Source organism: Pleurodeles waltl, chromosome 1_1 (genome assembly GCF_031143425.1).
Source record: "Pleurodeles waltl isolate 20211129_DDA chromosome 1_1, aPleWal1.hap1.20221129, whole genome shotgun sequence".
Lineage (NCBI taxonomy): Eukaryota > Metazoa > Chordata > Amphibia > Caudata > Salamandridae > Pleurodeles > Pleurodeles waltl.
The window spans coordinates 496140465-496212553 of NC_090436.1; positions in this window are offsets into that span (position 1 = coordinate 496140465).

The following is a 72089-nucleotide window of genomic DNA, read 5'->3' on the forward strand; positions in this document are numbered from 1 at the left end:
ATTCCAGAACTTTCTGCCACAGAAATGTGAGGGACATGTGTTTTTTTATGCCAAATTTTGAGGTTTGCAAAGGATTCTGGGTTACAGAACCTGGTCCGAGCCCCGCAAGTCACCCCATCTTGAATTCCCCTGGGTTTCTAGGTTTCAAAAATGCACTAGTTTGCTAAGTTTCCTCAGGTGTCGGCTGAGCTACAGGCCAAAATCCACAGGTAGGCACTGCTTTTTATAAAAAAATGTGATGTGTCCACGTTGTGTTTTGGGCCCTTTCCTTTCGTGGGCGCTAGTCCTACCCACACAAGTGAGGTATCATTTTTATCGGGAGACTTGGGGGAACGCTGGGTGGAAGGAAATTTGTAGCTCCTCTCAGATTCCAGAACTTTCTGCCACAGAAATGTGAGGGACATGTGTTTTTTTAGCCAAATTTTGAGGTTTGCAAAGGATTCTGGGTAACAGAACCTGGTCCGAGCCGCGCAAGTCACCCCTCCTTGGATTCCCCTAGGTCTCTAGTTTTCAGAAATGCACAGGTTTGGTAGGTTTCCCTAGGTGCCGGCTGAGCTAGAGGCCAAAATCTACAGGTAGGCACTTCGCAAGAAACACCTCTGTTTTCTCCCAAAATTTTGGATGTGTCCACGTTGCGCTTTGGGGCGTTTCCTGTCGCGGGCGCTAGGCCTACCCACGCAAGTGAGGTATCATTTTTATCGGGAGACTTGGGGGAACATAGATTAGCAAAACCAGTGCTATTGCCCCTTGTCTTTCTCTACATTTTTTCCTTCCAAATATAGGAGAGTGTGTAAAAAAGACATCTATTTGAGAAATTCCCTATAATTCACATGCTTGTATGGTCACCCCGGAATTCAGAGATGTGCAAATAACCACTGCTCCTCAGCACCTTATCTTGTGCCCTTTTTGGAAATGCAAAGGTTTTCTTGATAGCAATTTTTAACTCTTTATATTTCAGCAAATGAATTGCTGTATACCCGGTATAGAATGAAAACGCACTGCAGGGTGCAGCTCATTTATTGGCTCTGGGTTCCTCGGGTTCTTGATGAACCTACAAGCCCTATATATCCCCGCAACCAGAGGAGTCCAGCAGACGTAACGGTATATTGCTTTCCATAATCTGACATTGCAGGGAAAAGTTACAGAGTAAAACGTAGAGAAAAATTGATGTTTTTTTCACCTCAATTTCAATATTTTTCTTTTTCAGCTGTTATTTTCTGTAGGAAACCCTTGTAGGATCTACACAAATGACCCCTTGCTGAATTCAGAATGTTGTCTACTTTTCAGAAATGGTTAGGTTTCTGGGATCCAGCATTGGTTTCATGCCCATTCCTGTCACTGACTGGAAGGAGGCTGAAAGCTCAAAAAATTGCAAAAATGGGGTATGCCCCAGTAAAATGCCAAAATTGTGTTGAAAAATTGGGTTTTCTGATTCAAGTCTGCCTGTTCCTGAAAGCTAGGAAGCTGTTGAGTTTAGCACTACAAACCCTTTGTTGATGCCATTTTCAGGGGGAAATCCACAAGCCTTCTTCTGCAGCCACTTTTTCCATTTTTTTTTTTAAAAACGAAATTTTCACTGTATTTTGGCCAATTTCTTGGCCTCCTTCAAGGGAACCCACAAAGTCTGGGTACCTCTAGAATCCCTAGGATGTTGGAAAAAAAGGACGCAAATTTGGCTTGGTTAGCTTATGTGGACAAAAAGTTATGAGGGCCTAAGCGCGAACTGCCCCAAATAGGCAAAAAAAGGCCTGGCACAGGAGGGGGAAAAGGCCTGGCAGCGAAGGGGTTAATGGATGTATCACATGTAGTACTACAAAAAAACATTGAAAGAATGGAAGAGAAGACAAAGCCTAGTGGAGTTGGTGGCCATGAGGAGACTTTAAATGAGTGAGGAATGTCCTCCTAATATGGTGACATTGTTATCAATATATGGCATTCAAGAAGGCTCATATTAATGAATTCAGGTCACCAACGCAACAAATTTTAAACGAGGGCCAACAGCCAGTGCCAGCCAGATTCAATTGAACTAGAGCATGAGCACATAAATAGATACCACTTAAGTGGTCATGTATGAGAGGTGAATGACTGAGTATTATATTTGGGATCCCACCTCAGGACGATCGGACAAAGCTGATTTAGTTTACCGAAAACTGTCTGTCAATAATGAGAGATGGTAGGGTAGCTGGCAAAAATATGAACGGAATCAGCCCGGTCACTAGAGCATCAAAAACACGTGGAGTCTGCACTCAGTGTTGTTGTGTGTTGTTACGCAATTGCACAGCTTTTGGAGAGCGAGTGAGCACTTTGTTTACAGTTAACTTTAGTCCCCTCATTTCACCCAGCCATTAACTGAACCAAACAATCCTTTTCAATGGGCAATCAGAAAACAACTGAAACTTTCCTAGGGAAGAGGAAGAAAAGCTCCAAGAAGAAAGTCTGACTCAAGGGAAGGCGGGAGGCAAAATTGCTCCTATATTTTCAAACAAAGGAAAGAGCACATCGCCCAGCTCAAGCAAGGGCCCAGCTGTCCCAAATGATTTACTGCTTGAGGTGCCTCCGAAGCCCGGTAGTGATACCCCCATTGACCCTAATCCCAAGGTAACTGCGAGGATGCTAATGGACCCAACTATGACACGTGTAAATAGCTATACCCTCCTTGCAGACCAACAACTGTGCACTGTCATGGGTGTGGGAAAAGGCACCGAGGTGCCTATGGGGGCCTTAAAGTAACGAACTGTGCTGTTGTGGACTCCGGTCCAGGACTCTGATAACGTGGATACCGTTGGTATTGTCACGTTGGTTAAAAGATTACAAATAGAAGTACTTATCCTAAAACAGCAGGTAGTACTCCTGAAAGATGAAGTTGTGAAATTAAAGCAACTTGATAGTGCCCCAAGAGGTAAGATCTCCCCCAACTTACCCACTAGCATGTATACCACACTAAGGCCCATGTTTATACTTTTTTAGCGCTGCATTTGCGGCAAAAAGCGGCGCAAATGCGGAGCTAAAAAAGTAAAAATATAGGCCTAAATGACAATCAAAATAAGCAGAAAAATACTAGCGATAAAATTGGGAGGGTGAGACCTTCTGTCACTGATGGGGTATATCGTCCAGTTCATCCCTATGTGGTGGAGTTTGGCCCTGCACACCTCTACCAGTGGAAAAACTTTCTCTACCAGTGGGAAATCAACAGTTGAGCACGAATACTGTAAGCATCCTGTCCGGGAACATGGGGGGCATTAGGGCTAGTCTTGGCGTTCCTGAGTAGGGTTTATTTATTGACCATTTGACATATGTTTGTTTCAAGAAACATGGTGCCTTCAACCTGTTCACAGCCCGGGTTATGTAAATTTTTTCCCCAGCTAGTTATAATGGGAATGGCCGCCCTTTTGGAGGCCTTCTAGCCTGAGTACGTATTTCACTAAATGTCAAATTGTGTTCACTTGATATTGCCTCTCCTGATATCCAAGGTATAAACATCCCTGAAATGGACAATCGCATGTTTTACCTATACAATAAGTATAATCATATGATCGGGGGAGCTGAAACACCCACATTAAAAGCACTTAGGATCACAGTGATACATTTTATATACATAATACTCTAATTGTTTTGGGCAAGTTTAATACAACTTTGGAACCACTTGATAATAATGGTCTTTCCCTTACTGAAACAGAAGATGGGGAATGGGGAGGGGGCCCCAATGGTAGACATAGAACCCGTGAAGCGCTGGATTGAGGCAGCCAACTAACTGCTCTCACTTATGCTTTTGTTTAGATTAAGGGTGTGCAATGGCCGTATAAAATCTGACCTACAAGCACCTAACTGCCCAGGCCAAACCAGTAGGATAGATTACATATCAGTTCCCCTTCCCTTGTGGTGTTTTATAGTTGATATGATGGTTAATACCAGGAACAAAAGTGATCACAACGCCATACACTGTACACTGTCTGACTTCATTAATCAGAGCAGGAATAGAAATATCTTTATTTGGGTGCGTACAATCATCCATAAAAGTAAAGCAATACATGTATATAAAAACAAAACGTACAAAGCATATACAATATTATAACAGGTAAAAAGACAGATCATTCAATTGCAGCAATGAAAATTACATACACACAGCAAAGGCAAAAAAAACAGCTTAATTGAAAATGCATTGTGCCTCTGACCGACACAGCAAATCTCAGAACTGAGACAACATGCAGATTTACCCCCTCATCTGATAGTTATAACAAAAATTAAAAGCTGATCTGAATTGGTTAAGATTTTGCTGCTTAATAAGCGGTATTAAAAAGTGCTTAGTGAATCTCACATAGAACTTACAGAATAGTTCACAGTCCAGACCGGCCATCACAGGAGCAGGGGCTAATATCAAGGTTTTTCTAAAAGCCCAATGTGAAACACAACAGATATTTTATTGTGTCAGCTCTAAAGTGGAAGAACAAAGTGTGTTCCCATTGCCCCTGCGCACAAAAAAGATAATTAGTGAGTAGGCATTCTATGGCAGGCTAAGGTAGTTCGCCACAGTGTGCTTCCTCCTCTCCTTGTTGAGTCTCAAAAGCAATCAAGACTGTATAAAGCTTGCTGCACACCTTTCTTACTCAGGTTGCTGTAACGTTCAGGTTCCATGAAAACATGTTGCAGATCAATCTTCTGATAAGTTTGTTTCACAGATGCTAACCAGGGGATTAGAAGTCCCCTCTGCACTCAAAACAATATTTAACCTCATAGCTGCTGGGCCTTTCCACCCCCCTAGTGCTGAGCCCTTTTTTTGGCTATTTGGGGTAGTTCGCGCTTAGGCTTTCATAGCTTTTTGTCCACATAAGCTATCCATTCGAACATCCTAGGGATTCTAAAGATACCCAGAGTTTGTGGGTTTCCCTGGAGGAGATCAAGAAATTAGCCAAAATACAGCGAAAAATTCATTTTTTTCAAATAAATGGGAAAAAAGGGTTGCCAAAGAAGGCTTGTGTTTTTTTTTCCTGAAAATGGCATCAATAAAGGGCTTGCGGTGCTAAAATCACCAGCTTCCCAGCTTTCAGGAGCAGGCAGATTTGAATCAGAAAAACACATTTTTCAGTACAATTTTGGCATTTTACTGGATGATACCCCATTTTTATTATTTTTGTGCCTCCTTTCAGTTAATGTCAGAAATGGGTGTGAAACCCATGCTGGATCCCGGAAAGCTAAATAGTTTTGAAAAAAAAAAAAAAATCGAATTCAGCGAGAGGTCATTTTTGTAGATCCTACAAGGTTTCATACAGAAAATAACAGCTGAAATAAACAAATATTGACATTGAGGTGAATAAAACAGCCATTTTTCTCCACATTTCAATCTGTAACTTTTTCCTGCGATGTCAGATTTTTGAAAGCAATATACTGTTACGTTTGCTGGACTCTTCTGGCTGCTGGTATATATAGGGCTTGTAGGTTCATCAAGAACCCTAGGTACCCAGAGCCAATAAAGGAACGGCACCTTGCAATGGGTTTTCATTCTATACCGGGTATACAGCAATTCATTTGCTGAAATATAAAGAGTAAAAAAATAGGTATCAAGTAAACCTTTGTATTTCCAAAATGGGTACATATTAAGGTGTTGAGAAGCAGTGTTTTTTTGCACATTTCTGAATTCCGGGGTGCCCATACTGGCATAAGAATTACAGGGCATTTGTCAAATAGACGTGTTTTTTTACACTCTGTTTTACATTTGGAAGGAAAAATTGTAGAGAAAGACAAGGGGCATTAACACCTGTTTTGCTATTCTGCGTTCCCCCAAGTCTCCCCATAAAAATGGTACCTCACTTGCGTGGATAGGCCTAATGTTCGCGACAGGAAACGTCCCAAAAAGCAACATTAACACATCACATTTTTACATTGAAATCTGATGTGTTTTTTGCAAAGTGCCTAGCTGTAGATTTTGACCTCTAGCTCAGCGGACACCTGGGGAAACCTACCAAACTTGCACATTTTTGAAACCTAGACACCTAGGAGAATCCAAGATGGGGTGACTTGTGGGGCTCTCATCAGGTTCTGTTACCCAGAATCCTTAGCAAACCTCAAAATTTGGTAAAAAAACACTTTTTCATCACATTTCGGTGACAGAAAGTTCTGAAATCTGAGAGGAGCCACTCATTTCCTCCTACCTAGCCTTCCCCAAGTCTCCTGATAAAAATGGTACCTCACTTGTGTGGGTAGGTCTAGGACCCGCGACAGGAAATGCCCCAAAACACGAGGTGGACACATCATATTTTCCCAAAGAAATCAAAGCTGTTTTTTACAAAGTGCCTAGCTGTGGATTTTGGCCTCCAGCTCCCCCGGCACCTAGGGAAACATACCAAACCTGCAAATTTTTTAACACTAGACACATAGGGGAATCTAAGATGGGGTGGCTTGTGGGGCTCTCACCAGTTTCTGTTACCCAGAATCCTTTGCAAACCTCAAAATTTGGCCCAAAAAAATACCTTTTCCTCACATTTTGGTGACAGAAAGTTCTAGAATCTGAGAGGAGTCACACATTTCCTACTACCCAGTGTTCCCCCCAAGTCTCCCAATAAAAATGGTACCTCACTTGTGTGGGTAGCCCTAGTGCTGGCTAGAGGAAATGCCCCAAAACACAACGTGGACACATCACATTTTCCGAAAGAAAACTGGCCTGTTTTTTGCAGTGCCTAGCTGTGTTGTTTGGCCTCTAGCTCGGCCGCCACCTAGGAAAACCTACCAAACCTGTGTATTTTTTAAAACTAGACACCTAGGGGAATCCAAGATGGGGTGACTTGTGAGGCTCTTACCAGTTTCTGTTACCCAGAATCCTTTGCAAACCTCAAAATGTGGCATAAAAAACACTTTTTCCTCACATTTCGGTGACAGAAAGTTCTAGAATCTGAGAGGAGCCACAAATTTCCTCCTACCCAGCGTTTCCCCAAGTCTACAGATAACAATGGTACCTCACTTGTGTGGGTAGGCCTAGTGCCCGCGACAGCAAATGCCCCAAAACATGTGGACACATAAAATTTTCCCTAAGAAACCTGACCTGTTTTATGCAAAGTGCCTAGCTGTGGATTTTGGCCTCTAGCTCGGCCAGCACCGAGGGAAACCTACCAAACCTGTGCTTTTTTGAAAGCTAGACACCTATGAGAATTCAAGATGGGGTGACTCGTGGCGCTCTCCCCAGGTTCTGTTACCCAGAAATGTTTGCAAACCTCAAAATTCTGCAAAAAAAAGCACTTCTTCCTCAGATTTCGGTGATAGAAATTTAGAAGAATCTGAGAGGAGCCACAAATGTCCTCCTACCCAGCATTCCTCGAAGTCTCCCGATAAAAATTGTACCTTACTTGTGTAGGTAGGCCTAGTGCCCGTGACAGGAAATGCCCCAAAACATGATGTGGACACATCACATTTTCCCAAAGAAATCTGAGCTGTTTTTTACAAAGTGCTTAGCTGTGGATTTTGGCCTCTAGCTCAGCCCCCACCTAGGGAAACCTACCAAACCTGTGCTTTTTTTTAAACTAGACACCTAGGGGTATCCAAGTTGGGGTGAGTTGTGGGGCTCTCACCAGGTTCTGTTACCCAGAATCCTTTGAAACCTCAAATTTGGCAAAAAAACACGTTTTCCTTACATTTCGGTGACAGAAAGTTCTAGAATCTGAGAGGAGCCACAAATGTCCTCCTACCCAGCGTTCCCCCAAGTCTCCCAATAAAAATAGTACCTCACTTGTGTGGGTAGGCTAGTGCCTGTGACAGGAATGGATCACACAAGGGTCAATGGTAGTCCATGCATAAGGCCTACTGTTAACCCTGGAGTGATCAATTCCTGATGCAGGCACTAGGCGCAGGCATACAAGTGGGGTTGTGTTTTTATCAGGAGAAGTGAAGAAACACTGGGTGGTAGGAATTTTGAGTATCCCTGCACATTCCTGTAGTTTCTGTGATGGAAAAGAAAGGAAAAATAGTGTTTTCAATCAACGTTTCACTTTTGCAGGGTATTCTGGGTAAGAAAACTTTGTGAAATCCAAACACGCCACACTTCCGTGGACTGCCTTGGGTGTCCCTATATGGCTGCCGAGCCCAGAACCAAATACTCAGGTGACAGTCTTACAAAACGAGGCTGTTTTTTGGTAGGTAATTTTGATGTCTCCAAAATCAGTTTTGGGTACTTCCCTGTTGTGGTCACTTGCCCACTCACTAAAGTGAGGCAGTTTTTCACTGGAGACTTAGTGGAATGCTGCCATCCATGGCCAGGAAACGGTGCCAGGAAGGCAATGATGGAAAGTGGAGACTCCCCTTTCCACCAATGCCTTCCTGGCATCTGGGGAGGCCGTTTTTGCCTTTTTTTCCCCACCAGAGTAGGGAGAGGATGCTTACATGCTCCACCGTTGCTCCAGTGGTGAAAAATTTTACATCAGCCTACCTCGTGACACGCTGACGTCACAGAGGGGCGGCAGGGGGGTCGGGGGAGACGTGAAGTTTTTTCTGTGTCTCCTGGAATAAAAAAAATAATAAATCCTTCGATGCATTGCACCGGAGGATTTTCTAGCCCCCTCCCTGGTGTCGGCCACCGGTAGTGACCCGCACCAGAGAGGTAGTGATAATAAGGTACACGGGTTAATAATGTCTCTGGTCTGTTAGGCCTCATTGTTTCTCCAGAATGCCAGCCACAATAATGCGGGATAAGCCCTGTTTTGATCTTCTAGATAGGACAAACCCAGTTCCTCTTGATAAATTAAATGAGAAGATGATATGGGAGGCGAGAGAGCTTTCCTGCAGAACTATTTTTTGTCAGTCTGAATGACTTCAGGATTCACGTTGCCCCAGAGCTCATCCCCATATGTTGCATTAGGAATGCATTGTGTTTTATAGATCTGAAGCAATGGGATAAGGATTCTCCTCCCCGGTGGTAGAGGTAGATTAGAAATTGAGCCAAGTTATATTGATAGCTTCGCCCTGCGCTGCACAATGTCAGGGGTCCAGAAACCTGTTGAGGCAACAGCTACTCCCAAGTAAGAGAAAGTGCTACTGTTTTTCAGACAGTTGGTACCAAAAGAAAGGGCTGAGTGCTATTTACGCTTTGGCCCACATTCCATAATACAGGATTTAGTAAAATGTGTTTGTCTGTCCAAAGCAGCCCTAAAATCTACAAAGGTATGCCCCTGTACATCTGGGGTAATAGTGGTTAAAAGGGTAAAGTTCATTGTTTAATCATCTGAAGGGTGGCCCTTGATCGCTTACCACTGGAATGATTCTGTGAAACAATAGACATAGGGGGTCATTCCGACCCTGGCGGTAAATACCGCCAGGGCCGGGGACCGCGGGAGCACCGCCAACAGGCTGGCGGTGCTCCCTTGGGCATTCTGACCGCGGCGGTTCGGCTGCGGTCAGAACAGGAAAACCGGCGATCTCCCGCCGGTTTTCCGCTGCCCTGGGAATCCCCCATGGCGGCGCAGCTTGCTGCGCCGCCATGGGGGATTCCGACCCCCTCACCGCCATCCTGGTCCTGGCGGTTCCGCCCGCCAGGAACAGGATGGCGGTGAGGGGTGTCGTGGGGCCCCTGGGGGCCCCTGCAGTGCCCATGCCAATGGCATGGGCACTGCAGGGGCCCCCGTAAGAGGGCCCCACTTTGTATTTCAGTGTCTGCATTGCAGACACTGAAATACGCGACGGGTGCCACTGCACCCGTCGCACATCCTCCACTCCGCCGGCTCCATTCGGAGCCGGCATCCTCATGAAGGGCTGTTTCCCACTGGGCTGGCGGGCGGCCTTTTGGCGGTCGCCCGCCAGCCCAGTGGGAAACCCAGAATGACCGCCGCGGTCCTTTGACCGCGGTACGGTCTTCTGGCGGTTCCCTCCAGGCGGGCGGCTCCCGCCGCCCGCCGGGGTCAGAATGACCCCCATAGACTCAAATGGCCCAAAATAGAAGTACATCTAGATCCTAAGGCCGCTATTAATAAGGCCCATTTAGACACTCTAGGGAACTTAGAAAGCTCATTGTCACAGCAGGAATGAAACTCTGCGGTTTCATCCATTGTTCCTTTCTAAAACCATAGACCAAAGTGTCCAGGGGAAGCCTATCCGGGGTATAGAGCCAGCAATAGCAGCGAGTACAAGATATATCTAGTGCTTCAGGTAGGCAAAAAAGAGCTACATCATGGTATTGCATGATATTAGACAAATTAAGAAATTGTACAAGCAGACCCAGGTGAAAGCCCTTGGGGGATTGGATACCCAGATTTTGGAAGACCTATTTTAAGCAACAAAAGCCAGGGATGCTAGGAGATTTTGGCGCCTGGTAGCTAACAGAATAGAGAGTGGCAAGTGCCACCTAGCAGACCCCATCAATTCGGACACTTGGTTTACACACTTTTCTGGCCACTATGGTCCCTTTCTGAGATCTGAGGAGGCCATTTGTGCTCCACTCCTTTATTTGCTTCAGGGCTACATTCATTCTCCTCAATACGACATAACGAAAAGTGTATGTGCAATTAACATCATCGCCCTTTGAAAGGATGTTGGACCTGATGGGATCATTGCGTAGCTATTGCATGCCGATCTAGGGAATTGGGTCACTTATATAAATAAGATCTCTAATGCAATCATTGAGGGTGTGGATATTCCTTCTAGCTGGAAAGCAGCAGAGTTAGTTCCTATTTATAGAAAGGGTTCACGGGACTCCCCCTGCAATTACAGGCCAATTAGCCTTACTGATATGACCTTGAAGGTTTTTTTCAGGCAGATACTGTACAGACTTGACCTCTGGAAAAAAGAGCAGAATGTTCTATCTAAACTTCGAGGTGGCTTAGGAGAGATGTAAACACTATAGATGAAGGGTCAGACCAAGGGTCAGATCTACAAAGCTATTTAGCAGCCGCAGATGGCAAAATTTGTCATTTGCAACCGCAAATGGCCTTGTACCTTGCACCTGTTACCGACTCACAAAATAGTGTTTGTTACTCACTATTAGGAAGGGGCATGCTGAGGGCATCCCATCCTAATAGTGAGTTGCAGGGGGATTTATGATTGTTTGTGACCGGGAATGCAGTCACAAAACAATCACAGTTACTACCTACTTCAAGTAGGTGATAACCCATTCGCAAACAGAAAGGGGTTCCCTTGTAAATGGAGGCACCAACATTTTTTCAGAGCGGGCATTGGTCCCTCGGACCACTGTCTACTCTGACAAAATGAAAAGGAAACCTTTTAATTTTTTTTGTAATGCATACCATTTTCCTTTAAGAAAAACTGGCTGCGTTAATAAAATACTGCTTTATTGAAAAAGCAGTCACAGGAATGGGGGTCTGCTGACCCCAGCAGGCCACCATCCCTGTGAGTGCTGACCATTCCCATTGAGTCGTAAAATGGGACCTGCACCATGAATAGTAATGAGGTAGGTCCCTTAAGACACATTTGCAAATCGTAAATAGTGTCTCAGACACTGTTGTACATTACAGATTGTGGCTGACAATTTGCAAATTGCAAAAAAATCACAAATTGCGAGCCGCAGTTTCTAATGGTCGTATATCTGGCCCCCAGTCTTTAGATATCTCACTATCTACTAGAAGACAGTTATTTTGGAGAGGTCACGTTTGTACTCAGTGTTTGTGGATCTAAAATCTGCATTCAACTTGGTCCACCCCACCAGAAGAGGTACTGAAGTTGAATCAGGTCCCTCTTGAATGTCCTTGTGCGGTTGCATCAGGATACTTACACTCAGGTGCATTGGGGGCCTCAGGGAGAGCTGACAGAATGCATAGGGATTTCCACAGGTATTAGGCAGGGATGTGTACTTGCCCCCATTCTATTTTCCTTCTACCTCAATTATGTGGTAGCTTACCTAGATGACTGTGATAATGACACACCTACGGTTGTGTGCTTAAAATGTTCCTTGCTTTTATTCGCAGATGACAACTTGCTGGTCTCTAAGACCCTAGTTGGAGTGCAGACCTTGATGAACCGCTAAGCATCTTCTCACATAGACTGTGGGTTGGTAATTAATCATGCAAAAAACAAATTTATGACTATTACCACCCACAGATCATTCATAGGTTCCATCTCCCTTGAAGGATGTAGCCTTAACAGGGTAACCTCTTTCGATCAGCTTGAAATAAGACTATCTCAGAATATGTTGTGGCTCTCCCAAGTAAAGTAAAGCAGTATGAATTTATGCCATCATGCATATTGAATTTTAAAGTGGTATCAGACCTCAAAAGTGAGACGCATTTCAACAGCATGAAAGGGATTTACCGCCAAGGCAGAGGGCAGTGCCCTACATGGTGCCAAATTATGGGGCTCTTCTGGGCTGGCTGCTTTGGGGGCAGCAGAGAGGTTTTTTTAAAGATCCTCGTTGAGCCTTCCAAAAAGCACACCTCTGCTTCCCCTCAGTTGGGACATGGGTGTTAATTCCATTACTCACAAGGCACATCTGTGCCCTCTTTTATAATGGCGCTGGCTCAAGAACACTCTGGCTCTTGCCGAATACTATGACGTGTTTAGGGACATAGTTGAAGCAGACATGAGTCGTAGAATAAAGTGCTACAGCAAGGACACACAGGCTCAACTGAGCCTAGAGGATCACTGGGGAAACAGTGGGAGTGGCTCACCCCTTTCTAAGCAGATCTTAAAGGGCATATATTGAGCTCGCTCATGTGTGGGGTCTTGAGATGAGCAATAAGAACCTTGCATTGCTCAAAACTGAATTTTTAGATTTCAAACTATATAGCCAGTTTGAAAGCGTTTTAGATTTTATCCCAATTCATGTTGCTAGACTTTTGTACATTCAGGGGCTTATTTATGAGCGTTTAGCGCCACTTTTCGTGACGCTCCTGTGGTGCTAAGCCCTGCGCCATATTTACAAGGTAGAGTTAAGCCACTTTTTGTGGCTTAACTCCACCTTGTAAACAAGACCCATTCACATGCAGGAAGGGGTGTGCAATGGGTGCTGCTGTGAGCTTGCCATAGCAACACCTATTGCATTTTGACGCCGCCTCAGATTTTTTTGTAAACTTGAGACAGCGTCAACATCTAACGCCACCATGGTGGTGGAGTTAGCAAGGTGGAACGAGGAGGAATCCCTTTATTGCTCCTTGTTTTTTGCTTTTTCTTTGTGGGCTGCATTCTGCCGAAAGAGCAAAATGCTAAATTCCAGACATGATTGTTTATGTGTAGGAAGGTGTCCCTTCAAACAATCGGCAGCACACACAGAAGTGCCAAATTGTTATTAGTGATTGTTTATATGCAGGAAGGGACACCTTCCCACACATAAACAATCACACCTCTCAATGTAACAATGGTGAACAGATGCCTGGGTTGGTGCTGGCAGCTCAATTGAGCACCAGTGCAGGGGACAACACAGGGTTGCGCTGCATTCAATTAAATACTGCGCTGTGAAAATGACGGAGCACGGCGCTGCCAATTTTGGCACAGCATAATGCTCTGTCATGTTCATTTAAATATGGGCCTACATTTTGTCACAGCACCTTACCACTTCAGTCTTTCTGCTCCAGATGGAAATCCAAAATCCATGAAAGCACTGATTGCCCAGTTTGTTGTGGTGTGGAAGAGAATCTTTCCCACTTTTTATAATTTTGCCCAGGCTATGAACGCCCAAGAGAGTGTTGGCTCCTCCCATACTGTAGACTTCTTTGGTCTAGTCAGTGCTCGGTTGCTCTTAGGCTGCTGCACGTCAAGACCAGAGAATCTATTGTCTGCGCTTTTGCCAAATATTTAAACTGGAATTGGAGTATTGGAAACAGAGCACTGAGGCTGTAGTGACAGGCTGGACAGCCTGGGATCTAAGATACTCCTCGATTGGATAATGATCATGCTAAAGGAGCTATTTGCCTTATGTTTTTTTTTACAGGAACCCAAACAAATTTACACTACCCCGGTATGCTTGAAGAGTACTTTAGGCTAGCTATGGTACTTTATTTTCATAGGGCTGTGACATCTTTCCATATATTTGGGCATTAGCCTGATGGACCAAATTTCCTTATCATCCATTGATATTTTTATTATGTATTGCAAATGTTTGTACACTGTTACGTTTATAAATTTTAGTTAGATTGAATATTTTAATCATTTTATTAAACAACAAAACAGCCATTGTACAATAAAGCCAGCAACAATTAGACTGCCCATCGATTAGCCACCACCCAGAGACCCAATTCTGTAGATAGCAAAATGAAGGGTTCACACAGTGTTCAAGCAACTCCCCAGTCTGTTGGTCTGGTGTTGTCAAGGACCCCCCCTGCCTGCACCTTGCCCTCTCAAAGTCATTCCATGATTCTATAGGCCCCCAGCTATCCCAGATCTTCTCCCATTTCTTGGGGCAGCCCCTGCTCTAATATATTACCTTTTCAGCGCTGCTGCACCAGTCCAGGTCCCTCTCCCAATCTTGTATCGTGGGGGGAGACTCCGTACCCCAAGTTTGCACTATGTTGCGTTTGGCTATTATCGCTGCAATGGCTAGCCATGTGCTTGCTGCCTCGGCCAGTGTTCCTCCCCTGTCACATTCAGCAGAAGCAGCTTAGGGTCTTACGGGACCTCCCTCCCCAACACTCGGGCTGCTACCCCAGTAACCCCCACCCAGAAGGTCTTTATTATGGGACAGGTCCATAGAATATGATAGAAGGTGCCCTCCTGCCCACAACACTGCAGGCACAGTGTGGTCTGCGCCCTGCCCATCTTCTGCAATACCACCCTAGAGTAATATGTCCTATGTAGAATCCTTAGCTGGTTCAGCTGGAGAGGTGCCTTGATCGTCACCACTCTGGGGCCCTCTCTCGCCTCCCCCAGTCGTCATCGTTCATTGCTCCCATGTCCACCTCTCACCTGGCACGCAGGGCCAACATCGGGTCCTGGGAGTTGTTCAATAGTTTCTTGTACAGCAGCGAGATGGCCTTTGCCTCCAGAGGCTCCGTGAGGAGGTGGTCCTCGAGGGAGGCCACCTCCGGCAGCTGTTCTCCCACCGGGACATAGCGACCCAGCGCATGCCTCAACAGCAAATATCTAAACTGTTCTGTTCCAGATATGGCGTACTCCTCCTGCAGGACCTCAAACATCACCATTGGCTGAGCCCTCCAGACATCTCCTAAATGTTCAATCCCCGGAAGTGACCACCTGCCGAACCCTCCCAGGGTCTTTAAGTCCCCCAACAGGTCGCTACACTGCAGGGGAGTCCTGGCTGTCAAAGTAGTCCCTCAACCAAGGAATCGGTTGGCATCGCACCACGCCCTTATCTCCGACGCGGTGTGCGCCGGTAGCTGGAGCGTATAGCGCCCGCTCATATCCCCTATGCCCATCATCTACCTGTCCACCCAGAACACCGGGTCCCCCTGGTCTACAAAGGCCCAGTCACTGACTGTCACTAACTGCGTCGCTCAGTAGTACCGGTGAGGATCAGGAATCACCATACCTCCCTCGTATACCCCGAGTTCCACTTTCTGGAGGGCCACTCGAGAGCAGCCACCATCCCAGAGCAGTGACCTGATGTCCCGGTCGAGGATTTGGAACACCTCCGTCGGAATCCTGTAGGGGGTATTCTGAAAGGCATATAGTAGACACGGCAGCGTCATCATTTTTAAAAGGGCCGCTCTACCCATAAGAGAGAGAGGCAGCACCTTCCACCGCTCCGCGTCCCCTCGAAATACATCAAGCAGGGGCTGTAGATTCTCACTGAGGAAGCGCTCTTGATCCCTTGTCACGGATATCCCCAGATATTTGAAGTCTCCTGTGGAGATGTTTACATTGCATCCTGGGGTGAGGGCCTCTGGGCCGCCAGTCAGTGGGAACAAAACCGACTTGGCCGAATTGATCTGATAGCCAGAATGATCCCGGAATATGCGGAATGTCTGTAGGATCCTATCAACCGACCAATGAGGGCGGGGGACATACCGCAGAATATTGTCTGCGTAGAGGGAGATACGCTTCTCCCATGCTCCTCCTGAGTCAATACCTGCAATCAAGGGGCCCTGTTTGATCCACTCCACCAATGGCTCGAGTGCCAACATGAACAGGATCGGAGAGAGTGGGCAGCCCTGCCTCGTGCCCCTGTGTAGGGCAAAGGGGCGTGACAATGTCGCATCGACCTGCACTCAGGAAACCGGCTCACAGTATAACAGCCTGATCCAGGCCCAGAATCGTGGGCCTGTTCCAACCTGCTTGAGGGCCGCAAAAATATAAGGCCATTCTACGCTGTTGAAGGCCATTTTCGTATCCAGGGACAGAAGCGCCACCTGCCCCTCTGTCCACTGATCCATCATGTGCAAACCCCTGTAGAGTACTCACAAATTTAAACGTGTCGACCTGGACAGCATGAAGTCCGATTGGTCCGGATGAATGAGCTTAGTAAAAACCACACGCAATCTAGTAGCCAGAACATTTGCAAGGACCTGAACCTCTGTATTTAAAAGGGAGATGAGCCTATAGGAGGCGCATTTCTTAGGGTGTTTACCCTTTTTCAGGATCACTACAATAGTGGCAGTCCGCTGATCCATCGGTAATACACCTACTTCCCTTGCCTCCCGAAACATGGCCAACATATGGGGTGCTATCTTGCTTCCCAGGCATTTGAACAACTCCACTGGGAGTCCATTGGGTCCCGCTGCTTTACCCGACTGCAGCCCCCCAGTGCCACGGTCACCTCCTCTTCTGTCAACTCAGCATCTGGTGCTTCCCTCTCCTCAGCTGAGAGTCCTGGAAACGGTATGTCACACAGGCGGTGCACACAGTCGTCCTCCGTCAACCAAGTCAGTGAGGTATACACCTCCTCGTAGTATGTTGCGAATGCCTCTGCTGTGGGCTCGTTCGCTCCGCAGTGGTAGCCGCTCTTACTCTCCACCGCCCCAACCCATGTTGGGTCCTTGTGTCTCTTGTCCAACCAAGCCAAACGTTTATTGGCTTTGTCGCCTACATCGTAAAGCCGACGTTGGGTCACCAACGCCTATGCCCACGCCTGCTGTTCGGCCAGGGCACACAGCTCATAGCACTTGAGTCTTCACTTGTAACGAAGGTCTTCCCCCCCCGCAGTCCTCAAGAGCCGCAATTTCCCACTTGAAGACCGACACTTGCAAATTGTGCTCCTTTTTAAGCCCTCCGATTACGTCTTGTGTGTGGCCCCGGAGTACAGTTTTAAAGGCTTCCCACAGGATATTTGCCAAGTCCAGTGACCCTAAGTTCTCTGCGAAATACTGGGTGACCCTCTCCCTCATTTTGTATGCAAAATCCTTGTCCAGCAGGTACCAAGGGTCAATGCACAGCAGTAGAATATAGGACCCCAAAGGACCCAGCAGGACAGCCCCACGGGGGAGTGATCTGAGATCCCTCTTGGATAATGGATTGCCTCTCGGAACTCGCATACATGGGCTCCCGTCGTGAGTAAATAGTCAAGCCTAGATGAACTACAGTGCGGGATAGCAGCATACAGATCTGCCAAGCCAAAAGAGTCCATAAACGACTGGAGAGCCATCGAGGTAGGTTGCCCCTTCGTATGCGAGAACCTGTCTAACCCCGGGTCAGAGACCAAGTTCATGTCGCGCCCCATTATCAGCAGTCCTGGCAGGAAATCAAGCAGCAGGGAGCCAAGGTCCGTCAGAGTGGCTCCCTGAAGTCCAGGGAGAACGTACACCAAACACAGATTGAGAACTCGGCTATCCCAAACACCTGAAACTGTCACATACCCCCCCAAGGGGTCCCACCAAGTGTGCAACAGGGTGAAGGGCGTTGATTTTTTTAGGAGAATCCCCATCCCCCTAGAGTCAGATGTCTAGCCCGCATGTGCCACCAAAAGGTACCCAAACCTACCTAAAGCCTTATAATTGTTCCCCTTCAGGTGTGTTTCCTGCAGAAGGACAAGGTCAGGACCATGCCTACGCAGGTACTGAAGGACTGTAGTGTGCTTAATACGACTACCCAGACCATTCACATTCCATGTCATGACCCTAATGGTGGGGGTCATCGTCCCTTCCATGTGTATTCCCTCCTCCCCTCCTGGGTTGCTGCGTGGCTCATGAGAGCTAGTGCTCCCTCCCTGGCCGCTCTGTCCCTGGCAACATCTCTCTGTGTCCCAGTGCTGTACAGTGGCTTGGAAATAGTATAAAACAAAAAACAGTGTGTCAGTAATTCCCAACTAAACATTCTCCCCACCCTGCTACCCCACTTAGCGGGCTTAAAACTGCCCACCCCCCAATTAGTAGAGTACCTGCTGCCCAAAACAGCTTCAATTCTAACATGGTTGGGCCGACGCCAGCATACCACGTCGCCTCCAACAGTAATGCAAAGATCAAATACATTTCAAGAATGATCCCTCAATGTCCATTACGGCTATGTGCCTCCCAAAAATTATTTGCAGGTGCAGCTCCTACTCCATCCCCAGTCGACACCAGGGACCACCACTGCTTGGGCCCAGTAATCACTGCTATATGTTACGGCCAACGTCACCTTGCCTGATGACTACTATCCAGCTTCCTCCTCTCCCTGTTCCTGTCACTGGGAGTGGGGATCCTCCTTCCCCCCATCACAGCTGCCCCCGGATCCCCTGCTAGCCGCCATGCCCACCGATTGGGACCCCCCAAGCCACTCCCAGGCCTCCTTCGGAGTGTCAAAATGCTAGGATTTCCCCTCTGCGATGACTCACAGTCCAGCCGGGAAGAGCATTGTGTATTTGAATTTGCGGTCATGCAGCATTATTTTGACCTCCTGAAAGTTTTGGCTCATCTGTTGGACCCTCAGCGTGAAGTCTGGAAAGAAACTAACAGTAGTGTTCTCATATTGGTGGTCTCCATGTTATCTGGCGGCCTGTAGAATGGCATCTCTGTCTCGAAAGTAAAACCTTTGTGCAACGACAGTCCTCGGGGCCCCTGGCCTGAGTGGCTAACCGGAACCCTGTGCGCCTGCTCCACCATGAAGAATTTAGAGAGTCTCTTGGGGTGCAGGGAGTCTACAATCAGAGTCTCCAAGAAAAGCTCAACACTCAGGCCATCAGCGCCCTCCGGGAACCCAACCACTCGAGTATTATTCCTCCGGGCCCTCCCCTCCTGATCCTCCAGCACCAATATTTTCTCCCTCTCCGCGGTAAGGAACTGGACCTGATCCTCCAGCCTCTTAGATGTAGACTGCAACCAGGCAATGTCTGTTTCTGCATTAATGACCTTCTCCATGACTTTTTTGAGATTTGCAATAAGAAAATTTACGTCCACGTGAACACGTCAAGCTTGGGTTCTAGCAAGCCATGTAGATCCTGGATTGCCGCCATTATTGCATTATTGCACTCAGAGAGGGCTCGTCCACTGGGCCCCGGTCCATCTCCTGACCCCCTTCAGCGTCCTGCGGTACCACTGCACACCTGAAGGTTTCAGCACTGCATATTTGTCAATTTTTTTCACCTGAGACCGAGGGCGCCCCTTATTGCTGGCCATGCTAATATGGTGATCTCACCAAGGAGGTCCGCCAGTAATCCCTCAAGTCATTATCGTGCTTGCACGCCAACCTCTCCACACCTCTAGGATAGGGCCCACAAATCACTCGAGCCCCCGCCAGTTCGCTGTGGTTGGGCTCGCACTGCTCCTCTCCGCCCCTGGGCGCCAGCACCACCAAATGGTCTTCACCAGCAGGGAACGGGGGAGGAGCCCCCAGTCCTCTTGAACCGCACCACTACCCCGCAACACAGTTGCAGGTCCTTTATCCAGCAGCGGGCCCCCTGCGGTGGTTCCTCCAAAAGTTCTGCCCAAGAAAGAAAAAGGGAACGGGGGCGGCCCAGTGCACCCCACCCCTGCCTCGTACCTCCGTCGCTGGTCCACTATGAAGCGGCGGGCCTCCTCTGACCTCTGCGCTCGCCGCCCCTTTCACTATCTGCCTCCTGGGTCCGGATGTCCTCGGCGTCACTACCAGTAGAGAGGGAGGGGGGAGAAAAGCCTGGGAAGCGAAGACCCCACTGGGCGCAGGCCGATGCCCCACCAGCCAATACCTCCCCAGGCCGGGCAACCCACCAGCAAGCCCCCTGACCCAGGGGCCACCCACGATTGCGGCCCTCTTCGCTCCACCATCCGGCGCTGGTCCGATGGCACAGCGCACCACCTCTCCGTGGCCTAGACCACGAGGCCGCACCACTGCCCACAGGCCGCAGGGCCTCCCGGCTCTCCACCGCCACGAATCTCGGGGCGGGTTCACCCCCGAACCTCCGCCGTCTGCCTAGCCGATCCCAGCCCTTTCACTCCATCGGGAGGTCGTATTATAATCGGATATGTGGGGGATTGAAGAGCGGAATGGCGTCTGTCGAGGCTGGCACCTAGCCACACCCCCCGAATATTTTAATCTTAATTTATTGTATCCACTTTGTACTGCAATGCTTATTTTGTGTACTTTTCTGCTTTTTTAAACCGAATAAAGCATTTTAATTCACTAAAGGCGAATATATGTTTGGAAAACAGCTGCCCCATGGTGCGAAGGAAAGACATGAATATATGCCAATGCATTGTAATTTAGGTAGTAGATTAAGAGAACTGGAACAATTGATGAAGTAAGCAAAGTTTGCTACTTCTTAAGCACGCATTTAGCAGATAATGGTTTTGAGCTATTGGCTTTTAGACAAAGTCAATGAAACACATGTTGGGCAGTTTTTGGTAATGTTTTGATTTCAACTACAACTCTGGATTTAGTTTGATGTCATGTTTTGAGGTGTATCTTTGCAGTAGGCCGTGAGCTGCTGAGATGTGTAAACACTCTACCAATGTGGTTTTCCTGAACAATTCCTATCAGAGCAACATGTATGGATATTCAAAGCCTTCAAAGTTTACAGCCTTTAAGAGTTTTTGCATGACCTCTAATACAATACCAGGTTATTGATTTATTTATTTATTTATTTGAGGTGTTTTGTATAGCAAATCTAATATTCCAAAGGAGTCTTTTGGTGCTCAAAAGATTTGAAAGGAAATGCTTCTAATACTTTTTGGAATCCAACATTTAGGTTTTAAGAGTTTAAATCCAGGTCTTTAATGGTTTCCTGAATTTTAACAGAATGGCCTATGAGCAGCTTTCAAGTGGGGTGGGTTCTATAATGTGCCCCCCATATACTGAGGGCTCTGCTGTCTCCCTTCTTGTAGTTGAAACAGAGTCTTCGAATTGTTGACAGATCTGGGTTCCAGACAGGTGTATATTTTTACAATTTACTTGAGAGGAAGTTGGGGGCAGAATCATGTTAAAATGTATATATCTGTAAGAAATTGAAGTAATATTTGGGGTGAGTGACTACCCAATTCATGGAATAATTACAACCCTCAAGGGTACTAAATTAATCTGAGCTCAGTGCCCTGGTAGCTATGGCGCAGGGAAAATAAGCTTAACTCAGGGCAATGTGTAAAGTATTTATGTAGTACCCAAACACTAATAAAATAAAAATGCCAAAAACAGAAAATAGAGTAAAGTATTTATGTAGTACCCAAACACTAATAAAATAAAAATGCCAAAAACAGAAAATAGAGTAGCACTTAATAAACAAAATTACACCAAAATGAAACCAAATCCAACAAGGGGAACCAGACATGTGAATTCTTAAAATTCATATGTAGAAACAGCCGCAAAAAGTGCTAAGTACCAATGACAGTCTATGGTTGCAGACGACTGAAACCGCAGCATAATTTCAGGCTGATTGCAATGCATGGATTATCAGATTGACCAATCAGATTCCCCAGGTCAAAGATTTTACCTTCTGACTTAAGGGCCAATTTAGAGTTTGGTAGAGAGGGTACTCTGTCATAATGGCAACTAAATACCCTTTCCTCCAAAATGAATTTGAAGGACAGGTGATCCATCATTATGCCAGTATCCGCTGCCAACATAAAAGTCCGACAGCCAAAGAAAGTAAGGGCCATTGGAGGTTCAGCTATGTATCCATCCATGTGATTTAGATTGGGTGAACGCATGTCCAGCGATGGGAGGTGAAATATGCAACATTTCTCCTCTCCATGAGAGAAAATTCACATGGTGAGGGTACATTATTTTTTTTATTTTCCAAAACAAAATCCCACTTTGGGGTTTTGCTTGGGAAAAAAATAACTCTGTACATTTATTGTGTGGCTCTGTGATGTTGACAAGGACAGTGGTTCCTGCCATTGCTAGAGACGTCCGGTGGGCCAGTGGACATCTCAGAATTCAGTAGGCGTGGATTCATCACCCTGACAGAGTACACCCCTGCCTGCCAAAGTCTAAACCAGGCTGTTAATCTTTTAAGTGCCAATCAACCATAGGAATACATTACTAAAGCCCCTCTGACGTCAGGGGAAAGCACTTAGAGGCTCACATGGTGCCAAGTAGAGACCAACAGCAGGGCTCAATCCAGGTCAAGTTATAGGAGGTCAGCCAACTGACCCGTGGAGCCCATTTCTTTGTCTGGAGTACAAGAATGAACATGTCCAGTTCTTCAGGGCTCCTTTAAGGTCACAGCAGGTTCAGTCCACCTCTGATCTTCCAGAGGTCCAATAAGTGTTCTGATGAGAGTGCTTGAGGGATACACAATTATGTCTGGCACCAGCCAGTGAGTGGGGGTGACTACTGGCTTTTCCCTAATTGCTGAGGTAAAAGTCCCCTAGGGTAACCCTACCCACATTTGCACCAGTTCCTCTGAGCCTTACTGCAATTTCAAGATGGCAAAACACTTTGGCCATGCTAAACTTAGGCTTTGAGGGCTGCAGGTGTGTTTAGTGGAGCCAGAGCACTAAAATCCAGTTAGAAGCAGACACTGTACCCACAACAAATCCAGAGACAGATGTTTGCTAGAACAAAAACAGGGTCATTCAGCAACCAGGAAATGAATACACAAGAATTGTCTTGGCATCTGTTCTCTCCCTTTCAAGAATACCAAAAGTCGAATGTGGCTCAATACACCTGACAAGCAGGATTTGATACTTCAGTGTCAGAAAAGATGCCCGCAACCCTCATCCTGCTTATTCTTTTGAGCTCAGAGGAGTCATCTCTGTCCTTTCACATCAACCTATTGTTTCACATGTATTCAAGGTTGAACATAGGCTGAGTGCTGGTAGAGACTTATGCTAATTTCAGGCTGATTGTAATGGAGGGCTTATTGGATTGAACAATCAGATTCCCCCCGGGCAAAGATTTTACCTTCTGACTTTGGACCAATTTAGAGTTTGGTGGAGAGGGTAATCTATTGCAATGGGAACTAAATACCCATTATTCAAAACTGAAGTTGAAGGACAAGTGGTTCTTCATTACATCACTATCTGCCACCAACACAAACCTCAGACGATCAAAGAAAGTAAGGGCCATCGATGTTCAGTCATGTGCCCACCCACGTGATTTCGGTTGGGCAAGCACATGGCCAGTAAAACCTGGCGGTGATGGACAGTGAAATCAGGCAGGTAAAGAGTTACTTTCCTAAAGTTACTTTTCCCTAAAATGTATGAAAACTCTGACATTTAATTGGATTTTTTATAACTATTAAAAATAGTGGCTTAATGATTTTTCTTTCTGCTCCCCTTCCTGAGATACAATATTACTATTTGTATCTGTAATCTGGTTTCTATATAGGACTTCTTCTAGGCTTGTCACAGTGAAAATAACTTTAAGGGCCTTGTCACTGTAGGGACACAGTGATATATTTTCTACACATCCCAATTTTAAAATAACCTGTAAAACGAGGTTATTTTAACAGGTTACATGGCAGGCTGTACACTGCAGCAGTCAGGTTACACAGGGTAGGCCTGAAGCCATATTTGTACTGTCACTATACTGGATGTCACAATAGGTTTTTCCAGTGTACTAGTGGCATTTCACATCCAGACAGTTGGTGCACTTTCTACACTATGTCCTAGGGACCTACAGGCATGTTAAAAGAACAAGCCAATTTAACTATTGTCAGAATTGAGGGCCATATTTATACTTTTTGACGCAAAACTGCGCTAACGCAGTTTTGCGTCAAAAAAATTAGCGCTGGCTAACGCCATTCTGAAGCACCATGCGGGCGCAGTATTTAATCAATGACGTTAGCCGGCGTTAGCTGCCGGCGCTGCCTGGTGTGTGTGGAAAAAAACGACGTACACCAGGCAGCGCTGGCGTAGGGTGATATGGAGCTTGGGCGCCAAAAAATGGGGCAAGTCAGGCTGAGGCAAATTTTTCACCTCAACCCGATTTGCGCCATTTTTTCCGACTCCCAACCCCCATAGAAATGACTCCTGTCTTAGCAAAGACAGGAGTCATGCCCCCTTGCCCAATGGCCATGCCCAGGGGACTTCTGGCCCCTGGGCATGGTCATTGGGCATAGTGGCATGTAGGGGGGCACAAATCAGGCCCCCCTATGCCACAAAAAAAAAAAAAAAAAAACTACCTGAACTTACCTTAATGTCCCCGGGATGTGTCCCTCCAGCCTTGGGTGTCCTCCTGGGGTGGGCAAGGGTGACAGGGGGTGTCCCTGGGGGCATGGGAGGGCACCTCTGGGCTCCTTCAGAGCCCACAGGTCCCTTAACGCCTGTCTTTTCCAGGCGCTAAAAAACGGTGCAAAAGCGGCCGTACGTCATTTTTTTTGACCCGCCCACTCCCGGGCGTGAATTTTGCCCGGGAGTGTAAATACGGCGCACATGCCTCGGAGTCAATTTTGTTAGACGGGAACGCCTACCTTGCATCTCATTAACGCAAAGTAGGTGTCCACGCTAAAAAATGACGCAAACTCCATGGACTTTGGCGCTAGACGCGTCTAACGCCAAAGTATAAATATGGAGTTAGTTTTGCGTCGGAATTGCGTAAAAAAAAACGACGCAATTCCGGCGCAAACAGAGTATAAATATGCCCCTTAGTTTTTTGATTGAGGGGTCTTGCTAAGCAACAACTATAATCCCTGTCAGGGTGAATCACACCAATCACCAAATAAAGCTGTACTTACCCCTCTGGTAACCTTGTATAAAAGCAGTCAGGCTTAACTTACATGCACCGTGTAAAGTAATTATGCAGCACCGAACAGTTACAAAGCAAAAACACAACACAAGAAAAAATTCCAAACTAATTTAGAAACACCAGATTTATTTTTTATAAATAAAATGAGGCCAAAGCGATACAAATCCAAACAGCAGAAGCAAAGATATGCAGTTTCATACTTTATGGTAAATATATCACATACAAATACACAGCACTGCTGTCAGTCATCTGGTTGTGCCAGACCGGGGGAAAGTCATAAATTCAGATTGACTGATGCAGCATGACATAGAGACAGGGACCAGGTTAGTTACTTTCTTAAAGTTCGGCACAAAGAGTTCTATATGCAGTAGAGGAGGCTGTGAGGAGCAGGGAGAGCCTCAGGGATGTTCGTCACTGTACCACAAGGAGCAGGCCTTGCATTGCAGTATCTCCTTGCAGCAGCTTTGCATTAGCTGTGTGTGTTATTGCTGTAGCACAAAGTGCAGATCTTGCTTTGTGCAAACGGGCCCTGTTCGTAATTGGGAAAAGATCAAAACTTCAGGATTTCTTCTTTTCTTTAAGAGGGGTGCTCTCTGATGCAAGTCAATGGTCGAAGACCTGGGGATGCACCTCTTTGGGATCAGGGACTCACTCAAGCAAAGGCCAGCAGAGCTCAAGCAGGTCTAGTTGCAGGTTCAGTTGCTGCAGGTCAGCTGGGCAGTTGCAGGGAGGCCACAGGAGCTTGTTGTATCTCTGTAGCTCAGTACAGGAAGTCAGCCAGCTAATCCTTGGAGTCCCTAAGGTTAGCCAGGAATGAAGGGAGCAGGTCCAGTTTTCCATGAAGGGAGCAAGCCTCAAGCAGCAGGACAGTTCTTTGGGGAACAAAGCAAACCTCAAGCCACAGGGCATTCCTCTGAGAAACAAGGCAGACCTCATGCAGCAGGGCAGTCCTCTGGGGAACAAGGAAAGCCTCAAGCAGCAATCAAGCCTCTGGGAAACAAGGCAGTCCTTCTTTTGCAATGACTGCAGGTCCAGGATTGTACTGAGGAGTTGGTATGAAGGTCCAATATTTATACTTGGTGCCATCCTTTGAAGTGGGAGAAACTTCTAGACTTCCCCTACATCTGGTTTTGGACATTTCCTTCATCCCTTGTCCAGGCTGCAAGGGCCCAGGATGACAAAAGAATGGTGTAATTTACTTTGTGAGTGTGCTGGAGGCAGCCCCTTTGAAATGTAAGTAGGCAGGGAACTTCTACGCTCCTCCAAACATGGCAGGATGGCCCATCCTGCGAACACCTAGCTCGCCTTTGTCTCACTGTCTGGGAGGAATACACAGAGGTAAATGACATTCTATTCAAAGTGATATGACCCAGGACACAGGCTGCAAGCACCAAATTGTTGGGACAAGAAAATTCCAACTTTCCAAACGTAGCATTTTCAGAATTGTGGCTTACAATCTGACTTATAAGTAAACTTAATGTACTGTATGGGTGGAAGCAAATGTAACCATATTAAAGGTGTGAGAGCAAGTACTTTAGTGCTAACAGTGGCAATGTGCGCAGAGCTATAAGGCCAACAAAAATTATTTTTTGCCAAAAGCAGGTGATAAGGGAAACCACACCAAAGGCTGTCAGGTCTAACACCCATGTTTAAAGGGAGAGCACGGTTACTCTGCTTCTTGTTAGCAGGGGTAAAGACTAAAGCCAACAAAAATGTAGGGTCCTGCAAAGGGTGAAAAATCAGGGTAGATCATGCAGAAAAAACAGATTTCCTATAATATAATACAAGATAGTTTGAGAAAATAATTGTCTATCTCACCTTTAGCCAATTTAGTGGTTGGAGTTAGCTGGAGACTGAATCAATTGTTTTAAGATTAAAGACCAGTGGCTCCAGGGCATTTTCAATTGCTTCTAAAGGTGTTGACCTCAGATAGTAGACTTAGATGGGTAGAGTTAATGGAGTTCAAACATAAATGAATCAAGTCATTTACCACCCTTAGCTTGCGGACAATAATAAGGAGGGTAGAAGGGATCATGATACTCACAGTTGATGGAAAGGGGTTTGACTGACCTTGCTAATCTGCTGATCCAGATTCAGCTCTGAGTCTGTGGTTCTAAAAATTCTGGACCCATGTAATTTACTTTTCCACAGCAGTACGATTTTAGTATCAAAAGACCGATAATGACTAGTACACTAAGCATGAGCATTTTCGCTCAATTCCAGCAGCGTTTTCACCTCGAAATCGCCATTTTCGTCCTGCACTCGTGGCTCCCATTTTATACACGGCAGCCATTTTTAAAAGTTGCCCTCACATAGGCTTATAATACAGTCAGATTTGATTCCAAGGACACGTACACCTTGATTGACTTTTCTCTGACCTGGGCAAGCTGGAACCATTGCCTCAGGCCAAACCTGTTTGGTCAGTCCCTCTCCCAGTGGCCGAATCAGATAGCATCAAGGCACCCCATGCCATAAAACCCTTATTATCGCTCACACACCCTGCCTAATCTTGCTCACACCTGCACCTGCTCTTTGCTTCTTCTTACTTTTCGAGGGGGAGGTGCCCGTTTTTATTGGGGGTCCACGCTTATCTGATGTAAAATACTAGGCCTTGCCGGGTAATTTATTATGGGTTGGATGACATGAAATATGAGGTTTCATCATGACACTGTTTTTTCCTTTGTAGTGAAAACATGTGAATGACCAACCAAAATGTCAAGAATGTTTGCCTGAAGCTTAAAAAACTGTATATAAGGAAACCTGACTTTGCATTGAAACACAGTCTCCTGAGAACATACAAACCGTGCTGTTGTACTTCTAGGACGCTTGTTACTTGGCTGCAGCCAATAAATTCGATCTTTGACTTCACCTAGAAGACTCTGAGTTTCTGTGGTCTGAATCAGGAAAGTACCCGAGGTCTTTGGGTGTACCCTGGCACCGCTGGGTTACCGGATCAGTACCGGTTCTGAAAAACCCAGGGGCATATTTATACTCTGTTTGCACCGAATTAGTGTCATTTTTTTTTACTCTAATTCAGTGCAAAACGAACTCCATATTTATACTTTGGTGCTAGACCCCTCTAGCACCAAATTTATGGAGTTAAAGTCATTTTTTGAAAGTGGAGACCTACTTTGCCTTAATGAGATGCAAGGTAGGCGTTCCTGTGCAAAAAATGACTCTATGGCCTTAACGCCATATTTAGGGGCATATTTATACTCTGCGGCATATTTATACTCTGTTTGTACCGAATTAGTGTCATTTTTTTAAACTCTAATTCGGTGCAAAACTAACTCCATATTTATACTTTGGTGCTCGACCCATCTAGCACCAAGGCCCTGATTTAAACTTTTTTTGCACCGCATTAACGTCATTTTATGACACAAAAGTGGCGCAAACTTACAAAATATTGGCCCTTATTTATACTTTTTGCTGCAAAACTGCACTAACTCAGTTTTGCACCAAAAAGTTTAGCACCGGCTTGCACCATTTCTGTGCACCAGCTGGGCACCATATTTATGGAATGGTGCAAGCCGGTGCAAAGGGTAGGCTAGAGTTTTAAAAAGTGACTTTAGTCGGGTGGGGCTGGCAGTATAGAAGAAGAGGGTTTAGCACCAAAAAATGGCTTTAGGCAGGTTAGAGTAAAAAAAAAATTACTCTAACCAGATTAGCGTCATTTTATGGTGCTAAACCTACCATGCCACATGACTCCTGCCTTAGAAAAGGCAGGCGTCATGCCCACCACCCCAGTGGCCAGCACAGAGGACAGGGGTCCCCTGGGCATGGCCATTGCACCAGGTGCCATGTATGGGGGCCCATTTCAGGGCCCCCTATGGCACTTTCAAAAATAAAATGCACTTATCTGTACTTACCTGGGATGTGGTCCCCCATCCTCGCAGTCCCTCTGGTGTGGGTGGGGGTGCCCCTAGGGCCTAGGGAGGGCACCTCTGGGCTTATTCCATGGTGTTCCACCATGGAAATAGGGCCACAGGTCCCCTAACACCTGCCCTGACCCAGGTCTTAAAAAATGGGGCAAAGTGAGCTTTGCCCCATTTTTTGACTCCTCCTCCCTCCCTTGCACCATTTTTACATGGGAGTATAAATATGGTGTTAAGGCCATAGAGTCATTTTTTTGCACGGGAACGCCTACCTTGCATCTCATTAAGGCAAGGTAGGTTTGCACTTCCAAAAAATGACTTTAACTCCATAAATTTGGTGCTAGACGGGTCTAGCACCAAAGTATAAATATGGAGTTAGTTTTGCACTGAATTAGAGTTTTAAAAAAATGACGCTAATTCAGTGCAAACAGAGTATAAATATGCCCCTTAGCGTCAAAAAATGATGCTAATCTGGTCAGAATCATTTATTTTGACTCAAAACTGCCTAACGTCATTTTTTTTAAAGCTAGCCTACCCTTTGCACCGGCTTGCACCATTCCATAAATATGGTGCCCAGCTGGTGCTAAAAAATGGTGCAAGCTGGTGCAAAACTTTTTGGGGCAAAACTGCCTTAGTGCAGTTTTGCACCAAAAAGTATAAATAAGGCCCCCAGTACCTCAAGTCGGACACTGACATGACACCTAAGTGTCTGACAGATGACGCTGGGTTTACACAGGCCCCAGTGGGCTCAGCCACAGTGAGATGTTCCAGCAACTGATCTTGTTGGCTGTGGGCAGAATATCTGATTTTGCTTGGTTTTACTTCAAGTCGTTTTAGTTTTATCAGGCCTATGGTAGAATTACAGGATTAATTCACTCAATCTATTGACAAATTCATCACTATCAGTGTAAAATACTTTTTTAGCTTTTCAGAGACCTTACCTTCTGACCAAAAAAATTATAAACATTTTAATGATCATAGGTGCAACCAAGTGACCAAAGGATTTGAGGTGAGGAGCAGGACAGTTTTCTAGGGGGAACCTGAGGATTTCTTGGATAAGATGAATTTAAGGCCCTCTTCCTCCATGATATGAGAGAAACTTGAGATAGAAATTTTCTATCTTAGAGAAGTCCTGTTTGCTGCATGAGAAAGAGATAGAGTCAAGTTCTTCTTTAATCAAGCTATTTTTTATAAAACATTATCACAGCTACTTTACTAATTTTGGGTAGGGATAAGGTTGGAATTACTTGCTTTGGAATTAGAGAGAGATTGCATGATCGTACATAATTCATGAGAATTTGTTTATGCTAAAAGAATCTTGTTAGAATAGAAATTCACTTCATCTTTACTGACAAGATGGTTGTACAAATACATTTGTCTAAGGAACATAATTTTGTCTTGGTGATTGTAGCACTTCAGCTATGTTCTTTCTACTTTTTTCAGCTTTTTTCTCTTCTTTATTGTTATCTGTATACCAGGAATTGAATAACAACATTTATTTATTGATTTCTTTTCTATGGGGGGAGTCTGACTTAAGATTTTGCTAAGGGTGAGAGATTGACTGAATCTTGCCAGCTGTCAACATCGAGGTAATCCTTATTTTCCTGTGCTATATTAGCTAAGATGTCTGGTGAGATGTCTGGTGAGAGACTGATGGTGATACCATTTTCCAATTGTGTTTGTAAATGATTGCCTCTCTGGGGTCAGAATCATCTTTATTGCTGTTATTGATATCCGATTTTACTAAAAAAATGATTGTCCCACAATAGTTCTTTAGTTGTGTGGAAGGTAATTTTGTTGGAGATGGTTAAAACATGGTTGAGTGTTTGACTTGACTTGTGATTTGGGGAATTTACTACTTGAATTAGGCCTAGTGTAGATAAACAGTGCAGGAAAAACGGACTAGGTTTTCACCAAGACTATGACTTCAGAGTGTTCTGAACTTGTCAGCTGAACAGATGGTATTCTACAAGAATACCGAGTCCTAAATGCTGTTCTACAAAATATCGTACTGAGAATATCAACTGCAAAAAAATGTGAAGGAAAGCATTTTATGGTATATTTTATGTTATGTGTATTTGGAAAGTGCACTTTTCTCCAGAAGAGTACCCAGGAGCTGAGTAGGTGTGTGCGGATGAGCAGGTTGTGTGCCTAGCCCTGCCTATTGTAGATTGGTTAATTGAGAATCAAGGTCTTCAGCCCTCTTTGAGGATTCATGAAAAGAGGAGGAGGCTCTGATGTAGAGTGGGAGGGCATTCCATTCTTTAGGAGTGATGTAAGAGAACACTTGTCCTCCTAATTTGGTTCCATGTATGTGTCGGTTGTGTGCCAGTAGGAGTCCTGCAGTGCAGAGCTGTATGTGTGGTTAGGTTAAGGAGATGCAACTGTAGCAGGTAGTTGGAGCCTAAGTTGTGTAGTACCTTTAATGTGTGTTTAAGGAGATTGAAATGAGTGTGTTTGTGTATTGGAAGCCATTAGAGCTCCCTGAGGTGGGGTGGGATGTGAGTTTTGTGTGGGAGGTTGAGGATGAGTTTTGTCAAGTTTTGTCAAGTTTTGGATGCCGCTCAGGGTCTGATTACAACTTTGGAGGAGGGTGTTAATCCGTCCCAAATGTGACGGATATCCTGCCCACCGTATTCCGTGTTCCATAGGATATAATGGACTCGTAATACGGCGGGTGGTATATCCATCACATTTGGGACGGATTAACACCCTCGTCCAATGTTGTAATCAGGCCCTTAGTCTTCTAGTACAGCATTTCTCAAACTGTGGGAGCAGATTTTAGTGGGTCATGACAGTCTGAGCAATGAATACTGATGCCTTTAAATTCTGTGTTTAACTTGTCAACATTTGACAGGACTTCAAAGAAAGAGATCAAATGTCAAGCTATATCTTCAGGAAAATTGCTGTGGGATTGGTATTTACTTTTCTTCCACTGACCTGCAACATGAGAGGACTTTTTTTTAATGAATTATGTGACAGTCTTGGTGATATACAGTTATGGTGAAAGGGGAAGCTTTTGTTTTTTGCAACACACAACAAAATGTAAACACCTGAAAATGATCTGTAAGCTCAGACTTTGGGAAGGAAGAAATGAAGCACATTTATGTAAACATATTTTTCTTACAACCAAAACAAATGGAGACACATGTACTTGGTGACACACAAATAACAAATATTCTCAGAAATCCTATTACCACACATTATCATTTGTGTGCTGTATAGTTTTAACAGGAGAACTGTATGCCTGTGGAAAGTTAGTGGCCATTTCAACTAAAATGTGCTTTCTGTAAATGGAAATGCGCTGCCACATAATTCTTTAGCTACATTAAAAAATCGCCCTTCCTCCTATCCATTAAAGGAATGTGCGTTGCAAAAGTTTGTCATTCTAAAAAGTGGGTCATGGTTCTAAAACGTTTGAGAAACTCTATTCTGTTAAGTTGCTAGGTGATCCCAAGGTAAAAGGTGCTCTCCTAGACCAACTTGCTGGTAACTAGGGTGTGAGTGACAGTTTTTTTTGTGTTGCTTGGCAGCCATTTGAAGATCTTCAGGGTGTGGAAGTAGGAGGCAGTGACAGCGCTGACTTGTTGTTAGGGTTTGTGCACCGCAAAGAGCATGTCCCCTCTCACTGCACTAGTGGGTTCTGTAATAGCTCCCTTTTAAACTTACTATTGAAAGCCTTTCTTGTTATCTCACCTCCCCCCCCCCTAGGCTTCTGTGTATGTTGTTTAATGTGCTGTTTTGTTTACACATTGGGCCTTGCTTTTACCAAGGCTTCTTTAAAACACTCCTCTCTAGGCCATGTGTTAATTTAACTCATTTGCATAATAACTGAAACTCTGCACACCTTTCAAGAACATGTGCAGCATGTGAGGACCACACCCAGCCCTGTCTATAAAAGGCAGCCCCCGAGCCTCACCCAGTGCTTGTGCTCGTCTACCTCCCGCTTACCTGAGGACAGATCCCTCGGCGCTGGCACTCCTGCTCTCTACAGACTTTCATTGGCTTCAATGGGCGCAGCTGCTGGCTCTTCCTTCTTCCGGTTTCCGGTTCCTCCTTGCCTCAGCCTCTCTCCTACAAGCAACCTGCAAAAGAGAAAGAAGACAAGGTTAGACTGATCAGTATCTCTTGCCAGCAACAAGTAAGTGCAAAACTTTTATTACCTGAAAGAACTTTGACAACAATTTCTGGATTCGTATATAGACAATTTGAAACAAGATACCTTCCACGAACATTGTGATTCAAACTCTTTGTTACAAGAATACTTTGCGGAACTTTGTGAAGCAAACATTTTTTTATGGAACTTTTAAGAATCGAACCGTGGAAACCATTAACAGCAAGGCAAACAGTAAATCAAGGACTTGCACAAATTACATGCTGTATTTTGACGTAAAAGTACAGTATTTGTTTTATAAAAGATTCTGGAAATATGGGAAAAGTGAGTCTGCTATTGGCAATTTAGGCTTTAGTTATATTAGGATGAATGTTTGATATTGGTAATTCTGATAATGGTATTTGTTTAATGTTTTAGAAGCTTTAGAGTAATAGAAAGCACATCCCAGAGCAGTAACACATTCCAAACCTGGAAACTAGAGACCAGGATCCAAGAGGTACTTTTAGAAGAAAATTTCTAATAAATAAAGGGATAGTCAGGAACCCAGTTAGGAATAGGATGTACTTATCTGTTCTTTGTTTATGTTTCATTAGGCACCAGTTTCTACAGAAGTCAGAGAGGGCCGCAGATGTGTGCAGCACTTCAACAGTGGAAACGCAAGAACGGTGTTGTCTCTTTATTTTATTTTATCCACTTCCCCCCTTCCCTTGAGCTTCTGTTCTTAGTGCACTGTTTTAAAAACTAGTGTGCTGGAACAAGCAGTTTCAGGGTGGGGTCGGATTGTCTTCAACCTCCATCAGAACTGAACAAGGACTCAGGTGAGCTGGGCTTTGACAGAAGCACAAGCCTTAAATAAAAAAAATAAAAAAAAAAATCAGTTCTGGTGGACGATGAATATCGGGGAAGAAATAGAGGGCATTGACGTCACGGATATGGCGCAGGCCCTAAATGAGGACTTGGCTCATAATGAATCAGTGTCTGGCATCTTGCAACATATGCAAGAGGAAATAGAGAGATTAAAGATGGAGAATACCTCTTTAAAACAGGATTTAAGCAGGTATAAATTTAGGGTATCTCAGTGGAACACAGCTTTTACGCCTTTGTTTAAAACCTCCTCAGAGACAGAGGCGCCATCAAAACATACAACTTTGCCTCCCCCAGTTGAGGTCACTGTTAATGTTCCTAATGCTGTGCCCTTATCAGCACCTGAACGTTTTAATGGAGATAGTAACAAATTCCATGTTTTTATCAATCAATGTCAATTACACTTCGTTTGTAAGCCACAACAGTTCCCTACTGCTGCTACAAAAGTGGCATTCGTCTTGTCTTATTTGGGTGGCACAGCAGCCAATTGGTCAATTCCTTTCGTGGAGAGAGATGATCCCATCCTCCATAATTGGAATCAATTTAAACGTACCATGACCAGCCTTTTTGCAAAACACACTTTCATGCAGGCAAGTGATAATGAGCTTTTAAATCTTAAACAAGGTAACAAGGATTTATTGACCTATCTCACTAGTTTTAATCGTTTACTCACCGAGACACACTGGCCAGAAGAAAAGCGTGTCTCCCTTTTCTATAAAGGTTTGAGAGACGAGTTAAAAGACGCGCTGGCTCATATCGTTGATTTGCCAGAAGACTATTCGGACTTTGTAGATTTAGTTGTGAAATTAGAACATAGACTAGGAGAAAGAAAGGGAGATAAATACAAACTGGAATCACGGTTAACTTTTATTAGACACGAGAAGAAAGACCCAGATAATAAACTCCCTGAACCTGAGCCTATGCAAATAGGGACACTCAGAGGTTCACTCACATCAGAGGAAAAAGAAAGAAGGAGAAAACTTCAATTATGTTTATATTGTGGAAGGGCAGGTCACTTTGCCAGAGAATGTCCAGTAAAGCCTAAAAATCCACGAAAGGGTGCTGTTTCCTCCACCTCCTCAACTGAATCGGGAAACGATTAAGCTCGACAAGGGGAGAGGTTACTTGTTCGAGAAAACATCTTAATCAAACCTCTAATGCTGCAGCCTTCATGGTACCGCACATACCTAGACATTTCATAATTCAGGTCGTTTTAATTGTTACTACCCAAGTGAGGCATTCTCTCCATGTCCTACTGGACTCAGGCGCGACAGGAAATTTTGTGGATAATAAGTTAGCTGAAAACTTAGGACTTCCTATGTGCCTAAAGCCTTGTCCAGAAGCAGTATGTGCAGTGGATGGGTCAGAATTGACCTCTGGATTAATCACAAAACAAACAAGTCCACTTGTTATGGTCTGTCAGAACGGGCACACAGAGGTGATTAGCTTTGATCTGATAGATACTCCTAATTTTGGTTTGATTCTCGGGGTACCCTGGTTAACAACTCATAACCCAAAAATTGATTGGGTGAATAGAAATGTTACTTTGGATTCCTCTTTCTGTAGAACCAATTGCTATCAAGAAGCAGGTACAGAACAGAGCACAGTATTACACTGTGCTAGTGTTATACAAGATGAACCAAGTCTCCCTCCTGAATATTCTGACTTTAAAGACGTCTTTGATCCAGTAAAGGCTAGTGTGCTGCCCCCACATAGGTCTTATGACTGTCGTATAGATCTTATCCCAGGGGCCCCTTTACCTAATAACAGAGTATATGCTTTGACTGACGAAGAAACCAAATACTTAAGAACCTACCTAGATGACCTACTACAGTCTGGGTTCATCCGTCATTCCACATCTCCGGTGTCATCTCCACTCTTTTTTATCCCGAAGCCGGATAAATCCCTGCGCACGTGTATCGATTATAGAGGACTAAATAAGGTTACAATAAAGAATAAATATTCTCTTCCTCTAATACCTGTGTTGTTGGATCAATTAAGACATTCTACTGTATACACTAAACTAGATCTGCGGGGAGCTTACCACCTGGTCTGAGTAAAAGAGGGGGATGAGTGGAAGACAGCTTTCAAGACAAAGTTTGGTTTATTTGAGTACACAGTAATGCCCTTTGGGTTATGTAATGCCCCTGCGGCCTTTCAGTTCTTTATAAATGAGGTCCTACACGAATTCCTGGACGTTTGTGTCATAGTATACATAGACGACATCCTCATTTACTCTAAGAACTCAGAAGAACATACCCAACATGTTCGTGCAGTATTATCAAAGTTAAAAGAAAATCATCTTTTTGCTAAGTTAGAAAAGTGTACTTTTAATGTCAGCAAGGTGGACTTTTTAGGATACTGCCTGTCACCTCAAGGAATAACTATGGATGTAAAGAAAATCAGTGATATTGCTGATTGGCCAGAACCATCCTCTGTAAAAGATATTCATAAATTTCTGGGTTTCGCCAATTTTTATAGGAGGTTTATTGCACATTTTGCAGACATTGCGGCCCCAATAACTACCTTGTTGCGGAAAGGGCAACGATTTCTTTGGACTGATGAGGCGGCACACGCCTTTCAACTCCTAAAACAAAAGTTCACTTCAGCCCCAATTCTGAAACATCCTGATCCTGACTTGCCTTTTTTTGTTGAAGCGGATGCTTCACAAGTAGCTTTAGGAGGAGTTCTCTCTCAACGAGATGCAGTAGATGGCCAGTTACATCCTATAGCCTTCTATTCCAAAAAGTTATTACCAGCTGAACAAAATTCCACTGTGGCTGAAAGGGAACTACTAGCTATCAAAGTAGCCTTTTCAGAATGGAGGCACCATTTAATGGGAGCCAAGTACCCAGTTACAATCTTTTCTGACCATAGGAACCTACAGTTTTTTGGATCACTTAAAGCACTAACACCACCTCAGATGCGCTGGTTAATTTTTTTTAGCACATTTGACTTTGTAATAACCTATAGACCAGGTGCACAACAAATTCAATCTGATGTGTTATCTAGATACGGACATACTTCAGACATGAAACAAGATAAAATAGGAGAACCCATTATTCCTCCCCAAAAGTTTTTGGCACCAGTACAACAGAAGGATTTCATCACAGATCTATATAATGCACACATGCAAATAGCACCTCAGGATTGGTTAAAGGATTCCCATAACACAATACAACGAGGTTTATTGTATCACGACAACATGCTGTTAGTGCCCACCTCTGAATTACAAACACAGGTGATAATTTGGCATCACGCCTCACCGTTGGCAGGTCATCCTGGTTGGGTAAAAACCCTGGAAAATGTGCAAAAACACTTTTGGTGGGACACTATAAGAAAGGACATTAAGCAATTTGTCACTACCTGTCCAATTTGTGCAAGACATAAATCTTCTCATAAGGCCCCTGACGGTTTGTTAATACCAATGCCAACACCCAAGCAACCTTGGCACACTGTGAGCGTAGACTTTATTGTAGGTTTACCACCTGTAAAATCTTTCACAACAGTGTTGGTTATAGTGGATTTTTTATCTAAAATGGCACATTTTGTACCATTACGGATATTACCCACGGCGGAAGAATTTGCCGATATTTTTATAAGGGAAATTGTGCGTTTACATGGTTTGCCAAGCAAAGTGGTGTCAGACCGAGGGAGCCAGTTCAACTCTAAATTTTGGAAAAAATTATGTAAAAAACTGAAAATAGATGTGGCATTATCCACTGCTTTCCACCCAGAGACAGATGGACAGACTGAACGACTGAACCAAACCTTACTTAAAACGCTACCTTGTTTATTGGCTGATTATTCTAGTGAATGGTTGGAAGCTCTCCCTGTAGCGGAGTTTGTTTATAATAATACTGAGCATTCAGCTCTACTTTGCTCACCATTCTATTTCTTTCAGGGGTATCATCCAAGAGCTATACCCATTTTGTTAGAAGATTCTCTGTTACCTACAGTAACGGATAGACTAACAAGGTTAGGTGACATACAAGACAAAGCCAGGAAACATTTATTAAAGTACAAGGAAAGCATGAAAAGACAAGCAGACAAACACAGATCTGAGGCCCCAATGTATAAAATCGGTGACAAGGTATGGCTCTCCACAAAGAACCTAAACATAGAGGGATCCCGAAAGCTGCAAACACGTTTCATTGGACCCTTTAGTATAACTGCCATAGTAAACCCGGTAACAGTAAAATTTGATTTACCAAAAGAATATCCAGTACATACTACATTCCATGTGTCCTTGCTTAAGCCGTACAATCCAAAAACCCGACCTGAACCACCACCTCCACCCATACCAATTAAGGGAAATCTAGAATATGAAGTGAAAAGCATAAAAGACTCAAAAAGAATTAGTGGACGTCTGTTTTATTTAGTAGAATGGAAAGGATATGATGAATCTGAGAATTCATGGGAACCAGCATCATATGTACATGCCCCACAGCTGATTAGACGGTTTTATTTAAAAAATCCAGGAAAACCCCGTCCTGTAGGAGGGCCTTTGAGGGGGGCAACTGTTTGGGTTTGTGCACAGCAAAGAGCATGTCCCCTCTCACTGCACTAGTGGGTTCTGTAATAGCTCCCTTTTAAACTTACTATTGAAAGCCTTTCTTGTTATCTCACCTTCACCCCCCCCCCTAGGCTTCTGTGTATGTTGTTTAATGTGCTGTTTTGTTTACACATTGGGCCTTGCTTTTACCAAGGCTTCTTTAAAACACTCCTCTCTAGGCCATGTGTTAATTTAACTCATTTGCATAATAACTGAAACTCTGCACACCTTTCAAGAACATGTGCAGCATGTGAGGACCACACCCAGCTCTTCAAACCACACCCAGCTCTGCACACCTTTCAAGAACATGTGCAGCATGTGAGGACCACACCCAGCCCTGTCTATAAAAGGCAGCCCCCGAGCCTCACCCAGTGCTTGTGCTCGTCTACCTCCCGCTTACCTGAGGACAGATCCCTCGGCGCTGGCACTCCTGCTCTCTACAGACTTTCATTGGCTTCAATGGGTGCAGCTGCTGGCTCTTCCTTCTTCCGGTTTCCGGTTCCTCCTTGCCTCAGCCTCTCTCCTACAAGCAACCTGCAAAAGAGAAAGAAGACAAGGTTAGACTGATCAGTATCTCTTGCCAGCAACAAGTAAGTGCAAAACTTTTATTACCTGAAAGAACTTTTACAACAATTTCTGGATTCGTGCATAGACAATTTGAAACAAGATACCTTCCACGAACATTGTGATTCAAACTCTTTGTTACAAGAATACTTTGCGGAACTTTGTGAAGCAAACATTTTTTTATGGAACTTTTAAGAATCGAACCGTGGAAACCATTAACAGCAAGGCAAACAGTAAATCAAGGACTTGCACAAATTACATGCTGTATTTTGACGTAAAAGTACAGTATTTGTTTTATAAAAGATTCTGGAAATATGGGAAAAGTGAGTCTGCTATTGGCAATTTAGGCTTTAGTTATATTAAGATGAATGTTTGATATTGGTAATTCTGATAACGGTATTTGTTTAATGTTTTAGAAGCTTTAGAGTAATAAAAAGCACATCCCAGAGCAGTAACACATTCCAAACCTGGAAACTAGAGACCAGGATCCAAGAGGTACTTTTAGAAGAAAATTTCTAATAAATAAAGGGATAGTCAGGAACCCAGTTAGGAATAGGATGTACTTATCTGTTCTTTGTTTATGTTTCATTAGGCACCAGTTTCTACAGAAGTCAGAGAGGGCCGCAGATGTGTGCAGCACTTCAACAGTGGAAACGCAAGAACGGTGTTGTCTCTTTATTTTATTTTATCCACTTCCCCCCTTCCCTTGAGCTTCTGTTCTTAGTGCACTGTTTTAAAAACTAGTGTGCTGGAACAAGCAGTTTCAGGGTGGGGTCGGATTGTCTTCAACCTCCATCAGAACTGAACAAGGACTCAGGTGAGCTGGGCTTTGACACTTGTGTGCTCATGTCCAATTTCCTGTTGTTGCTATTCCAAGGTTCCTTGGGTGGATGCTGTGTGTGGGTCCAAGTTTCACTGGCTACCAGCTGGAGTCCCATGGTGAGGTGTTCTTGCCAAAGATCACTACTTCTCATTTGCCAGTGTGGAATGATGTTGGCCAAAGGGATTGTGTACGTCTTCAAGAGGGTGGGGCGAGGGATGAACCTTAAGGCACTAGGCAGCTCAATTTGCGAGCCTCTCAGAGGTAAGGCGCCAAGCTGACATCTTGTGTTCTCTCCATCAAGAAAGAGGATATCCAGCTGAGTATAGATTTATATGTGTAAATTGATAGTAAGTGTAGAAAATACCATCTTTTGTGTGATGTCCCCCCAATTATTACCCTATCTGTTTTGCTGGCATTATAAATGTTTGCATTTTACCCCTGCAAACAGGAGTAATATGCCTGTGCCCCCCTTTAAGTATATCAAAATCTGCTTAAACCTTATTAGTGAAATTAACTTTCCTATTAGGCCATAGTGTATGGCATGAAAATACACTCTTGATATGGAAATTTAAATGCCACCTGTAGACTTCAGCACCAAATGTGCCATTCCCTGCGGTGGCAGTGAAGACATGGATTCAGGCCCACTCTTTTGGCAGGTAGAAACCCCTGATTTGAATTACTACAAGGTAAGGTGCATAATATTTAATAGTTGACCATGTGTGACATTAGAAATTGCATGTTTCCTCAGTGCCTGGGCCCATACGGCATCCTCACTGGTTAGACTGCAACTGGTAGTTAAGAAGAGTCAAATAGTAAATTGTGCATTTTAATCTAGAACTTGTTACCTCAATCAGTTACAGGCTTCATTCAAAGGTGTATTTTTATTTAATAAAGGTTTTTCTTAAATATATGGGAAATTAAACATTTAGTAAGTTAACCTTACACTGCCTGATGATGTTGGAGGTTAGATTGCATTAGCTCCCCAGCAATTGCCCGGCCTGCAATTGGCCTTAATTAGGTGTGAGAGCAGTGTGAAAGCTGCACCTACAGCAGAGACAATGGCTGAGAGTGAAGGAAGATCAGGTGGGGTGGGCACAGGAAGTTAATTTACTTCAAAGGGAACCATTCTGTTGCAAGCAAGTAAAGGGTGACCCAAAAATGCCCAGCCATCATCCACATAGTTGGGCTGGCACCAAACCCAGTGGGAGGGAAGCTACCTCCACAACTGGTTTTTGGTGCCCACAGAGAAAGGGACTGCTCAATACTCTGGCCACACCACGGGGTAGGCACACAGGCTCTGCACAAGGAGAGAGAAGAACTACTGAAAAATCAGGGAGGGCTGCCTCTGGAACCTTTACCCAATTCATTACAGAGTGCCCATGAATCACCATCCACCCACTTCCTGGTGTCATGCTCAAATGAGACCCTAAAGCACCATTCTCTGACCACTTTGTAAATCTGTGGAAGGACAGACGAGGACTGGACCTGTTTTCTGTGATCTGATAGGTGTCATAAAGGACTGAATCTGCTCCCCGCCTTATACTCAGAACAATGAGATGTTCCACAAGGGTAAATTGGCTAACCTGTTGTGTGACTACAGGGACTATACAAGCTGCTAGAGGCCTTTCCCTCAAAGTTCCCAGCTAACCAGTGGCAACTAGACTTATAATGTACTTTACCGTTTGTCTCAGCCTGACACCCTGAAAGTCTCTAGGTACCTTCACTTGAGGTCCTGGTGGTCCCAGAGGTTCACTACTATGTTTTTGAGACACCAGAATAAAGTTTGGAAACGTCTGAAAATATTTTCTCCATAACTCCAGAGCTTCGGGGAGACCTGTTGCAAAAAGTATCTCGCTGGCAGTTTTATTACATTGGATTGATTTCATCTTCATTCAGCTCAATGCTTCCAGCACTTCCAGTAAAACTGTCTCATTCTGCATTGGGCCTTTGAAAATTTTCAGCAAGAAATCTTTAAATCGCCCAGCTCCAGCAGCACTAACCTGCTTCAAATATCCAGCTTACGTTGCCACAGTGACTACAATGTCAGCAGCGGCGGCTTGGGGAGAATTTTTCTCTTCAAGAATTGACAGCCTCTTTCTGCATTGGAACTCAGAAGAAATTGCAATACCTTCTTCAAAAAAGTGACAACATCCTTTTCTGAAGAGGGACTTAGAAACTTTTTCCAACTTTTTGACTTCCAGACTTTTCACTGGGATCTATCCACTTGTATCCAACTTGTATCGGACTCTATCGTGGTTGGGCTCAAACGGGACCTAGGTTTGGCCTTTCATTTCCATGGACTATCACTGGTACATTGTGCCCTTTGGGGTGTGACTTACAAAAATTGGCCCTTTGGTGTGTGATTTAAAACGTCAAAAGCTTGTATCTCTGTTACCCCTTAATGGATTTTTTTGTTTTTGTTTATTACATTTTCCAATATTTTGCTAATTTGGTTGGGATTTTTATGGCTTGGTTGTTGATATTATTACTGCTTTAGTACTGCATAAATATGTCAGACATTGCCCACCATTAACAAATTACCTGTCTTCTCTGTGTCATAGCTTGCAGGTGGTTGAGCTCCGGTGAATTTAGTGACCGTGAGGGCTCACTCTTACAAGAAGTGTTATTGTTCCTTGATGTGGGCACCCAACCTATATAATTTTCAATTTTCTTACATTAATATATATATATATATATATATTATATAAAGGAATGTAGATGTTGAGTTAAGAATAGTGAATGTGTACTTAACTGTGGATAGTTAGCGTCACAAAATTTTAGAAGTGAATATTCTGGTTACGATATTTTTGTTGCACAATAGTGTGTGCTTGATAATGTCACATAGACATGAATGGAGGTCTGAGGTTAACATCTCTGACCCAACTGTGCCCCTTTTAGGTGCTTCATTATGAGTGTCCCAATAACACCGTTTAACAGCCCTATCGGGAATACACACAAAAAGGGTACACAACTCAGTCTGATTTTTTGCAACAAGTCACATCACTTAAACATAATTTCCAGCAAGTTATTATCCATTACCTTGAAGTCACCTGTAACTTCTGCCCTACCCATAAAATTACTAATGTCCGCAGTATCAGTAGCTCTTGGGTGAGGAAATTCTGAACTAAAAATTAGCCCACTTGTAATGGGCCTTAATGATTGTGGATAAGAGGAAAGCATTAAATACCGACTTGTTCCATTCATGCTCAAAAGTTCAATCAACCTCTAACCCCTCTTTCTATAACCCATTGGCACCCTGATTACCTGGAGTTTAGACATGATTGGGAGCCATTTGCATTTCTACACTTGTAGGTTTTGGACTGTATAACAACTTCTAGAACCCTTCTGACTGCTTTGTCTGGAAATATCCTATTAAGACTCCCTCCTGCTCCCCTGAAATGGATACCTACCAATGATTCTACCAGTAGGAGGGCTTTCCACAGTCATGAAACACTATTAAACAGTTTACATTTCCTCATATACGTCATGACAAGAATCTTACTACTATAAATAATAGCTTGTCACTCTGAACAATTGAAACGTAAAGCCACATTCTGGTCCTAAACTGCATTGAAGTAGAGGCTACCCTAGAAGGTACAATGATGAAGCAGAACTATGGGCCTCATTACGACCCTGGCGGGCGGCGGAGGCCGCCCGCCAGGATGCCGCCCTCCATAATACCGCTCCGCGGTCAGAAGACCGCGGAGGGTATTATGAGTTTTTCCCTGGGCTGGCGGGCGGTCTCCAAAAGACCGCCCGCCAGCCCAGGGAAAAACTCCCTTCCCACGAGGATGCCGGCTCGTAATCGAGCCGCCGGAGTGGGAAGGTGCGACGGGTGCTACTGCACCCGTCGCGTATTTCACTGTCTGCTACGCAGACAGTGAAATACTAGCGGGGCCCTCTTACGGGGGCCCCTGCAGTGCCCATGCCATTGGCATGGGCACCGCAGGGGCCCCCAGGGGCCCCACGACAATCCTTACCGCCATCCTGTTCCTGGCGGGCGAGCCGCCAGGAACAGGATGGCAGTAAGGATTGTCAGAATCCCCTCGGCGCCGCAGCGAGCTGCGCCGCCTTGGAGGATTCTTAGGGGCAGTGGAAAACCGGCGGGAGACCGCCGGTTTTCCCTTTCTGACCGCGGCCAAAGCGCTGCGGTCAGAATGCCCAAGGGAGCACCGCCGGCCTGTCGACGGTGCTCCCGCCCCCGTTGGCCCTGGCGGTTCTCTACCGCCAGGGTCATAATGAGGCCCTATATCCTTTAGTGACAAAATGTAACAAGCATTTGCAATTAAATGGGTCTTGCATTTGCTTGACTTAGAGATATTAGCTTTGTAAAGTCCTAACCGGACTTTAATTGCCACATAAATCAAAAATGAAAATGTATACAGTTTTATATAAGCGAGCCGATATAAATCACCACGCCATGAGCATGAAGGAATACACAAAAGGAAACAGAAGTTCGCTCTCCGTCAAACGTATGCGCAAATGTGCAGTTATTCATGTAACACGGTTGATGTCGTTCAAAGTGCTTCACTACTGCCCAGAGTGGTAGTGCTGTGTAGGAAATAAAAATAAAAAAGTAGTCCAGAAGCCATACGGAAAATATGGAGCCTCGTATGTTTTCAGTAGTTGGTCGGTGCACTCGAGGAGGGCTCAACACCGGAAAAGGCATGACCTATGCATGCCTTTTCACAAATAAAAGCAAGCAAATTTTTAAAGGCAAGCCCAAGAACCACTGAAACTGATGGGCATGCAGTGGTTGTGGTTAAAAGCCCTCAGAGAGATTACAGCAGGCAAAAGCGCTTGCACACTTGACCCTAAAAAGCAACCTTCGTAAAAATAGAGAACACAAGAAAAAAGGAACACAAACAAGGTACAGTGATGGCGAGGGCGAATGCCAATACATTTCACAACATGCATATTGTGCACTTATCTCTTTTTTTTAAAACTTAGATTAAGGTAGTGGCATAAAAGGTGTGATTGTTTTTATTGAATCAACATGACCGTTATACAAGATGCTCTCAAATACCCAACAAGCTTCACTCTTGCCTCAGCTGAGCACCGTAGAGTCTGCACCTGAACAAACATTTTCAATATTACAGTGTTCGAGAGTCTTTGAAGAGCTGGCTGCTATAACATCTGTATGGTAAGGTTATTATTCAGTTTTTAATGCAGCTGTGTTTCGAAATACCTTCAACATTTGGCTACCCCCAGGGCCAAAGCACAAAACATTTTTAACTGGCACTGTTTCATGTGGGTATAATTTGTTTTATAAATTTTCATGTGTATAAATAAAAATAAATAAAAAAAATGTATAAAAAATAAAATTCAAACTATAAATAAGTAAATTAAAGTTAAAAATAATAATAATAATAATGAATAAATAAATTAAATAAAAATAAAAACAATGATTAACAAAAGTATATATATAAATAAAATGATAAATAAATAAAATTAATATAAATGTACTCTCTTGTAAGCTTTGCTTTGTCTACCCATCACCATATGTCATGTTTCTATCAATCTATCCTCCATCCCCACTCTGACTCATCTCAAACCCATTCTACTATTTTCATCTCCAAAATAACCCTGCCTAAGCTCTTCCCTCCTCTTCCACATCTAGCTCACCAAAATCTCACTTTACAACCATGATCTCCCAAAAAACCCTATTAAATTCTCCCTTATTTATCTCACCTTTGACTCATCCAAAACCCCTCCTGCTACTATGATCTCCCTAATCCTTTCCACAGACTCTTATCTCCTCTATCTCTCCTTTACTCATCCAAGCCTCATCCTATTACTATAAACTCCAAATTAACACTTCCGGATTCTTTCCTCCTCTATCCCTCCATTACTCTAGTCAATCCAACTAACAACCTATATGTCCTCTGCTCAAATTAACCCATAATAATACTAAAACTGATCTCCTATTTTCCTATACTAATACACCACTAATAACTTCTTGGGTTCCAGAGTAGCATGCTACTTGCCGAAAAGCACTTCGACTCCTTGTCAGGAGTAGTAAGCGTTATATAAATACTATCACAATACAATACAATGTTATTTTATGGTCAATTAAGGCAATGTTTGCACCAACATATGATGAAAATATGATTCTACAGGTGACAATATGTGACAGTAACGTTTTTCACTTATTTGCTGTGTGGTATTTTGTTGTGCTAGTGATGTGGTGTTTTTTGTGCTGCTGTGTGTTTGTACTGCATTATTGTAATGTGACTTTGTTGTATTGCACTAACTTTGTTGTGTTATGTTTTGTCTTTTTGTTGTGGTGGGCCCTCACACTTTTTTGTGTTGTAGTGTTGCTTTGTATATGGTATTGTGTTATGGTCTACTTTTCTTTACATATGTCAGCAAATCCTGCTACATTTCCATTCAAAAGCAACATATGTTTTGAAAATTCCCACCACAAGCAACAATTTACCATTAGATAAGGGGGTGAGATGGCGCTGCTCCAGCTCTCCAACTATTAAGACACCAGTCATCCCAAACTGGCAGAAACTAAGGCTCTAAATGACCCCTTTATGTCACTGCTCTATATCGCTTAAAAAATTAGAAATAATAAAAACAAGAATAATAATAATAATTATAATTATTATTATTATTATTATTATTATATTATATTATCATTGTTATTGTTACTATTAGTATTATTATTACACCTAGAGACACCTCTGTTCATGCAACAACTGACATTCAGTTACTACGGCAGACATACTAACAAATACAAAAGCATTCATGCACCTCACATACACAGACCTACAGGCACCTGCGCACACGTACCAGACCTACCTAGACTCATGGACACTTCGCTGACCATCAGGCATACAACCACCAGACAAACTGATATGCAGAGAACCAGGTATAAATACCAGCATACAGAGGTTCACAAACATGCACATATAAACACACACACTCACTGGCAACATACATATAACCCCAGACAACAGACAGACTGTCACAGCGTATAGAGGAGGATATTTATAGGTTGAATGGACAGAGTGATGAAGAGAAAGATGGATGGAGAGCTAATTGGTGCTGAGTTGAAGATTCATAAATAGCTATTGGTTGGAATAAGGTGTTACAGAAGAGAAGAAAGTAATCATTATCCACGTAGCCCTCAGCCTGTCTTTGGAAAATCATTCCTGCTGAGTCATGACAGACTTCATTCTCCATGCCCATCAAATCCTTGGTGTCTTTTGAGTGAACATCTGTGAGTACAATAGAGTGCACTGTCCGTGTCCATCCCACCCTTTGCCTCTGTCCAGAACCATTCAAATGCAGCTACCTCCATTGAGTATCTTTTTTCTATGATTATCCTATCAAATTGAGGTTTTCCAATTCTGTAATCCAATTCTGTAATTCTATAATGCTATACGTGTACATCCAGTCCTGGCCTATGGGCTTGCGAAATATTTTTGTCAAGGGAGTTTATATAATTGGCTCAAATTAAGCAAAGAAGGATTACAGCTTCGAGGATGCACTGACGACCCAGATCTAGAAACATGAGGCATAATTCTTAAAAATAGTTACACGTGTATATAAGACTTACATTTGCAAAAGCCAGATTTAGTTGTTTTTTCAATATTATTATTTCTTCATAATGCTCTAGAGAATTAGGGAAGTAACGCCCTTAGAATCAGCTTATGTCTCGACCACAATATTTCATCTTAATGCTTAGTTTTCGTTAGTCTCGCTGAGTGCAAAGATCCTTCTTTAAGAGTGAAGAACCACTTTTCTAATTAATGGAATGTCGTTTTCCATTTGGTAATAGATTTACTCAATTAAGGTTACCGTGTATTCTTTCCTGTAGAAGGGGAGCAGGCAATCCAGTGCGGAAACTCGCTATAACCCTCAAACTTCCAATTTGTTGAACCCATTTTCTGAACAATCCCCTCCCCCGACCCAACCCCCCAATCTCAGTAGACTTTTTATTTTTTTCCACAGCGGAAATATTTTCCCTGTGCATGTGCCATTCCTCTACATATTCAAACACGTTTATGTGCCACTTGTCCATTCATGCCCTGGAAATTGTTGTACATTTGCCCTGACGTGGCGGCACGGGCAAACTAAGCTTCGTGAATATCCACAAACTCAAGTTCAAGGACAGCAGATTTTCCCAGTGAGTACGTGGATTTAAAGTGTAGATTCGGGTTATGTGAATACAAAGCATTATTCCAGAAGTAACCAGGGGCGCAACACGGCTTTTCATTTACTTTTGTATCCACAGGGCACTATTGTATTATACTAGGCGCCGAAGGCACAATTCAAGGGAGATTGACAGCGCATCTTCGTCCAATCTCCACAACATTAGCTGTTGTTTTAGTGGCTTCGTGATTCAGTGGCATGGGGCTCAGAATGAAAGTAACGAAATGGCGTATGATCTCCCTCGAGCTATGAGCAAACGGGGTATTTGCATGTGTACCAATAAGCGTCATAAGCATACTACCGCAGAGTATTTATTGAAACTGGGCATGGCTCTTTTTCGTAAAGCTAAATTGAAATGCCTGCTCTGCTATAGGCACAGAATCGAGTAGGTTTCACTCTTGAATCGGTAATTACACATTTCTTTTCCACTCCTTTCACTTTCTTGTATCCTTTCCCTCTCCGCTAACATAGCTCTCTTTCTTGCCATCAGCCTCCGATATTTTCGTTTTTGAAACGAAAGGAGCGCAGTCGTAAGGCTCGGCTTCAGTCATGCTATCCTTTGAGCGAGACAATGGAGCCTGCAGCTGAGCTATTAAAGGGAGTGGAGCAATTTTTTAATTTCATGCTTTCATTATATTTCCACTTCTGAGCGTCGGCGAACAAAGCGCCCCTAAACAGCCGGGATACAAAGTCGGCTTTGGATGCAGAAATCACGGGTTAAACAACATCGTTGCACAGCATTCCATAAAATGCACTTGCTTTCTCACTACCAGAAATCATGTCCTTTGTCAGCTTGTGGTCACATCAGCAATTCTGCCGCTATAATTTGTTCCAGCTGCAGCGCACAGTTGGCCTGCAAATCCAGAACTAGAATGGGGACAGTCGGGAATAATTTAAAGGCTTCATGGCTGAGATAATGTGCAAATCACGCCGCATAGTCCTATTCACGTAGAGTATTTTTTCTTTTAGCAAATCTGGAACGCTTAAAATCTCCTGCTTGCGGGAACAGAAGATATGACACCGTGCCGAGAGCTGCCTTGCCTGGCAAGCATATTGGAATACCCTACTTATCGCTTATTATTTAGGGGGGAATTATCAAAATAGACACTTTAATTATCGTTCATTGAACAGAGTCTAAACACTTAATTTCAGACATTGTTCGGGGTCTTCCTACTCATTACCCAGAGCCTTTCAATCATTGTTCTGCACGCTTTGTATCCATTTCATGTCCTTTATTACAGCTCCTTTGTTTATTCAATACCTGGGCGCAAACAATATAAGTGCACTGAATTTCCTTCCCATGGTTAGCAGACGCTGTAATAGCAGGAGCAAATGAACTACCATAATTAAGCTGGGGGAAAAAGTGGGTGTTAATTTCCATGTGTTTGCGAAGTTTGAATGGCATGTCCCCTTCACAATGAGAAAGCACCCCCTCCCTATGTTTATTGAGTAAGGGAGGAGAATGCACACGCATAGAAAATTACTTTATTTCTTCTGAACTGTTCAAACATTTGAACTTTCCTACTTTTTTCAACATTTTCAATCACTTGACAAACCCAGAGGCCTTTGGTTCTGATGTTGTCACCCGGCTGCTATCAACCTTAATACTCTTCTTGAAACACGACCTATAGTTTACATAGTGGTTTTTTTCACTCGGTAACAAACCCAAATTAGTAAACAGAACTTGTTATGTTTTTTTATGGGTTTTTGTAAAGCACACTGTCACCTGTTGCTGGGTGAAAGGGAGAAGGCAGGAATGTGCCATATTTAGCATTACGTGCTACATTCCTGTCCTTCCCTTGCTCTGGTGCACAGTGTGCTGCCTTGTTCCACTGCAGGCAGGGTTGCACCATGGTGCAAGGGTGCCTGCCTTGCGGGCAGGATTGTTTTTGTGCAGGAAGGTACACCTTCCTCCACAAAAACGATCCTCTGAAACTGTTTCCTCTTTCTGTGTGTGCTGCAGAATGCAGTTCAAGTGGAAAGATGAAAAAACGAGGAGAAATAAAGATATTTCTCCTCGTTATGCCTCCCCTGGGAAGGTGTAGCATTCTGGCACATTCCCACGTCTACCACTAATGGTAGATCTGGGAATGTGTCAAAATCCATGGGTGGATGCGTGAAACCGCCAATGCCTCACACATGGAATGCCTACATGGGTCAGAGTAACACAAGACAACAACGTGTGCTGCCTTGTGCTACTCCAGATTTACCAAGCAACAAAAGGTTAGGCAAGGTGGCTTGCTTTGCCTGGTAAATCTGTCTTTAGTGTTGCGTTGCTCTTGTATTACCTTGTGTGATGCAATTGCAATGCACCCCTATGATAAATCTTGCTCCAAGTCTTCAGCTTCCTGCAGAATTCAAGAAGAGAGGAGGAGGGTCTGGTTCAGTGTATGTTTGGGGTGTGTGTGAGTAGGAGTCCTGTGGAATGGAAGTGTCTGGGTGGTTGGTGGAAAGGAGATGCAACTTTTCAGGCATGCTGGACCTAAGTTGTGTAGTGTCTTCAATGTGTGGGCGAAGAGTTTGGTATGAGTGTTTTGTGTATCAGGAGCCAGTGGAGCTCCTTGAGGTGGGATGTGATGTTTGTTCTGTGTTGGAACGAGTTCCCGTGGTCCATCTTGCTGGCGATTAGAGCATCAGTGACAGTTTTTTCGGTATTGCATGGAAGGCAATTGAAGATCTTCCTCAGTATCTTCAGGGTGTGGAAGCAGGATGCAATGACAGTGTTGACTTGTGCAGTCATGTCTACTTTGCTGTTGATAATAGTTTTGAAATTGGGGTCCCATTTCAGCTGGTCATCAGTTGGAATCCTACGGGGAGCTTTTCCTTCAGAAGGTCGCTACTTCTGTCTTGTTGGTTGAGATTGAGACAGTTGACTTTCATCCACTTAGCAACTTCAGTCATGCAGGCGGTGAACTTATTTCCTGTTTTGGGAGTCTTATCCAAGAGGGAAAGTATGAGTTGCATGTCCTTAGTTCAGGAGAGTATGTCGATGTGTGTGCCAATAATGTTGTTCAGAGGGATCATGGATGCGTTGAAGAGACTGGGGATGACCGATGAATCTTGAAGCACTTTGCAGACAAGTTCATTAGCTTTCGAGGAGTGAGGTGCCCAGGCTGACAGTTTGTGCTCTGTCCATTAAGAAGGAGAAGAACCGGCAGAGAGTGGATCCTTGCATGCAAATCTTGGCCAAGCACCTGATGAGTATGTGATACTATGCCAAATGCTGCAGAAAGATCCAGGAGAATAAGGGTTGCTGTATCTCCTCGGTCAAGGGTCACAAGATGTTGTCTATTGCAGTGATGAGTGCTCTTGCTATACTATGGTTGGACCTGAATATGAACTGTGTGGTGTCAAAAAGCTGGTGGTTTCTGAGAAGGCCCATGAGGCATCAGTGGTTTAGTTTCTCTAAGACCTTGGCCAGGTACGGTAGGACTGTAGTTGGAAAGCGTAGCTCAGTCAGTGGTTGGTGTTTTGAGCCGGGGAGTGATGGTTGCATATTTCCAGGTGTTCAGTAATGAGGCTGAGTCAATGGATGTACTGAGGACAGGTGTTGGTAAGCACTTATCGAGATGAGCCGTTGGTGAAAATGTACTTACATGTACACTAACTTAAGACATCAGACATAATACATGTAAATACTCCTACTAGATCAGGTTTACGAAATCGTTCATTATTTACGCTCACAAAAAGAGCATTCTAATGAAATGTACACAGCTGTCATAAAGGGGCCTCTGTTGTAGCAAATGCCTTAAAAACAACAATGACATAAATTATCTTGCTGCCAGTCACTTATGATATCCACACTTATGAATTGACACCATGGTATCAGAGGCAGATTCCCCAGTTTGTATAGTAATACATTTCATTGGAAACCTAGCAAATGGGAGGGATCCATACTCTCTGTTGTTCGTTCAAAATTGCAGTGAGAATTCATATTTTCAATATGAGGATCATGCCCATGTATGTAGACAGAGAAGTTTGGCTTTTTTAACGGAATTGCACTCCTGCATAGAGCTAGTGATCCATTTCTTTTATTGAGCAGTGACTCTTGATGCTGGGCATGGGATTATAGTTGGACTGTTGTGCAAAATAGGATCAAGTAAAGAGATGACAAAATGCCCATGAGATATAATGTAAGAAACTGTAGACTGCTAAACATTCAAATGTAGTATACTTTAGGGGTATACTGCACCATTATCAGCTACAGAGAGCATCTCAAAAGCATACAACAATAAAAAGTAAAGTGCACAAGAAGTACTTCTTTTCACTTGTCGGGGGCTGTGCTCTGTGCTTATGGTGTCATGGGCCATATTAAATAACATTCAAATGAATATTCAATGGACCAGTCACACGAGCATGCAAAGTGGGATTCTACAGAGGTTACCCTCATTTCTGTTCACACAGAATGTATTCTTGGGTGCCAATTAAGTCACTTTGAAGCATCCTCAAGATTTAGCAGCACTACCTAGAATATATACCTAGCCATCATAGTATATATTTTTTTATGGTAGTTTTATATGGCAAGAAACTAGCTGTGAAGCAATTGAAATTGAGCAATGCACACATTTTAGGTGAGACTGAAGGAGTATAGTGCAGGAGTAGAAGGCAGGAATTAGCTGGGCTGAATGATCCAGGAGATTCCACTTGAGACTGGTTGCATTAGTTAGTCAAACAGATGTCCTACTCTCTCCTGCAAGTTATACACTATTCATTGTTACCCCTTTTTAGGGAACGCAGAGAGGTTTGAAGCCAATGCAGACTGGTAGAGCTATACAGAGTAATTCCATGAGGGTAAATCGGATTCTGCTAATCTCCTGAGGAAATGGCGTTAATGACACTCCTGTAAGGGGGACACAGTCACAACGGATTCTAAAATGCCAGAAAGCAGGGAGTTGCCTTCAATTAGGTGAGACTAGATCATTGGGTGGTTGCTCAGACTTCGTTATCATAAGAACATCTTTTCCTTTGCTAACTGACAGCTTTCACTTTTAGACCATGGTGTGTTGTTTTTGAGATGTGCATTTCAAAGCTATACACAATATTGATGCGAAACTCCAGAGATTTTGAGGTGACCAATTGATGGTTGAAGCTTTCTTGAGAACCATCCAACTACTAAGATGGTGGCTGCTTAAATGCTATGTTGGGCTTTGAAGCCACACTACTGATCTGCAGAGAAGATATGTCTTCATTTGTACTTAGTCAATAGTTGGCAGGTTGTAAGGGCCATGTTAGATTTCTTCCAGCGGATATCAGGTGATAGAATAGGTAGAACCTCCAATGCTAGACCTGGCTCCGATAGTCAGACCTACCTAAAACTCTAAACATGATCCGGTCCTCAGCTCCTAAAAATCCTAAAAATGAATTCAACCACAACCAACATGTAACCCAAATTTCAACTTTTAAGGTGACTATTAAGCCCATCCCTAACCTCATATTCTCATACAATATGCTTAAAGTTCAGTGTTAAAACTAAGGGTCTTATCTATGGTTTGTTGGCTTGCATCTAAGTGGGTGAGGGTGGTGGAAGCCCCCTCCCCCAACAAATAAATATTTTGCCACTGGGCTAATGGCTCGTTTTTTCTGTAGCTACTCCAGCAGCAATTGCTGGAACAATTTTAGTAAAAACACACAATGCCCAGTGTTCCATATATCATGACGGCATAGAGGTCCGGTCTAGAGTTTTATCATGTTTACCAAGCACAAACTCTCCAAGCAGGGGCTTGTTTTGACAGCAAATAATCGCAGAGTGTTCTATCCTCATGTCACTGTGTGGTCCAGCATCAAAGAAAGAGCTTTCAATAGTGAAGACAGCGGTGATGAGAAACACAGCATTTGCACCACATCCGAGGTAGGTAACAGCTGCACTGTGTGTCTGTGTCAGACGGCCACACCCAGACCCTTGTGTCTATGGAAAGCAGATGTTCCGAACAACTCAAAGCCTCCCTGTTACTGTGTTTGTGTGTGTGTGTGTGTGTGAGATAATGTGTGCAGACCTTAGACAAATCAACAGACAGAAATACATGCCAAAAAAAATCTTGGTGATCTCTAAGAAATACTGATTGCTTTTCTTCAATGACCACATTTCTAAGACTTGCACAAATGTTCTTGTATGCATCTGTATCAGTTTGTCAAAGACACAGTGAATGATGGTATCCTCCATGCACTTTTCTTTTGCCTTTGTAATAGCACAAAGACTTGTGATTCTAGTCCACATTTAAACTCTTGCTTTACTCCGGATTAAGCTCTAATCCAAATATATAATTATGTTTAACGACATTATTGCTGTCCACTAAAGCCTTGTACATGTGAATAAACGTATGCTGGACATTTATCAATGTAGGGGAGAGACACTGTACCCAAGGGCACAGATGGTTATACTAAAATCAGTTTTCTTTGTAAACCAATAATGACTTCTCATTGTCGCTCAGAAGCTCCTGTGATGGAAAGGCACCACAGTGGAGCGTTGCACACGGAAAAGGTGCCATTCTTTCACTCCATGGCTGGTCCCTCCAGCGTATGCTTCCCGTTGCCGCCTGTGAACGCACAACTGCACAGCTTGGAGCAACATCGCGGCCTGTTCGTAGGCCCACGCTGCCCTGGGGCCTCAGGAGATGGTTAAATATGCTTAATAATGTTCTGAAGAATCCTTCTTTACCATGAGCACGGATATACCTGAAATATAACCATCTCTTAATGACACTCTTTCTATAGCCCTAATCAAATAATACTAGCTAATGATCTCATTCATAGCCAAGAAGCAAGAAGGTCCACGCATAACATCGAACTGCAATAAATTGCTGAAGTGACACACAAACGATATTTAGGAAATGGTAGAATTTAGATTGAATCATGCTGGCTTTCTCTCTGAGCAGGTAGCCTACACACTGGGTTTAATATTGAGCGTTTGGATAAAAGCTTCATTCGCTAATTGAATTTGCAATTAAACAAACTCGCTGGGATCCCTGTAGATTCAAACAAAGAATACCTGTTCACGCACACTCTAGGTGAAGTACTCAATCTTACTACACTGTATAGAGACGTTTGCACGGTAGAAGTCAAGAGAGGAGAGTTTAAAATTAGTTTAGGTTCAAGTGCAAGAAGTGTTTGATCCAATTTTTTTCGCAAATGTGTTAGTTGTGGTTAACTAGCACTTTAGGAACTCACCGTTGTTGTGGAAAGTACATTAAAGTCTCAATTCCTATGTGGCAATAGGTGAAAATGCTGGAGTGCTTTTACGCCGCTCTGCATTTTAACTCCTTCACTGTATTACATGAAGGGAGAGGTGTGCGCATATTAACTATGGTTTTCAACATACTGATAGGGTTGTGCATTTTTTTAAATTTTGCCTATCCTATTCTAATCTCTTACAAGTAGACAGCTATATCTGTATTAAATCCCCTGACCACCATCTAGAAAGCCAGATCCTTTAGCTCCGGAACCGGGAATGTAAAGCGTGGTCTGTGAATCAGTTTCGGGCAGATTGCTATCATGTAAAGAAGGAGAAATGGGACAGCGGTATTTTAGCATCTTGGGCAGGAGCGAGTGGTTCTTTTGTACACTGACCCTATAATGGAATGTGGTCCTTGAAGATGAGAACGCAGTGCATAGTTGGATAAGCCCATCAATCAGACACGGAAGTTAGCAGTAAACCCCACTTGTCGCTTTGCCAAGCGGACCAGGCAGTATAGTATGAACCCCAGTATTAATGACATCAAAAGTTTAGGTTAATTTAACTGGTAGCTGGAGACAGATGCGTATCACGATATCCAGTGGCAATACATCATCCTGCAAAAATACCAGTGCAGGTTGTCGACTACCACTATATTTACAGGATACTTTTATATATAGGAGAGTGTAGATTTACTTTTCATGACTCCACATATGTACATTAAACACATATCTGTCAATAAGGTGTGGAGATGTGGAGTTAAGTATGGCAAACATTAATTTACCATGCATGAAACCTTGACAGTAGAGTTGTAGCCAATATCCTACACTAGATATTTTTTCAGGATAATATTAAATGTGCGATATTATGGTAAAACACCCTAGAGACTTTTCCAGAGTTTGTGGCCTAGTCAAAAATATAAAACGGAAAAATATAGTCTAGGGTAAAAATAGTGACATCATTGACAAAAGCCAGTTTTTTAACCAATACGTAATGCAAGAGTACAGAGAGGATCGGAGGATTACACAATACCCTAGACAGATATGGGTCTTGATACAAAGAAAATAACTGGAGCTCAAGAAGCGTCCATCTTTGAATATTTGTTGGTGCTAACTGTCTATTTATAGGAAAGGAAATGGTAGGGGGTGCACCACAAAGAACCTGAAGCAGAATGTGTGTCACACACTGCCATCATATTTGTGAACATTGCTTGGCATGAGGCATACTCCATATGGCATGCTCCATGTGGCTGGGTTGTGTGCAATCAACACTATGCCAATTGTTTGCTCTTTATAGGGATCACTTGGCATCAACTGCTATCTCCAGTAATAGTAGAGTGATCAGTAATATGCTATATGCACATCTAAAAAGGATGAGAAAAGAACATAAAAGCCACCCTCACTCCTGAACAACTCAAAATCTCATCAAATCCTACTCGTCCCCTCTTTTGGCACAGACAATCCAACACTACTCCCTCTCAGAATCTGTACGCGCCCCGTAACACTCAAAATGTGAGGGATTAAGAGACAAGATGCATTCTATTACAGACAAAGTCAGATCTGATTCCTCATTAGGTGAAGTTTCTCCACAAAAAACACATATGCCTAGTATTCATATTTTCCATTCAGCAATGAAGACCTAACTTCTGTACTAGGACAACTCAAACCAACAAACTATTATGCAAAATATCTGGACGGCAGTTAACATCAACAGAATGATTTCCACATCTTTGAATCCACCTGGTGTATCTTAATTAGCACAACGCTTCCCCAAGGAATCTTCCACCCATCTTTGCAAGATTCAATAAATCATTCATAATATCAAAAACCCAGCACTGATTCAGGGGTGCTTTCGAAATCTAGAAAATAATAAAAACTGGCTTTCTTTAGGTTAAACAACTGAACACCATCAGTAACAAGGAACATTTGTTTGAATACTACCTATATAGAGTTGAGCTTGGTTTATGCATCTAAACACCAGCTCTGATGACTTGACATGATGTTCACTGCTTATTGGATAAAGGGGCTCCAGTTTAGCCATACTTCTCAACTTGTTGTTCTTTTTGATAGTTGATTTTGAAAGGATGATTCACACTTTGGGGCATCACATGGAATTATGTGATGATGTCCTGAATTGCTTCTTCTCCCTTCTCACCGACTCAAATGTGTCAATATTTAGGAAACATATCTATCTCAGAGTTTTCTCCCGTGCTCAATACTAGCCCCGGTTCCTTCAACCTGTAAATATAGCCTAATAATAGATAACATTGGACTCTGCACAGAAGCATATACTGAAGACACACAAAAAATACCTAAAACATTGACATTTGATTAGATCCTCATCCAAAGCATATTCCTGAACAGGCATCCATACCTGGATGTCTAAAAATGTTTTATGCTCAAAAAACAAAAAATGAAGCTACACCACATTATGGCCCGTCATAGAAATTAATCTGACCGATCCTTCCTGGGTAAAATGAAATTGCCTCGCTCCCTTCTACTTTTATTCTCATATCACAAATCAATCAAAAGGTCTACAACATCTTACTTCGCTCTCAAATCCCTCAAAAATTACAAGCATCTAGTTTTAGGTGATCTTGGATCAATTAAAAAGCACCAATGCACTTAATTGTCTTTTCAAGACTGGATTTCTGGTCTTCGATTCCAGCAGGTGGATCCAGAATTTTCACACACTCCTCTCAAAGTCATCCTTCATTCTGCAGACGGGTTAGTCACTGGCAACATGAAACGTTAGTCATTTCACTCCCATTCCATGTGTTTTCATTATCTGTCAGTAAAATGCAACTAATACATTCAAATTCTGCTGCAACACGTAGACATATTTATTACTGAAAAAAATCCCTTATTGGAGTTGCTCCTCTTCTGGGTAGCCAACAACATTAGAGTTTGAGACTGCAAGATTCAAGTGATCTGTTGCCCAGAAGCACTCTTTTTTCTGGTACTACAACTGCTACTCGAAAATGTTTACTGCTTGGCATGAGAATCAAACATAGCTTACTTTCAAAACGCATCCTACTTTCAGGAATCCCTTTACATAAAACAATGCTGTCTCCCTTTAAGTTAATATATTGACCCCGCCTAAAGATGTTTAGCCTTCTGAAACAAAGGTTTGATGTGCTTGAATGTTGTCTAAATATTCCTAGTTGGGCTAAAGCCATACAATGCAGCCTTCTGCTAAAAACGTTCTATTGTTTTGAAATGTGGCAATACATTCCATATAAAGCCCTATTTTTCATAGATTGCACAGAATATTTATCAGTGCTTTCTCCTGCCATAGAAATATGGACAAATGCAATAGTTGCAAAGCATCAAAATAATGTATTGATTCGTCTGCTACAAAAGAAATATTGTTTTGTTAAATTGTCTTAGTCTTCTTTGTAAACCTCTGGCTTGCATCTATAGTGCAGCTTACTGTTCGCAATTGCTCTATTTGTGTATCATAATGTCTGCAAATGCTCCACATATAAAAATGACCTAACACTTTTTTGGTGCAGCACCGCTATACAAAAGAAGACTAAATAAATAAATTAAGTTAATGGCATGTGTAGCAAATTTGCAGTTTGTCCATGGGCACCCCAGATTTTTCTCCGTTTTCTGGATCATATTTTTGCTGACATTAGGACTTTCTGGACTTTAGCAATGCTAAACAATAGTAAAGTCCTTATGTTTTCCCTCAAAATCGTGCCGTACATTGAAACTTCCTATTTGACATAACTCCCCTATACGTCCATTGTAAATAGTGGCTAAAGTGCACCTATGGCACGGAAAGGTAAATTTCATATGTGGGCTACAGTGTGTACTTACATCACCTAAAAATAGGACAAAAAGCTGTGTCTGCCAAGAGCATTATTGTGCTCTGGTTGGAGTGCAGTTTAAATGAGAATCTACGGCACATGGCATGCAAAAATACCTTTGCTTTGTAGGAAAAGCGTATTGTTATATATTCATGTTACCCCCAAAAGGATTGCTTATAAACCCACAGACTAGGGTTTTAATATATAAAAACATGGCACACTATGTATTGGGGTTAGTGTGCCCTAACAGTAGGATAAAAGCCAAAAGCTATCTCGCTGTATTTCCCTAAAAGACTTAAATGGTATTACAAGAGTTGTAATGCAGGGCTTCCACATGAATACTCTATTGTTTCCATGAGTTGTTTTAAATCTAGTAGCTCACTGCTGTGTCGTTGGAACAGTTGGCAGCAAAACTTAATACCCACTGTTGATGTGTCATAAAGGCCTTCCAAGCCAGGCTAGCAGGGTTCTCTGAAAGCCTATCAGCACATCACTGCTTGCTTTCACTGAAAGCAGAAAACACAGCTGCAGGAGGGGAAAGGAAAGCAGGAAAGGTGGTGGAGCGGGTAGGGATGGCAGGTAAGGTATGTTTCTTCATATTTGGATCAGGGTGGAGAGGCCATGTTATGTATGGCTCCCCCAGTGTTCCTTTGCCCTAGTGTTGGTTATAAAAGCAGGGATGGATGATTTCTAGGGGCCATATATAAAATATAATTATAAATGGCTAAAAAGTGAATTACAGGAATTATTTTTTTTCCTTAGGGTGTTCATTGTCCATTTAATGTCACTCAGAACCATTCGGTAAAAACATAATTTACTTTTCCAATTTACAATTCTATACATTTTCCGCCTCCCCTTAAGAATGAGCTAGAGTAATGCTTCAAAGTTATTTATTGCTTCTTTTTAAAAATCTGACTTATGGTGCAATCAGGTTTTTGATAACTTAAGTAGAAAAGTAACTTTGTAAAAATGAATTTTAGGCTGCTGTAACTGGCTTGATACCAGTTCTGCCAAACATCAAAGCTCCAGACCTGGAATGCACACATGTAGCTGGGAGACTTAACAAACCTGGATCGGAGGGCAACCACTTGCTGCTGGCCCCAGGAAAGGTCAATTAGTCTTAATTGCTGACCACTCAGCAGGGATTACCTATATGGAAGTTGGCATTAACAGTTATCAGAACAATGGACAGCTTTAGCACTATCTATTTCAAATCAGAGACTCCAGGGAAGATTTCTCAGGACCCTCCTATAACCTGTCCCTACTCACAGAAGGAGAGACATTCAGTTTGACAACCTATCATACTTCCAGAGCTGGACCATATCTCGGTCTTTACTGGAATTCCATCTGTTAATCTGTGTGTGAACACTACTTTAGGGTGCCTGAATACAATATTGGGAATGATATTGGCATTGCGTACTATGAATCTGTAATCTGAAAAGAGACACACGCCTTTCCAAGAATAAATATCATCGCAGGTGGTGAATACCTTGTATGGTTTCAATGACTCATTGTATCTTGTTTTGTTTACAACTGAACCATGGTCAATTCTTTGCTGCTATTCAGCAGCACTTCCACAGTCACAGTAATGACATGCGAGATCCCGTGAGCAGTTCAACTCTTGTTTGCCATCTTAAATCTCTATGAATAAGTAGTAACCGCACCCTGCTCCAACAGCTCGTAATCATTGTCCTTGGCCAGAGAGGTCCTGAGCTATTCCAAGAGCCGTCAGAAGCATCCTTGTTTCAGGTAGGCATGCTTTGCATTGCTAAAACCCCATCACAGATTGTACTAACATTTGTGGGACTTTTATGGTATAGCTGAAATTGACTTTCCTTGAACGCTCCAGGAAGCCCTGACTTGAGGCTATTCCTTAAACAGAGTGCTCCATGGCTGAGAGAAGTTATTGGTGGCAATATTATTACAATGTTAATGGAAATACATTTATTTAGCATACTTTCTGACAAACCTAACATGAGAATCTTACAGTTGTTCTGACACTTTGAAAGAAAGAGTCCTCACTAATTGACTTTCATGTTATGAGCCAATATGCCTTGTCTAGATGGGCATATTTGGGGAGAAATTCTTGAAATTTAAGGGGCACGTATATCTTGCATCAATTATAGAGCAACATTGAACATATCAAGCTTTCATACCGACATTAACTGCTAATAAATTAACACAAGTGTTGAAAGTCTATGAACTATCAAAGTTGATTTATGCTTAGAAACCATAGTTTGTTTCACCTTTTAATGACAGGTAAGAGAGATAATATATCTTATGCAAGTATATGAAAGTTAGAAGAAGTGTGTTGTGCCTTTTAACTGAGCTAGGTTACCTACATCTACGTCTTCTTCCATATCTCCTTCCCCGCAGTACCCTTCCCAAAACCCTTCTCGCCCGGTAACTCTGAATCTTTGGATAACAGCAAACGCAGAGTCAGTGATGCCAGAAGGTGGGCAGTGGAGGGTACTGGTCCTGAGCAACTTGATCCTGTTATGGTGGTGCCCTTGCCTCTTCTTGGGGACCCCATAAGTCAAAGAAGAACATATGCAAAAAAGTCCTCGTCTGACATTAAAGGGCTCTCCATGCCCAATTTCCTTAATAACAGATGGATGGCTTGCTGTACTCTATTTCTGTCTTGTGGCCTCTTGCCACAAGCATTATCAGTTTGTTTAATATTTTTAATGGGTTCTCTGGTCTCACCTGGGGCACCCGGAGCAGACATAATGGGGGGGGGGGCTGTGGAGGAACCCTCAAGGCCCCGACAGCCACAGTTGTTCACAGGGGACTCTCCACATCAGGCACGGGAGCCAGCAGTTTTCTTCTGATCTCCCACCTGGCATAAGCAGCCACTTTTTCTGGCTACAGCCCATGGAATCTGGACAGTGCATTATCAGGCTGATGCAGCCTTAGGCGTGCTTCCTGCTTCCTTGTCATCCATCTCTGGGAGATGGGGTCTCCCAAAGCATCTATATTGTGCTGGGCTCCCAAGATTGGGTCTCTGGGTCTCAGGGAGGGGGGGTTACGGCACTTTTCCTTCTGCTCAGAAATTATTTAAAGTTGTGCTGTCGCCTAGACCCTGGCCCACCCCTGTGTAAGGTAGAGAAATTGTGGTGGAATGCCACACACTCTGTTTTCTCTTTTTAAAGGTAAAATCTTCAACTGGGTATATCTCTGGTTCCGTAGGTATGTCCCTTTAATTTTGGGCTCAGTTTACTTCTAAGTAGTCAGGTCTAGTTACCAAGAGCATTGTTAAAAGGCCTCCTGGCCTCTATAAGGGCACTTTCTGCATGGAGCTGGTTTTTCTAGCTTCTTGTGCAAGTCTTCTCCTCTGCCTGGCTCATGGTGCTCCTCTTCTGCTGGTGAGGGCATCCTGAGCAGCCCCATCACTACCAACTAGCAGAGCACACCCCTGTCTGCAATCCACAGGCCCCAAAGCCTCTTGGCTGTGTTCAAAAGTACCCAGGGTGGCAGAGCAATCCATGTCTTTCCCCCAGCTTGTTGCTAAAGGGTATAAGGAGGGTAACAGCACTGGACCTGGAGAGATGCATTCTAGATCTGGGGTCAGCTGATCTCAAAGTCCATCTTAGTGGGGCATCAAGTGTCTTTTCATTCCATCTGGGCATCCTTTCCTCCTTTATCGCGTCCAAGGTCCAGAGTCTTCTTAACTGTCTTTGCCTTGTGCAGGGGTTTTTGAGTAGGGGTGGAAACCTCTAGATGCTAGCACCGCTACTCTAGATTCTAGGCACCCCTGTCCTCTGTCTCCTGCACAGCATTCGGGGATTCTTCAATTTTTGTATGAAATGAGCTCCTCTGAGAGCCACAGCTCCTTCTCTAGCTGACATCACTGCCAGATCTCTTCCCACTGAAACTTCAAAGGCGAGCTTCTGCTGTGTTGGCTCCAGAGGTCTAGCCCTCCTCCTTTTTTCTAGTGGGCCCAAGCTGTCCAACTCCAGGTGCAGTGTGACAGGCTAATTATCAGATGCAGATTCCCCCTCCACACTTCTTCCTTTACCAGGAACTGAATCAATCACTGACAGTTGTTCCTTTTGTGTGCGAAGGCCTTTGTTCCCTCTGTGGTGAGCAGATCACTTAACCTGGCCCAGTAGGAGGGATAAATGCCTGGAATCGGATTATAAACTGAGCCAGAGAATTAGGACAATTCTTGAAGTTTCATAAGATGTTGTTTTAGAGATTGGGAACTGCAAATTTAAGCTCAGTGTGCATGTTTACCCTATTTTGACACTTTGCTGGACTGTGCAGGCCCAAGTGGATCAAAACTGCACTTTAAGGTATTTTTTTTCAATTTGTAAAATACACAGAGGTCACTACAGATTTTCCAGAAAGCCCACTGACCTGTCTATGGATGCCCAATAATATTATAAGGCCTATCCCAGGCCAGCAACACTCCTTGTGGAGACCCTTTTGAAACTGTGTTCATTTACCGGGCTAGGTACGATCGTAGTCTCACATGTGCAGCCCTCAGATGAACAGATGAATGTGTGCACATGTGCTCATGTGTAACCATTCCAGTGCTTCCAAAACTAGCTGCACTGCAGCAGCCTTATCTTAGAAGGAGGGCATTGGCAGTAAACACACACAGTCCAAATACTGTGAATTTACCGTGAGTGAGACTGAGGAATTAAGACTCACTCCCTTAAATGTCCAAAAACTAGGTAGGCATAAGCAAACCAAATGGAAGGCTGAATAGGGGAACACATTTTCTTTACCTCTTTGTTTCGCTGAGTTTTGTTAAGAGTGAAGTATAATGTTTTTGAGGGTGAGAAGGAAGCTGGTTCGCAACTTTAGCACGTACGAATAATAAAGAACGTGGGGTAAATGCCTATTTATACCCTGAAATCACATAGGGGGTCATTCTGACCTCGGCGGTAAAAGGCGCTTACCGCCGGTCAGAAGACCGCCATAACACCGCCGCGGTCGCGGAAAACCGCCACGGTCATTCTGACCCGCAACTTGCAAACCGCCAAAAACCCGACAACAACAAAAGTCCGCCACACCAAAGGTCAGCGGGAAACTGGCGATGACCAAACCTCCACCGTCACGTCAACAGAAATACGCCCATAACATTCCGACCCACAAATCCCTGCAGCGGTCTTTCAACCGTGGTATTCCATTGGCGGTACACACCGCCGCGCTCAAAATACACACACCTTTACAAAACACTACCACATTGGACAATTCCAAATACACACACCTGAGACACATACACACACCACTCCCACACACCCAATTAAATATAAAACACACACCCACATCACCCACAAACCCTTACGACCACAATTGCGACTGAAGGACAGAGAGAGAGAGCACAGCATAGAGTAGACCATCACACAGAGGCAAATCACAACATCACCCACACAATTTCCACGCACAAAACACCATACACCACCACACTCACCACACTCTACAACACATACACCACCCCTCACCTCATCCACACCACCCCATGGCACCCCAAAGACACCCCAGGTTCACTGACGCAGAACTCTGGGTCATGGTGGAGGAAATAGTTTGTGTAGAGCCCCAGCTCTTCGGGCCCCAGGTGCAGCACACCACCTTTGCCAGGAAGATGGAGCTATGGCAAAGAATAGTGGACAGGGTAAACGCTGTGGGACAGCATCCACGAAATCGGGACGACATCAGGAAGCGGTGGAACGACCTACGGGGGAAGGTGCGTTCCATGGTATCAAGGCACAACATCGCGGTGCAGAAGACTGGCGGCGGACCCCCACCTACTCCCCCAGAATTCACAGCATGGGAGGAGGAAGTCTTGCACATCCTGCATCCTGAGGGCCTCGCAGGAGTAGGCGGAGGAATGGACTCTGGTAAGTCAAATCTTTACTACTTCATTCCCCCCACCCCACCTGCATGCCAAATCATACCCCCACCCCCATCACACCAACTCCTTGCTAATGGCTCACCATCACATCCCACCCATCCCAAAACCCAGCCCTGCATGCGTCCCCAAAGCATGGACACCCATCCCCAAAGCATGCCCACTGCACACACCCATCACCCCCACAAGCCACCGTCACAAAAGCCCCCACAAGGGAATGCCAGCACTGGGGTACACGGCCACCCACCCATTACACGAAATGCCACACACAGATGCAATAACCATACTCTTATACCCCTGCAGGACCGGAACGCCACCACACCGCCACGGAGGGTCCAGAGATGTCCATCCCACCCCCAGAAGAGGCCCCCAGTGATGACAGCAGCTCTGTCTCCCTGGACCCTGATGACCAGCCCGGCCCATCGGGGACCTCGGGACAGTCGGTTCCCCACAGACAGCCACAGGCTACACCAGACCCAACCCCCTCTGGGAACACCAGCACAGCTCCCACCCAGCGGGCCCATGCCTCTGTCTCCAGGACACGTCAATCAGTGGTGTGTCCACCACTACAGGGCACCCAGGTTGACCCACCACCCCAACAACAACAGGGACCTGGGGGCAGTGGTAGTGGGCACACCGTCCAGGGGACAGAGGCCCAGGGAAACAGGGGAACTGGGAGGGCTGCTGTGCGACAGGGGAGGGACAGGCCCAGGGAACCGACTCTCCAAGAGGCCCTCTCCTCCATCATGGGAGCATACCACCGCTCCCAGGAGACGATGGCTACGGTACTGGCCAGGTTCCAGGAGATCCAGGTACTGCAGGAGGAACAGTACATGGGGTTCAGAGAGGAACTGAGGAACATCAGTTCCGCAATGGGGACCATCGTCGTGGCCCTTAACCAGATAGTCACCACATTGCGGGACCATGTGGCACCACAAAGGGCCCCTGTCACTAGCCTGGACCAGGAACAGCCTACCACCTCCGCTGGCGCTAGTGGCCAGGAGGCCCCCACACAATGACAGGCCACCAGAAACCCACCTCCTGCAGAAGAAGAACCACCCCGCAAGCGGAACCTGAGATCTCACAAGAAGACAGAGTAGGATGCCAAGACCCCCGCCAGCAAACGATACCCCCTGATGTCATCCCACTGTCCCACATTGTCACCCTGTCCAACCTTGAACTGCCCCTGCTCCATCCTTCCACAGGCATATGGACAATGCACCTGTGTGACTGAGAACTGGACTCTGCCATGGACATTACTCCACCATCACCCATCACCGTTTTACAATCATGTTCCTAAATGTAGCACTTCAATTAAATCACTTATTGCACTTAAGAAATCTGGAGTCTGCTTGTATTTTGAACAAATGTATTAGACACAACGGTGCAGAAATGTTCAGTTACATTGTGATGACAACATACCACTGTCACCCAGCTGTAGTCCATGGGCATACAAAGCAGAGGTCACGCAGTGGGGCCCACAGCTCTGAAAACGGAAGGGAAAGTCACAACTCAGTTAACAGGAACTGGGGGGGAACTCAGACAGTAGAGAGGCAGGAGACTTTAAGTAAATGTAAAATGGCGTGGTTGATTCGTACCTGTGTGCTACTGAAAATTCTGTTGTATCACTGTGTCCCTGTTGTCTGTGTCGTCCCCGTCGTCTTCCTCCTCTTCACTCTCCACAGGCTCCACAGCTGCTACAACACCACCATCTGGACCATCCTCCTGCAGGAAAGGCACCTGGCGTCGCAAAGCCAGGTTGTGAAGCATACAGCAGGCCACGTTGATATGGCACACCTTCTTTGGTGAGTACATTAGGGATCCACCTGTCATATGCAGGCACCTAAACCTGGCCTTCAGGAGGCCGAACGTTCTTTCTATAATCCTCCTAGTTCGCCCATGGGCCTCATTGTACCGTTCCTCTGCCCTTGTCCTGGGATTCCTCACTGGGGTAAGTAGCCACGACAGGTTGGGGTAACCAGAGTCACCTATTAGCCACACACGGTGTCTCTGTAGCTGTTCCATCACATAAGGGATGCTACTATTTCGCATGATGTACGCGTCATGCACTGACCCAGGGAACTTGGCATTTGCATGGGAGATGTACTGGTCAGCCAAACAGACCACCTGGACATTCATCGAATGATAACTTTTTCTGTTCCTGTACACCTGCTCACTTCCACTGGGGGGAACCAAAGCCACATGGGTCCCATCAATGGCACCAATGATGTTGGGGATATGTCCAAGGGCATAGAAATCACCCTTCACTGTAGCCAAATCGCCCACCTCAGGGAAAACAATGTAGCTCCGCATGTATTTCATCAGGGCAGACAACACTTTGGACAAAACCTTAGAAAACATAGGCTGAGACATCCCTGATGATATGGCCACTGTTGTTTGGAATGATCCACTTGCCAAAAAATGGAGTACTGACAGAACCTGCACCAGAGGGGGAATCCCTGTGGGTTGGCGAATGGGGGACATCAGGTCTGGCTCCAGCTGGGCACACAGTTCCTGTATAGTGGCTCGGTCAAGTCTGTATGTCAGTATGACATGTCTTTCTTCCATTGTCGACAGGTCCACCAACGGTCTGTACACGGGAGGATTCCTCCATCTCCTCGCAAGTCCCAGCGGACGGTGCCTAGGAAGGACAACATGGAGCACAGAGTCAAGCAACCCACAGGTACGTAACCACAGCTTGCACAGTACACGATTTGCTATGCATTGAATGGCTTGTATGAGTGGCAATGCAAGGCCTAGGCCTGTGTGACGCAGTAGAAATTAAGACATGTGGGCCCTTGAAATAGCGGCTGCCTGACCTGTGAAGTGTGACAATGGGATGTGAGGTCAATGCGCTGGCTTGGCACACCGTGGCGGTAGCGGTCGAAGACCGCGGCGCAAAGCAGCATTGGTGAACATTGAACCCTATGGGTCTCAGGAGCCAATGACGATGTGTGCCGGCGGTCGCGGTACGCACCGCCGCTGTACGCACCGCCGCGGGCGTGACCGCCATTTTCTAACTGCTTAATCACTCGAGACCTGATCATCCACAGGAGAGGACCTATACTGCAAGTGCTGCTGTGACCTCGATCTGGAAGATACAATGGCTGCTGCGACTGGGGAAAAGGCCCCTGCCTTCACATCTGAGGAATTGGAGAAACTTGTGGATGGGGTCCTCCCCCAGTATGCGCTACTCTACGATCCTCCAGACCAACAGGTAAGTACACAGGGAGCACGTAGTATGGGCTATGCCTGTGTTGAGTGGGGTGGATGTAAGATGGTGGGGAGGGGAGCGAATGAGGAGTGCAACGCACGACAGATGAGAGCATGTACCACATGGCAAGGTTGGGGAGGGGGGGCCACTCACATCGACCATGCAGAAAAGTGATGATATTTCTTTTTCCACCCTGTACATGTCACATAGGTCAGCGCCCATCAGAAGATTGACATTTGGCGTGCCATCGCCAAGGACGTCCGGGCCCTGGGGGTCCACAACAGACGGGGCACCCACTGCCACAAGAGGTGGGAGGACATCCGCTGCGGGAGCAGAAAGACCGCCGAGGCTCTGCTGGGGATGGCCTCCCAACGTAGGAGGGGTGCCAGTCGTCAATTGACCCTCCTGATGTCCCGGATCCTGGCGGTGGCCTACCCCGATTTGGATGGGCGCGTGAGGACATCACAGCAGACACAAGGGGGTGAGTATCAGCACATTCTGCTATATTAGCACACAGTGGAGGTGTCTGGGTGTGGGAGGAGGGCTGTGGCTATCTCTAGGCCAGGGCGGTTTCTGTAGGCTAGGCCCCTCCGTTAGGCATGGCCCTGTGCCCCCGCACCTCCACCTCTGTAGGGTGCTAAGTACAGATATCCATGGCCCTGTGTCACCTATGTGTGCATTTGTCGTCCATACACTTGTAGGCCAAGTCACAATAATTGAGTAGTGCACCCCGAGTGCGCAGCGTAGTGCAGGGGGCTTCTGTGTCTGTCCTCTCCGCCAACGGTGCTGCCAATGCATGCACTCAACATGTCTTTCTTTCTTCTCCCCCCCCTTTTTGTTGGTTTTCCTGTTCATGTGTGCATTAGCATCATCAGGCGGAGGAGAAGTGGCATCGGCGCACGAGGGAGCTGCATCTCACGTGGCCCCGGAGGGCCCTGCAACCGACTCGGACTTAACCAGTGAGACGGAGGGCGAGGGTAGCTCCACAACGGGGACCCGTGGAGACGTCAGCGACACCGACACATCCTCGGAAGGGAGCTCCCTTGTGGTGGTGGCACCATCCGTGCCCACCGCAACAACAGGTACAGCCGCCACCCAGCGCACCAGCCCCGCCCTCCCAGCAGCCCCTCAGCTTTCGCCCCGTGCCCGCTCGGCCAGGAAGCCGGCCATCTCCTTCGCCCCTGGCACCTCAGGTCCTGCCCCAGTTACCCCTGCTGCCCTCAGTGCGGAGATCATTGACCTCCTCCAGACGCTCATTGTTGGGCAGTCTACCCTTTTGAATGCCATCCAGGGGGTAGAAAGGGAGGTGCATCGGAGCAATGCATACCTGGAGGGCATTCATTCGGGTCAGGCTGCCCATCAGCGATCGTTCAATGCTCTGGCCTCAGCACTGACGGCAGCAATTGTCCCTGTGTCTAGCCTCCCCCCTCCAACTTTCTCAACCCAGTCCCACTCCCCTGTTCCTCTGCCTATCCCAGACACACCTACAGACCAGCCTGCACACACATCAACACCCAAGGGCAGCTCATCCAGACATAAGCACCACAGATCACACAAGCATTCACCCAAGCAAAATCCACATGCAGACATGCCAACAGCCACTGCCTCCTCTGTGTCCCCCTCCTCCTCGTCTCCCTCCTCCCTCCCTGTGACGTCTCCACTCACACCTGCATGCACACCACCATCAGCCAGTACGTCCATCACCACCACACCCACCAGAACAGTCCTCACACGTGCAGTCACCACCCCCACTACCATTTACACGTCCCCTGTGTCCTCTCCCAGTGTTTTTCTCTGCATTGTTACATAATTTCCATTATTGTGGATTTTAACTACTGGAGATACACTAGACCATTAGACTCACACTTGTTTTGAGTTCTTTCTACAATAATACTATTGTCAACATTGTTTTTTATGACTACCATAATATTAGATTGTCAGTTCCAGTCCCTGACAGTTGATTCCAAGGAGCCTTATCCTATTACCGGGGATGGTAAGCTTAACTTGTACATATTGCTTTGCAAATTGCGCACAGCATTATTGCAATTGTTTGCTTCACTTGGAATACACTTACTTTACTTACACTTTGATTTCAATTTTTTAGGGCGACCTTTTTTGACATAGCATAAACATACAAAAAGTAAGTGACTGTTTTTGCATTCCTTCCCCCAGTTGGGCTCATAGTTAAAACTATTTTTGGAGAAGTTATAATTCCTGTTGGTCCTGATGAAGCGTCGCTGGATCCGGCTGGACCACTAGACGCGAAACATGTAGACCTGACCAGAGGCACCATAAAAGATTCTATCCTCTTGCGTTACTGTTGGGAGTATGTGAGCATTATAACTCACTTTTAGACTCCCACCTCGGTTTTTAATCTTGGTCTCCATCTTACCAATCTTAATTAAAATTTATGATTAATATACCTTGATGGCTAACCAATTTTAACATTTGCATACTCTCCTTTATTGTTTGAAAATTTCACCGCTTTGAACAATACGGTTAAGAGCCCCCTTAGGGGAGCCCATTAGGCATTGCAGCACAGGCCTAACGAGGAGTTGTCCCAATGATGAAGCTAATCATCCAATGTGATGCTTGAGGACTCTTGCTCCTGTTGAATTAGGTCCTCCGTTGCCCTAACCATTGGAACAGTGTACCTTTAATTTTCTAGCAACTTTGTATGGGAGACTGTACACTGGACCATTAACCTCCCGGTCCCCCTTCTTTTGTTCCTCTCCCAGTGTGTCTGTCACCCCCTCTTCCAAACCACACAAACGCAGGCAGCCACCCACCCAACAGCCATCCACCTCACGACAGCCTCCGTCACAAGCACCTGCACCCAAAGACAGCACACTTGACTCTCCTACAACCACATCCTCTTCCTCCACTCCCATACCCACTACAACTACCCGTCCCTGTCTTTCTAAATTGATTTTCCTTTCCAACCTTGACCTCTTTCCAACAACTGACCCACCCCCTCCATCTCGTAAGACTCCAACCAGCACCTCAGCCACCACAAGCCCTGCACCTACTAGGACCATCGTTCAGGGCTATTGGAGTCCACCAGCTCCTATGGCAGGAACATCGGCCAGATGCAAGGGGACAGCCAGCCCACCGCCTGGGAAAAGAACCAAAAAAGGGAAGGGCCGGCGCGACAGGCCTGAGACGGCTGCCCCCAAGGACACCAGCCTTGCACCGTCACCTGGCCCATCCACCAAGGGAGGCAAGGACCCCAGAGATTCTGCCAAGGAGGGCAAGGGCAGCAGGGCGAAGAAGTCCAGCAGCAGGCGAGCTGCCCAGGAGGGCCCCACCAGCCCCATTTGGGGTGTGACGGAGGACACCCACAGGCCCAGGACTCCAGCACAGGAGGGCCCTGAAAGCGGAAGGTCGGATGGCGACTTAGCGGAAATTATTGGCCAGATCTGGTTCCCTAGGAACACAAGACAAGCACAGCTGAACAGGGCCCTGCCAAGACAAGCACCGCTGAACAAGGCCCCGCCAAGACAAGCACTGCTGAACAGGGTCCCGCCGTGAGAAGCACCGCTGAACAGGGCCCCGCCAAGACAAGCACCGCTGAACAGGGCCCCGCCGTGAGAAGCACCGCTGAACAGGGCCCCGCCAAGACAAGCACCGCTGAACAGGGCCCCGCCAAAACAAGCACCGCTGAACAAGGCCCCGCCAAGACAAGCACCGCTGAACAGGGCCCCGCTGTGAGAAGCACCGCTGAACAGGGCCCGCCGTGAGAAGCACCGCTGAACAGGGCCCCGCCAAGACAAGCACCGCTGAACAGGGCCCTGTCGTGAGAAGCACCGCTGAACAGGGCCCTGCCTTGAGAAGCACCGCTGAACAGGGCCCGGCCGTGAGAAGCACCGCTAAACAGGGCCCCGCCAAGACAAGCACCGCTGAACAGGGCCCCGCTGTGGGAAGCACCGCTGAACAGGACCCCGCCGTGAGAAGCACCGCTGAACAGGGCCCAGCAAAGACAAGCACCGCTGAACAGGGCCCTTCATCTCAAGCACCGCTCCGCTGGGCACCGCCATCTCAGAACCGCTCCGCTGGGCCCTTCATCTCAAGCACCGCTCCGCTGGGCCCTTCCTGTCAAGCACCGCTCCGCTGGGCCCTTCAACTCAAGCACCGCTCCGATGGGCCCTTCCTGTCACGCACCGCTCCGCTGGGCCCTTCCTGTC